We start from the raw sequence: 72,089 nt of genomic DNA, 5'->3' as shown, positions 1-72,089 counted from the left end.
TTTGATGTTGGCTATGAGCTTCCTGTAAATTGCCTTTATTATGTCTATGTATGTTTGTTGTATTTCTATTCTTTCTAAAATTTCTATCCTGAAGAAGAATTTGTCACAAACATTTTGGCATCTAATGAGATGGCCATATGTTTTATTTTTCTGTTGTTGTTGTTCATTTGTTGTTGTTGCTGCTGCTTTCAGTTTGTCTGATGTGGACTACACTGACTTGTTTTCATGTTGGACAATAACTGCATCTCTGTGATGAAGCCTACTTGATTTTGGTCAATGATCTTTTTGTTGTGTTCTTGGATTCAATTTGTAAGTTTTTATTGAATATTTTTTGCATCAATGTTCATGAGGAAGACTGGTCTGTAATTCTCTTTCTTTGTTGAGTCTTTGTATGGTTAAGATGTTAACTTGACTGTAGCCTCAAATTATTCCACAAAATAGTGACAAAAGAAACATTGCCAAATTTGTTTCATGAGTCTTAGTTCTGAATTTTAAAGAGGAGAAAAGTGGATACAACATGACATCAAACACTGTATTAAATTTAATCTCAGGCAATACATCTAGCACTGGGTATTGAATTTTTCCTAATGTAAGTCTCAAAGTTTCTTTTCAGAAGGAGAATTGGCCCAAGAAATTTGCCCAAGGTTTACCTAAATCTACTAATAAATATACAGAGAGTGAAATGAAGCTTTTTTCCCACAGATCAATTGTCTGTGGTTCATGGTTAAAGCCATGAGGTCAGTTGAAAAGCAAGGAGTATCTACAGACCTTTGAGAATAGTGGAGTATAAGGTTTGCTTATTAAGGATTCAACATCACTCAAACAGGAAAACCACACAGGTCCCTATAAGTAATTTCAGGGTATCTTAGAAACCTAGAGTATATTATCTCCAACTCTGAGTAGTCACTTCTAAACAGATAACTTTGCTTATACCTCACAATTACAGAAACATAACATCTCTTTACTGGACCAATCATGTTTTAATTTTCCTGTGTTCAGTCAAGCCTGGCTTCCACTTGAATATGTACACTTTATTGTGTTTGTGCATGTGTACAATGCACACATGTGCATGTGTCCATGCATACACACACACACACACACACATTCACACACACACACACACACACACACACACACACACACACACACACACAACTGCCCATGTTCAAGATAGATGAAAATTTCTCCAACTAACTTTATTTCACAATGGGCATTGTTCACCATTCTCTCTCTCTCTCTCTCTCTCTCTCTCTCTCTCTCTCTCTCTCTCTCTCTCTCTCTCTCATCCCACTCTCCTCAATTTCGCCAAATAGATATGCTGGCCTAAGAGCTTACTTTCACGTTTATAGTGCTGAAAATAGAAAGGCAACCCAACATGCCTCGTTTGATTTTTCAAAAGCATTATTTCTGGGACTCAAACTCAGGCAATCATATTTATGGGTCAAGCACATGAGCAGAAAAACTCCTGTCACAGCCTAATTAGCAGACTCTTCCTTGCTATTTCCTAATCCACTACTTTAAAAAATTTTCCCACTAGTGAATCTTTTTCATTTGAGAAATTGTGCATGATGTCAGGTATACAGATATATAAAAATAGGTATAGAAACAAACTATTTACTGTTACTAACTCATAAAGAATTTTATTCTAGGATCCTGTGCCACAGCATCCAGAGCTTATCCTGTGACACCCCGCTCCATACCCAAATAAAGCGGGAAAGAACTGGACTCCCAGGAATACTGACACACAGGTTTGCAGAAAGGACAAGTCATACAGCATGGGGATAGTAAGACCAGCTAACACCAAAGATATAACCAGATGTCAAGAAGCAAGGGAAAGAACATAAGCAACAGAAACCAAGGCCACTTGGCATGAACAGAACCACAATGAGCCCTGAATACTCCAACACACCAGAAAAGCAAGACTCTGATTTAAAATCATATCTCATGATGGTGATAGAGGACTTTCAGAAGGACATCAATAACTTTCTTAAACAAATATATGAGAAAACAGGTAAGTAGCCATTAAAGAGGAAACACAAAAATCCCTTTAAGAATTACAGGAAAACACAACCAAACAGGTAAAGGAATTGAATAAAACCACCCAGGACCTAAAACTGGAAGTAAAACCAATAAAGAAATCACAAAGGCAGACAACCCTGGAGAGAGAAAACCTAGAAAAGAGATCAGGAGTAATATATCACCAAGAGATAGAAGAATCTCAGGTGCAGAAGATACCATAGAAAATATTTATACAACAGTCAAAGAAAATCTAAAATGCAAAAAGCTCCTAGCCCAAAACATCCAGGAAATCCAGGACACAATGAAAAGACCGAGCCTAAGGATTATAGGTATAGAAGAGAGTCAAGATTCCCAACATAAAGGTCCAGTAAATATCTTCAACAAAATTATAGAAGAAAACGTAACCTAAAGAAAGAGCTGCCCATGAACATATAAGAAGCCTACAGAACTCCAAATAGACTGGGTCAGAAAAGAAATTCCTCCCATTACATAATAGTCAAAACACCAAATGCACAAAACAAAGGAAGAATATTAAAAGCAATAAGGGAACAAGGTCAAGTAACATATAAAGGCAGACCTATCAGAATTACCCCAGACTTCTCACCAAAGACTATGAAATCCACAAAATCCTGGACAGATGCCATACAGACCCTAAGAACACAAATGCCAGCCCAGACTATTATACCCAGCAAAACTCTCAATTACCATAGATGGAGAAACCAAGATAATCCATGACAAAACCAAATTTACCAAAATCTTTCCATAAATCCAGCCCTACAAAAGATAATTCATGGAAAACACTAACACAAGGAGGGAAACTAGAAAAAATCAAGAAAGTAATCTTTCAACAAACACCAAAGAAGATAATTACACAAACATAAAAATAACATCAAAAAGAACAGGAAGCAACAATCACTATTCCTTAATATCTCTTAACATGAATGGACTCAATTCCCCAATAAAAAGACATAGACTAACAGACTGAATACGTAATCTGGACCCAGAATCTTGCTGAAAAGATCTTTACCAATCATACATCTGATAGAGGGCTAATATCCAATATATACAAAGAACTCAAGAAGACAGACTCCAGAGAACCAAATAATCCTATTAAAAAATGGGGAACAGCTGTTAAGAGCTTGTAGGAGAGGGGGCGGCGGCAGCGGCAGCGGCAGCAGTGGCTGCTCCAGCTGAAGGGCCATCAGCAGTGGAACCAAGGCGTCACAGGGACCAGTTAGGACCTGCGCCCACGACCACTGACCATCGCTGACCAGCCGGGCAGCAAGCAGCTGCAGTTGTGCGGTGCCTTTCCTGCACGGAGGCCACTTCAGAACTCGGCCTCCCACCAGTCAGGAGAGGCGCATCCATCTTGGTTCCGTACTCCACGGATCGGACTGAGGTACACAAACATAATCCGAGGCCAACACCGCGGTGGTCTGAGCCCGATGGGCGTTGGCCTGCACCCAGGCCCTGGGCGGGTCGGGGGGCCATCGGGGTGCCAACCCAGGCAGGAGGTTTTTTTGCACAGGCCTGCGAGCGCGCCGCCGCCATTTTGCCTGCAGGACGACAGAGAGCTCAGGCGGGCAGACCTGTAACAGGCATAGCCTAAGGCTAACAAAGCGGGGGTCCAGGCCCCAAAAGGCACAGGACTGACCCCAAGAACTGGGCGGCTTGGTGGGCCATCTGTGAGTCAATCCGCCCAGGTGATTGTTAGCAAAGCAGACTCTCCCGGCGCTTTCAGGGAGCGCGGGCGCACACGCCCGCCATCCTAGTCACCTGGCAGACCCAATTAACAGTCATAGCCCTAGGGGAACTTTGCTCGGACCTTGGCCTCCCAGGCTTTTGCCTGGACTCAGGGACTGGGCGGCCAGGCTAACCTTGTGTGCAACAGCCCGGTTGGCGGATCGGCTGCCCAGCGGAGTGAGCGGAACACAGGGGAGGTCACAGTAGCATACACTGTCTGCACTCCCTGGGAGTGCACACGGGCTCCATCTGCTCCACAGACACAATCTGGGGCAAGGCCTCAGGCAGAAGCCCTTAGCTCTACTCTCTCCGCTTCCGGATCCAGATCAGTCTGGGCGGCAGCATTACATCTCCAAGTCCTGCAAGTGGCTAGCTGGGCTTCCGGGCGGCCAGCTGGGAGAAGTCAGTGTGCTCCAGTGAATCCAGCGGGCCCCAGCGGGAGCCTTCTGGTGCCTGCTTTGGGATCAGAACAGCCTGGGCAGCAGCACACTGTCTACAAGCAGTGCAGGAGGTAAGCTGTGCACCAGAGGCCAACTGGGAAGGGGCAGCTTGCACTGGTGAGTCCAGCACTGAGAAGATAAACTAACACCAGTGAGAACTAGATGGCAAAAGGCAAACGCAGGAACGTCACTAACAGAAATCAAGGCAATATGGCAACATCTGAACCCAATTCTCCTCTACCAACATGTCCTGGATACCCCAGCACACCAGTAAAACAAGATTTGGATTTAAAATCACTGGTCATGATGCTGGTACAGGAACACATGAAGGTCATACATAAAGAAATTCAGGAGAAAATGGATCAAAAGTTAGAAGCCCTTGCAAGGGAAACACAAAAATCATTGAAAGAAATCCAGGAGAATACAAAAGCCAACAAGGAGGAAATGCAAAAAACACTTAAAGAAATACAGGAGAACTTTGGTCAACAGGCTGAGGTCATGAAAGACGAAACACAAAAATCTCTTAAAGAAATACAGGAGAACTTTGGTCAACAGGCTGAGCTCATGAAAGAGGAAACACAAAAATCTCTTAAAGAATTACAGGAAAACACAAACATGCAAGTGAAGGAGCTAAGCAAAACCATCCAGGATCTAAAATCAGAAGTAGAAACAAGTAAGAAATCTCAAAGGGAGACAACTTTGGAGATAGAAAGCCTTGGGAAGAAATCAGGGGACAGAGATGCAAATATCAACAACAGAATACAAGAGATAGAAGAAAGAATCTCAGATGCTGAAGATTCCATAGAAACCATGGACTCAACAGTTAAAGAAAATGCAAAATGCAAAAAGCTTGTAACCCAAAATATCCAGGAAATCCAGGACACAATGAGAAGACCAAACCTAAGGATTATAGGCATAGATGAGAGTGAAGATTTACAACTTAAAGGGCCAGCAAACATCTTCAATAAAATTATGGAAGAAAACTTCCCTAACCTAAAGAGAGAGATGCCCATGAATATACAAGAAGCCTACCGAACTCCAAACAGACTGGACCAGAGCACAAATACTTCCCGTCACATAATAATCAAAACACCAAATGTTCTAAACAAAGAAAGAATACTAAAGGCAGTAAGAGAAAAAGGCCAAGTAACATATAAAGGAAGACCTATCAGAATCACAGCAGACTTTTCACCTGAGACTATGAAGGCTAGAAGGTCCTGGGCAGATCTCATGCAGACTCTAAGAGAACACAAATGCCAACCAAAACTATTATATCCAGCAAAACTCTCAATCACCATAGATGGAGAAACTAAGATATTTCATGACAAAACCAAGTTTACCCAATATCTATCCACAAACCCGGCCCTATAAAGGATAATAGGAGGACAACACCAATACAAGGAGGGAAACTTCACCCTGGAAAAAGCAAGATAGTAACCTTTCATCAAACCCAAAAGAAGTTAAGCATTAAAATATAAAAAATAACGTCAAAAATGATAGGAAGTAACAATCACTATTCCTTAATATCTCTTAACATCAATGGACTTAATGCCCCAATAAAAAGACACAGACTAACTGAATGGATACGTAAACAGGACCCTACATTTTGCTGCTTACAGGAAACACAGCTCAGGGTCAAAGACAAACACTACCTTAGAGTAAAAGGCTGGAAGACAATTTTACAAGCAAATGGCTGGAGTAGCCATTTTAATATCAGATAAAATTGACTTTCAACCCAAAGTCATCAAAAGAGACCCTGAGGGACACTTCTTGCTGGTCAAAGGAAAAATACAAAAAGAAGAACTGTCAATCCTGAACATCTATGCACCAAATGCAAGGGCACCCTCTTTTGTAAAAGAAACTTTATTAAAACTAAAAGCACACATTGCACCTAACACAATAATTGTGGGTGACTTCAACACTGCACTTTCCTCAATGGACCGATCAGGAAAACAGAAACTAAACAGGGACACAATGAAACTAATTGAAGCTTTGGACCAATTAGATTTAACAGATATATATAGAACATTCTATCCTAAAACAAAAGAATATACCTTTTTCTCAGCACCTCATGGTACCTTCTCCAAAATCGACCATATAATTGGTCACAAGACAGACCTCAACAAATATAAGAAGATCGAACTAATCCCATGCCTCCTATCTGATCACTATGGAGTAAAAGTGGTCTTCAATAGCAACAGAAACAACAGAAAGCCCACATACACGTGGAAACTGAACAATACTCTACTCAATGATACCTTGGTCAAGGAAGAAATAAAGAAAGAAATTAAAGACTTTTTAGAACACAATGAAAATGAAAACACAACATACCCAAACCTATGGGACACAATGAAAGCAGTGCTAAGAGGAAAACTCATAGCCCTGAGTGCCTCCAAAAAGAAAATGGAGAGAGCATACATTACCAGCTTAATGACACACCTGAAAGCCTTAGAACAAAAAGAAGCTATTTCGCCCAGGAGGAGTAGAAGGCAGGAAATCATCAAACTCAGGGCCGAAATCAATCAAGTAGAAACAAAGAGAACCATACAAAAAATCAACAATACCAGGAGCTGGTTCTTTGAGAAAATCAACAAGATAGATAAACCCTTAGCCAGAATGACCAAAGGGCACAGAGAAAGTATCCAAATTAACAAACTTAGAAATGAAAAGGGAGATATAACAACGGAAACTGAGGAAATCCAAAAAATCATCAGATCCTACTACAAGAGCCTATACTCAACACAACTGGAGAATCTGGAGGAAATGGACAATTTCCTTGACAGATACCAAATACCAAAATTAAATCAGGACCAACTAGACCATCTAAACAGTCCCATAATGCCTAAAGAAATAGAAGGAGTCATAGAAAGTCTTCCAACCAAAAAAAGCACAGGACCAGATGGCTTCAGTGCAGAATTCTACCAGACCTTCAAAGAAGAGTTAACACCAATACTCTTCAAACTATTCCACAAAATAGAAACAGAAGGAACACTACCCAATTCCTTCTACGAAGCCACAATTACGCTGATACCAAAGCCACACAAAGATCCAACAAAGAAAGAGAACTTCAGACCAATTTCCCTTATGAACATCGATGCAAAAATACTCAATAAAATTCTTGCCAACCGAATCCAAGAACACATCAAAACGATCATCCACAATGATCAAGTAGGCTTTATCCCGGGAATGCAGGGTTGGTTCAATATACGGAAATCCATCAATACAATCCACTACATAAACAAACTCAAAGAACAAAACCACATGGTCATTTCATTGGATGCTGAAAAAGCATTTGACAAAATTCAGCATCCCTTCATGCTTAAAGTCTTGGAGAGAACAGGAATTCAAGGCCCATACCTAAACATAGTAAAAGCAATATACAGCAAACCGGTAGCCAGCATCAAACTAAATGGAGAGAAACTTGAAGCAATCCCACTGAAATCAGGGACCAGACAAGGCTGCCCCCTTTCTCCTTATCTTTTCAATATTGTACTTGAGGTACTAGCTCGGGCAATTCGACAACATAAGGAGATCAAAGGGATACAAACTGGAAAGGAAGAAGTCAAACTATCATTATTTGCAGACGACATGATCGTCTACCTAAGTGACCCAAAGAACTCCACTAGAGAGCTCCTACAGCTGATAAACAACTTCAGCAAAGTGGCAGGTTATAAAATCAACGCAAGCAAATCAGTGGCCTTCCTATACTCAAAGGATAAGCAGGCTGAGAAAGAAATTAGGGAAATGACCCCCTTCACAATAGCCACAAACAGTATAAAGTATCTTGGGGTGACTCTTACCAAACATGTGAAAGATCTGTATGACAAGAACTTCAAGACTCTGAAGAAGGAAATGGAAGAAGACCTCAAAAAATGGGAAAACCTCCCATGCTCCTGGATCGGTAGAATCAATATAGTTAAAATGGCCATTTTGCCTAAAGCACTATACAGATTCAATGCAATACCCATCAAAATCCCAACTCAATTCTTCACAGAGTTAGAAAGAGCAATTATCAAATTCATCTGGAACAACACAAAACCCAGGATAGCTAAAACTATTCTCAGCAACAAAAGAAAATCTGGGGGAATCAGTATCCCTGACCTCAAGCAATACTACAGAGCAATAGTGTTAAAAACCACATGGTATTGGTACAGTGACAGGCAGGAGGATCAATGGAACAGAATTGAAGATCCAGAAATGAACCCACACACCTATGGCCACTTGATCCTTGACAAAGAGGCTGAAAACATCCAATGGAAAAAAGATAGCCTTTTCAACAAATGGTGCTGGTTCAACTGGAGGTCAGCATGCAGAAGAATGCGAATTGATCCATCCTTGTCTCCTTGTACTAAGCTCAAATCCAAATGGATCAAGGACCTCCACATAAAGCCAGACACTCTGAAGCTAATAGAAAAGAAATTGGGGAAGACCCTTGAGGACATCGGTACAGGGAGAAAGTTTCTGAACAGAACACCAATAGCGTATGCTCTAAGAGCAAGAATTGACAAATGGGACCTCATAAAATTACAAAGTTTCTGTAAGGCAAAGGACACCATCAAGAGGACAAATCGGCAACCAACAAATTGGGAAAAGATCTTCACCAATCCTACATCAGATAGAGGGCTAATATCCAATATATATAAAGAACTCAAGAAGTTAGACTCCAGAAAACCAAACAACCCTATTAAAAAATGGGGTACAGAGTTAAACAAAGAATTCTCACCTGAAGAACTTCGGATGGCGGAGAAACATCTTAAAAAATGCTCAACTTCATTAGTCATTAGGGAAATGCAAATCAAAACAAACCTAAGATTTCATCTTACACCAGTCAGAATGGCTAAGATTAAAAATTCAGGAGACAGCAGGTGTTGGAGAGGGTGTGGAGAAAGAGGAACACTCCTCCACTGCTGGTGGGGTTGCAAATTGGTACAACCACTCTGGAAATCAGTCTGGCGGTTCCTCCGAAAACTGGGTACCTTACTTCCAGAAGATCCTGCTATACCACTCCTGGGCATATACCCAGAAGACTCCCCACCATGTAATAAGGATACATGTTCTACTATGTTCATAGCAGCCCTATTTGTAATTGCCAGATGCTGGAAAGAACCCAGGTATCCCTCAACAGAAGAGTGGATGCAAAAAATGTGGTATATCTACACAATGGAGTACTATTCAGCCATTAGAAACAATGAATTTATGAAATTCTTAGGCAAATGGATGGAGCTAGAGAATATCATACTAAGTGAGATAACCCAGACTCAAAAGGTGAATCATGGTATGCACTCACTAATAAGTGGATATTAACCTAGAAAACTGGAATACCCAAAACATAATCCACACATCAAATGAGGTACAAGAAGAAAGGAGGAGTGGCCCCTGGTTCTGGAAAGACTCAGTGAAACAGTATTCAGCAAAACCAGAACGGGGAAATGGGAAGGGGTGGGTGGGAGGACAGGGGAAGAGAAGGGGGTTTGCGGGACTTTCGGGGAGTGGGGGGGCTAGAAAAGGGGAAATCATTTGAAATGTAAATAAATTATATCGAATAAAAAAAAAAGAAAAAAAAATCGGGAACAGAGCTAAACAGAATTCTCAACTGAGGAAACTCTAATAGTTGAGAAGCACCTAAATAAATGTTCAACACCCTTAGTCATCAGGGAAATGCAAATCAAAACAAAACTGGTGTGAGTCCACCTCACACCAGTCAGAATACCTAAAATCAAAAAATCAGGTGATAGCAGATGCTGGCAAAGATGTGGAGAAAAAGGAATACTCCTCCGTTCCTAGTGGAATTGCAAGCTGGTACAATGACTCTAAAAATCAGTCTGTTAGTTACTCAGAAAACTGGCTATCGTACTGCCTGTGGACCCAGCTATAAAACTCTTAGGCATATACCCAGAAGATGCTTCAACATGAAATAAGGATACATCCTCCACTATGTTCATAGCAGTCATATTTATAATAGCTAAAAGCTGGAAACAACCCAGATGTCCCTCAACAGAAGAATATTTACAGAAAATATGGTTCATTTACAAAATGGAATACTACTCTGCTAACAGAGTAGTCAAAAAACAATGACTTTATGAAATTTGCAGTCAAATGGATGGAATGTGAAAATATTCTGAGTGAGGTAACTCAGTCACAAAAGAACACTCATGGTATGCACTCATTGATAAGTATATATTAGCCCAAAAGTTCAGAATACCCAAGGTACAATTCACAGACCACATGAAGCTCAAGACATAAGAGCAATGTGTGGATGCTTCAGGGCTTCTTAGAACACTCAATACAACAAAATATTCACAGGAGGAAATATGGAGAGAAAGCATCAAGCAGAGACTGAAGGAAAGGCCATCCAGAGACTGTCCCACCTGGGATCTATCCTATATATAGTCACTAAACCCAGACACTATTGTAGATGCCGGGAAGGAGCCTGATATGGCTGTCTCCTGAGAGGCTCTGCCAGTGCCTGACAATTACAGAGGAGGATGCTCGAAGCCAACCATTGGACTGAGCACAGGGTACCTGATGGAGGAGTTGGAGAAGGGACTGAAAGTGCTGAGGGGGTTTTCAGTCCCATGGGGACAGCAACAGTGTCAAGCAGCCAGACTCCTCGGATCTCCCAGGGACTGGACCAGCAACCACTAAGTACACATGGAGGGATGGCTCAGGCTGCATACGTGGCAGAGGATGTGCTTGTTGGACATCAGTGGAAGGAGCAGCCCTTGGGTCTGAGGGTGTTGGAAGTTCCAGTGTAGGGGAAGCCAGGGCAATGCCAGGGCGAGAAGATAGGAGTGGGTGGGGGGAGTACCCTAAAAGAGGCAGAGACAGGGGAGATGGGATAGTTTCCAAAGGGGAGACCTGAAAAGGGGAAACATTTGAAATGTAAATAAAGAAAATATCCAATAATAAAAGAAAAAGGAAATAAAAGAATTTTATTCTAAAACAATTCTTTGATATACATAATACTTCACTTATTAAAAATGAATTGAATTTTATGCATCTATTTTTACATAAAAATTAAAACAGATGTATATCTAATACTGCAAATTATAGAACATTTCTCACATTTATCTGAATTGATCTATGTTTGATTATATGGTCATCAGTGCTGAAAATGACTTTGCATAAATACATAATATTAAATGATGGAAGAATGATTAAAGATATTTTAGAAATTGTTAGAAATGCTATATTAATCCCAAGCCAACATTTATTGAATATTGTGTATGTATGTGTGTGCAACTCAAGTAAGCAATTCAAGCAGTAATTTTTTTAAATCAAACATTTTTTTGAAGTGGACAATAAAATTTATTTTGAAAAGAAAATAGACATCTTTATATTGTGTGACACTCTTGGTAATACTTCTACAAGCATGGCATCTGTCTCTAGGCATGTCCCAGGTGGCTGATCATCATTTGGGCACATAGTGCCTAACGTCACTAACCACCCAGCTTTCAACCTCTGGGTCCAAGAAAATGGTTGAAAATGGTTCAGTTCCGCAAGTATTGTGTGATGTTACCGCTGTGGGTGGTGCCAACATCAAGAGCCCCCAAGATGACTGTGAGTGTTCTGTGTGTCTGGCTCTTGCAGATGGAAGTCTTTATGGAGTCCTCTTACTGGGGAAGTGGTGTCCATGCCTACTTGACTGAGGGGGCAGTAACACCAGCTGTCTCTCCTTGCCCCATTCACACAACAGTAGTGGTGGTGGATGAAGGGGACCGGAGAAACACCTTACCCTGATCACTCTGCTATGCCCTATCAATCAGCAGGAGCCATTTCTGTTAAGAAGACTTGCCTGCCTCTCTTCCACCTAGAATATATGTCTCTGTTCAAATTGGTGGCCCTTTAACTGGTTCCTGCAAGCGAGGCTAGCAGCAGGCTTTACTCTGTGCTGAGTCATTTTCCTGGTGTTGTTCTGTGGTTTCCATAGCATTTGGGCTTTGGAATGTTCACAGATTGGCTCGAAAAACACCTGGACTTTCCCAATCTTGAACGTGCTGGATGCCCTGGGCAAAAGTGGGGAATAAGGCACATACTGGCACCCCATGACTCCTCGCTTGGAATGCAGATTCTCTCTACTTCAAGCACACTTCATAAGCATCAACTGCACAATGCACATTAGGAGGATCTCTCTCTCTCTCTCTCTCTCTCTCTCTCTCTCTCTCTCTCTCTCTCTCTCTCTCTGTGTGTGTGTGTGTGTGTGTGTGTGTGTGTGTGTGTGTGTGTGTGTGTGTGTGTTAATGTGCATGTCATAGTGTGTATGTGTATGTGAAGGTCGGAAGACAGCTTGCATGAGACACTTTTCTCTTCTCCTTTCCATGAGGAGTCTAGGGATTAAGCTCAGGTTATCAAGTTTGGTGGCAAGCACCTTTGTCTGCTGACCGTTTCATAAGCTCTAACTTTGAATTTCAAGGATAAGACTCATTGGTCACTTTATTAGTGAAGAGGTTCTAGTCCACATCACATGAGCACATATTTTTCTCATGAGAACCCACCCACCCACACACACACACACACACACACACACACACACACCACACATACACACATATATACTGAAAAAGATAGAAAAAAAGAGCAAAAGAGAATCAGAAATGTACTCATCATAGTAAAGGCTGTACCTAGCATTTACTGAACACTTCTGTTCACCATTTTGTGAAGCACTTTATATTAATATCCTTATTTAATCTTCACAACTAACCCATAAGTAGATATAATTATTTCCCCCAATTTTCATGATTCAAGAAGCAAAAGCTTACAATTTTTTCCTTTTTTATTAAGTATATTTTTTATTTACATTTCGAATGTTGTCCCCTTTCCGGGTTCCCCCTCCCCTGAAAACCCCATAAGCCATCTCCCCTTCCCCACTCAACCCTCCTCTGCTTCCCTGTCCTGGTATTCCTCTACACTATGGCATCAAGTCTTTCCAGGACCAAGGCCCTTTCCTCCCTTTGGTGTCTAACAACATGGTCCTCTGCTGCCAATGTGTCTGGAGCCATGAGTCCCTCATGTGTACTCTTTGGTTGATGGTTTTGTCACTGGGAGCTCTGGGAGTACTGGGTGACTAGTACTGTTGTTCCTCTTGTGGTACTGCAAACCCCTTCAGCTTCTTGGGTCCTTTCTCTAGCTCCCCCATTGGGGACCCTGTGCTCACTTCAATGGCTGGCTGAGAGTGTCCCCCTCTGTATTTGTCATGCACTAGGAGAGCCTCCCAGGTGATAGCTATATCCGGCTCCAGTCAGTCAGCACTTGTGGGCATCCACAATAGTGCCTGGATTTTGTAACTGTATATAGGATGCATTCTTGGGTGGGGTAGTCTCTGGATGATCTTTTCCTCAGACTCTGCTCAAACTTTTGTCTTTGTATCTCCTTCTGTGGGTATTTTTTTCCCTTTCTACAAACGATCCATACTTTGTTCTTCCTACTTCTTGGGCATCATTTGATATGTGAATTGTATCTTCAGTATTACAAGCTTCTAGGCTAATATCCACTAATCAATGAGTGCATACCATAAGTGTTCTTTTGTGATTGGTATCCTCATTCAAGATGATATTCTCCAGTTCCATCCATTTGTCTAAGAATTTCATGAATTCATTGTTTTTAATGGCTGAATAGTACTCCATTGTATATAAATATATATATATATATATATATATATATATATATATATATATATATATATATATATATATATATACACCACATTTTCTGTATCCATTCCTCCATTGAGGGACATCTGGGTTCTTTCCAGCTTCTGGCTATTATAGCTAGGGCTGCTATTCTCTGGACCAAATAACCCTATTAAAAAGGGGTACAGAGCTAAACAAAGATTTTTCACCTGAGGAATATTGAATGGCTGAGAAGCACCTAAAGAAATGTTCAACATCCTAAGTCATCAGGGAAATGCAAATCAAAACAACCCTGGAATTTCATCTCATACCAATCAGAATGGATAAGATCAAAAACTCAGGAGTCAGCAGGTGCTGAAGAGGTTGTGGAGAAAAAGGAACACTGCTCCACTGCTGGTGGGATTGCAAACTGGCACAACCACTCTGGAAATCAGTTTGTCAGTTCCTCAGAAAACTGAGCATAATACAATTTTTTAATAGTTGACAGTGACAGGCCTGAGAAGAGGAACAACCCCAAACTGAACCTGCACCTGCAATCCGCAGGCCTCCAGATGCTTGGAGAGAGAGGTACTGCCTCTCCCTTAACAGACTTAACACTTAACAGACTGTCCAGGAAAAAGAGTGGTCATATTTTATGGCAATTAGAGATATGTTCAGTTAAGGAGAAACAGGATGTTGAATTTCTGAACTTTCAAGAATGAAGACTATTCTAGAAAACAGGCATTTCCTATGCTCAGTAGGAATTCTCAAGAGAATGCAAGCTCTGCATATCTGATCTAATCTTTAATACCCCCTAACTGCGTGTTGCTGATTTTTTTAGCTTATTTTTCCAGCATGCTCTAAATTAAGAAAAGGCTCTACCATGATGACTTACAAAATTAACACTAAGAACACAACAGAAAGGCAACTTATTTTACAATAAAGATTATAATTTATCAGAAATCCCCATACCTCTTGAATAAATGCTAGTATACCATATGCCCCCTCTAGCTCATGTTTGAGTGCAAATTATAAAAAGTCCGTAATCCAAAACACTTCATGCATTTTAATGATCACAGAAGGCTGCCTTGCCTTCCCTTCATGATTAATTTCTTTTGATGGCTCCCTCTAGATCTTAGAAAATAATTAAAACTAATGAACAATCTGAAATGGCAGTAATGCAAGGAGCATATTGTTTCCTGTCTGGATTCCAAGTTTGATCAAAGGTAAGACACAATGAGATGCTATGACATTGATATCTGTACCTTCCTTCCTGGCCACCCACTGAGGCCAAACGACAGCTTCAGGGAAGAATCATGGATTAAGTCGTTTATTATTATTATTATTATTATTATTATTATTGATGACATTGATGTCTGTACCTTTCTTCCTGGTCACCCACTGAGGCCAAATGACAGCTTCAGGGAAGAATCGTGGATTACGTTGCTTATTATTATTATTATTATTATTGTCACTTTATAGGATAGACTTGGAAAAATAGATTTAGTCAGAAAAACCTCTGTTTGCACAACAGAGAAGGCTGCTAAGCTGTACAGGGTTGTGTGTGTGCTTTTGCTTTTTCTTACCACTTTCTAGCATTGCAAGTGAAATAATGTTTTCATTAAATCAGAATGCTTCCTTAAACCCATTATCTAAACCCATCTGATTGCTGGAGGGGGCAAAGGCATTCGTAGATGACCATTTTATCACAGTTTCCATGTTTCATGCTGTGTTGTCAACGGATACTATAAGGAATGTTTTATTCTGAGGTTTCTGCAGTCAAAGCAAAGAAAACACTCAGCTCTGGGTTAAGTCGATAGTTTGGGCAGTATGAAGGCCAAATTGTGAGGTGTTTCTATAATAGTTAGTAGGAATGTGGGATTTTAGAACTGACCATTCAGCTCTCTCTCTCTCTCTCTCTCTCTCTCTCTCTCTCTCTCTCTCTCTCGCTCTCTCTCTCTCTCTCTCTCTCTCTCTCTGTGTGTGTGTGTGTGTGTGTGTGTGTGTCTTTGTCTCTTTCTCTGACTTTCTCTGTGTCTCTGTTTCTGTCTATCTGTCTGTATCTCTTTCTGTCTCTGTCTCTCTCTTTGTCTCTTTCTCTGTCTTTCTCTGTCTCTCTCTCTATCTCTCTATTGGACTTGACAGTCTCTTCAGTTTAACTTGTCTAGTCAAGCCATTGGTACATTGATTGTACCTAATCATAATAGATATTTTTATCCTTTTTAAATTTTTTTCTTCTTCAAATAAAAAAAAAAGAATCACATGCATTGAAGATATAACCCAAATAAATTATCTTTTTACCCTGGCCACATATGAGCGTTAGATGAACATGTTGGGGTGAGGGGTAGGGGGGAGTAAGTCATTTATTAATTGCTCTTATTTTTGATACTTTTAAGGAACCTTGAGAGTTTTTTTTCCCTATTCCATTCTACTTTTTATATTTATTGACTCCAAGTGGAAAGAATTCCAAGATGGTTTACCAGCACTTGGTTACTGATTGGTGGGAGTTTTGAAGAATTCGTAGAGTTCAATCATCCAAGTTTGCTTCAGTTGCTCACTCATGATTGAAAGCCTGAAGTTACGCACAGAACTTTTTGAATTATTATGGGATAAAATGTTGTGCCTAATTCAGCACCATCCTCTCAATGTATGACAAATTCCCATGCTTCGATATTGGTAGGTTTAGTTTTTTGTTGGTTTGTTTGTTTATTTTGGCAGGAGGGGGCACAGGAGTGGAAAGTAATGCAAACCTAAGCCTAGAAAGTTCTTATACAGTTGAGCTTACTCTACTGATCCTGTGTCATCCTCATAAGGTGGACACATGTGAAGTGACAGGTGATAAATTTTGAGTATTTTTGCTTGATAGGACTGAGAAGCACTTAGGACATTCATAAAACATCCCTTGGCTGGGTTGAGGCCAACACAGCGTGGATGAGACAAGACTGTTATATGAGAAATGATACATGCCTTATTTTATGCCACTGAGTTTTATGTGATTTTATTATGTTTTTAAGTGTAGATCCATCTTAGGAAGAAAATGCTGCTTGAACCCTGCAGTATATCAACTTATTTAATTGAAAACCTTCCAACACATTTATAAAACATTTTTCATCAAATTTACCATGCTTTTCTTTTCTTTCAAACTAGATGACCCAGTGTTCCTAACTCCAGTGCTTCATTTTCTTCCCTCTCCCATCCATTGATTCACTTGCATTGAAGGTTTCATTTTTTTTCCCTGAAAACTCTACAGATAACTCTAGAAGATTGAAACAAATACATTGCCTTGACAGTGCAAGTTCTCTTTGGAATTTCTTTAAAACTCATCTGCTATCCAAGGGCACTGCAGGTAGTTTGCATAGCCACAGAGGGTGAAATCCATTTCCAGATGTCCAACACAGTGGGACTCTTGCAGTGTTACAGAAGCAAAGGAATAGAGTTTATAAGAACAGAAAAAAAGCTGACGTCTGAGTATTTCTAAACTGAAGATATTTTCTTCTAAGAAAGAAACAGAAGGAGTCTGATACAGACACAGACACATAAATGTGAACTCACTTCAAAATCAATTCTTCGTAGAAATCCATCTGTTGTTGAGGCTCACATGAAAGAAATGGAAACACTATAGTGTGTCTAAATTGAAAACCAAGATGTTTTTAGCCTTTTGGTCCAGATGTATTCGTGTTCCTAATGGGTCCTGCAATTTGAGATCTGAATACAGTATGCTGACAACTGAAGACTATAGAAAGGAATATTGACTGTTGTAGTGTTATATTCAGACTTCTAGGATGACCCTTTGTTGTTTACTGCCCATGTCTTTGAAGAGATAGGATGCAACACTTGTTAACTGTACTGCATTGAGAATTACTCTATATTAGCTATTTTAAGGTGTGAGTTATCCCTAGAAGTTCTTGTGGTTAAAACATAATCCTGAGTGTAGCTATGTGATGTAAGAGCTTTAAGACATGGTTCTGAATAGAAAGTAATTAGGCTGTGAAGGTAGCAATTCTGATCTCTTTGAGTGTGTCAGATCTCTCTATCATGAAACTGTTCTTGCAAGAGTAGATTGATATAAAGGAAGGCTACCCTACATGTAAAAACAGACGCTTCTGCACATAGCTATTTCTTTCTACTTTCTCTATAACATTGTGTTGCATCCTAGAGAACTCTCACAATAGTGATAATGCTGCTTGGGTTTTCCAATCACTAGAATAATGATCCAAATAAACCTTTTTATGAAGTACACAATCTATTTGTTATAGCAAATATAAATAGACTAAGAACACAGGAATATCTGGCAAGTTACTCAATATTTCCTTACATGAATTTGTGATTGTCATTAAATTAGTTTATAAACAATTATAGTTAAATCATGTAAAATGTTTACAAGAGTGATTGAACACACTAAGAAATAATGCTATCATTATTTCTGTCATTATGGTTATTACTAATAGTTTGATGACAGACTCTAAATGTTTCTAGCAAACTCTTTTTTCATCCTTTAGCTTATTGATATCAGATGTTAGCCTTCCTTTTCAAGTCCATTCTCATTCCTGGCTGAAGGGATCATTGGAGGTTTGGGCATGTGGTCCAGGCTAATGCCATATAATCTTTTGATTTGATGGTTATTTCAGAGACATGTACTTTCCCTTCCACTGTGTATCAGCTCACAAGGAAATAGGCTGTGGCCATTAAAACATGGAATGCCAAGATACAGAAAGCAGATCCAAATGATCACAGTTAATACCAAAGTTCAGGAGCTAGAGAGGCAGCTCAACAGTTAAGAAAGCTTACTGCTCACCCAAATTGGGTGATCAAAATAGCTTGTAACTCTAGCTCCAGGGCATCTTGGAAGGCAACTTGTAGCGTCCGTGAGCACCTGTATACAGGTCATTCCTCCCACGAATACACCTAATTAAAAATAAGAATTAACTAAATATACTCTAAATTCATGTGATACCAAAAATCAGTGTGTGTGTGTGTGTGTGTGTGTGTGTGTATTTGTCTGTGGATATTTAGTGAAAGTGCTTGAACTAGTGCAAGTTGCATTTATCATGCTTTCAGAAAGTTTGACTGAAATTTTAATTCATACCTTGAAAGGTTTAATGGAGAGTTATTGTAGGTCAAATGCGAATGAGCCAATATTATTAATCAAAAATAGTGATCTCACTCAGCAGGAACAGCCAGACACTGTTACCATAAAGGATGTTTTCACTTTTACTTTGTGGGGATAAGAGATACGACAGCTTACAGTGAAAATTATGACTTTATTCTTCTTCCCTCGGTTATGCCTTCGACCAAGGTAAATCACAGCATTTATGAAATATAAAAATAGCAAGTCATAAGATTAATTCTGACAGTTAGCAACTCAATGAAATGAACACTGGAAATCTCTTGTCACAATACTTTAGCTTTCATGGACTGTCAGGTTAGTAGAGTAGGTTAGTCATTTACCAAAGATTGGGAAATTCAGAGGTTAAACTCCTCCCTTCTCAGAAGCAAAGGGAGAAAAGGGTTTCTAAGCACAAGTATCTGTGGGGAAACTTCATCTTGCCTCAGTGAGCTAATCCTCTGGGCAGACTATTTGTCTACATTCTCTTTCTAAGACAATATCCTTCTCCCTCTTGCGCTCCTGTTTCAAAAAGAATCTCCATTAGCTTTTCTGATTGGCTTACTCCCATCTTCATAACACCAAGGGTGTCATTCCTCTCAGACTCAGCTGGTCATCGTTTCGCCTTCTGATCACAGCCATGGTGATTAGTCTAGGCTGAACACATGGGGAATAAAATAAATGATCAAAACTCAGCCACAGAACTGTCTTTTGCAAATGTCTCCTGTAGTGACAGACCTGTTAAGATTGGAGTCCAGATCTGCCTACAGCCACAGTCAGAAACAGATGGGCAGCTATCATAAGGAAACATTGCCATCAAGACAGGAAGAAGTCAACACGCAGGGAAACAGTCTTGGCAGTGTTGACAGCCTTAGTGCTGATAGTTCCAAAGCCTGTTTTGTCTGCCTCCCCATGACTTGTTATGTAAGCAAATAAATATGTTTTTACTTTTTGAGACAGAATTTTGAGATATCATCTGTGACATATAATTGTCTTAGACAATATTCTCCCATCATTAAAATAGAAAAAACTAGACAAACAAAATTAATTGCTTCTTATTTTCCTTCCAATTTTCAAGGATTAAAGTCTTTGGGGATCTATGAGCTTTGCTTATAGGAACCCCATCAGTTGTTTTTTGTTTTGTTTTGTTTTGTTTTCTGTTTGTTTGCTTTATTATGGTAGTCTCAGAAAGATAACTTTCGATGCTCTTGGGGAAAATGAGAAAAGAAGAATTGTAATTTTGTCCAGAGTCTTCTCTATCAAAAAAAAAAAACTTATATTGAGAATTTCTTAGACCCTAATCTAACAGGACATTCCTATTAAAAACATACCTCCTCAAGCTTTCTTTAAATGAATGGGGAAAAGCACTCAGTGGGAGGCAAAAAAATAAATCAATCAATCAATGTGTCATAACATCCAAAAAGAGGAAGAGAATGGAGAGGAAGAAATACTTGTGAAGGCATAACCTCAGGACCACTAAAGAGCTGAGACTTATCCAAATCTTGCAAAAACACTCAATATCTTGCCCTGCGTATGAATAAGATCACTGTGTAGTAGTAATTTATTGGAGCAGAAAAAAATGCATGCTGTATCTTAGGAAATATTCTTAGAGAGAACCAAACCCTAGAGGAGATGTGAAAATAAGGATAATGGAGCGATTTTGAACTTCCTAGGCTTCATGCTAGAGGGACAGCAAACCACTCTGTACTGGCTGGTTTTGTGTGTCAACTTGACACAGTCTGGAGTTATCACAGAGAAAGGAGCTTCAGTTGGGGAAGTGCCTCCATGAGATCCAGCTGTGGGGCATTTTCTCAATTAGTGATCAAGTGGTGAGGGCCCCTTGTGGGTGGTTCCACCTTTGGGCTGGTGCTCTTGGGTTCTATAAGAGAGCAGGCTGAGCAAGCCAGGGGAAGCAAGGCAGTAAGAAACATCCCTCCATGACCTCTGCATCAGCTCCTGCTTCCTGACCTGCTTGCGTCCCAGACCTGACTTCCTTTAGTGATGAACTGCAATGTGGAAGTGTAAGTTCAATAAACCCTTTCCTCCCCAACTTGCTTCTTGGTCATGATGTTTGTGCAGGAATAGAAACTCTGAATAAGACACACTCCTACTTCTGTATATATTACAACACAGCCTCACACTTAAGACGCCTCTTTGCCCTACATGTTTGACTTTAATTAAAAGGCTAAACATCATGAGAAATAAAAAAAAAACACACACACACAAGGATGGGCAGCACATCCTTAGATATGACAGAATTGTAGACATGAGCAGGAAGATATTTGACATAAGATATTAGTCTGACATGGTACCTAACAGGAAAGTGAAGCAATCTAAAGCATGCATGGGAAATATAGATTTTAAAAGCATTTTTAAAAAAAAAGAAAGAAAAATTAAACAATTCAAGTGTTCAGGACACAGTCTAGGAAAGAATATGTGAGTTTAAAGTTCATTCAAAACATTGAAAACTCAAGTAGTTAGATCAAAAAAACAAAAACAAAAACAAACAAACAAACAAAAAAAAACCCTAAATAACCTAATCTAAAAATGGGCTACAGAGCTAAATGAAGAATTCTCAAAGAGGAATGTTAAATGGCCTGGAAGCACTTAAAGAAATGTTGAACATCCTCAGTTGACAGGAAAATGCAAATCAAAATGATGTTGAGATTCTACCTTACAATAATCAGAATGGTTAAGATCAAAAACTCAATTGACAGCACATGCTGCAGAGGATGTGGAGAAAGAGGAACAATCGTCAGTTGCTGGTGGGCTTACAAATTGGCACAACCACTCTGGAAATCAATCTGGAGGTTTTTTAGAAAATTGGAAATAGTTCTGCCTGATGACCCAGCTAGCTCTACCACTCCTGGGCATATACCCAAAAGATCTCCACCATACCACAAGGACATATGCTTCACTATGTTCATAGCAGCCTTATTCACAATACCCAGAATCTGGAAACAACCCAGATGTTTCTCAACTGAAGAATAGATATAGAAAATATGGTTCATTTACACAATGGAATACTATTCAGCTATTTAAAATGAAGACATCGAAGAGGCAAGAGGGGCTTCCGGGCGGCCAGCGGGGAGAAGTCGGTGTGCTCCGGTGAATCCAGCAGGCCCCAGCGGGAGCGTTCAGGTGCCTGCTTTGGGATCTGAACGGCCAGGGCCACAGCGCTCGGTCTCCAGGAAGTGCGGGAGACCCAGTGTGCATCCAGAGGCAGTCTGGGAGCTCACAGCGCGGCTTGCTCCTGTGGCCCAGAGCTTGGGTCCCAATCCTGAGGCCTCTGGCAGGAGCCCTCAGCTCTCTCGGCTTCCGGATCCAGATTAGCCGGGGCAGCAACACTACATCTCCAGGTCCTGCAAGAGGCAAGAGGGGCTTCCGGGCAGCCAGCTGGGAGAAGTCGGTGTGCTCCAGTGAATCCAGCAGGCCCCAGCGGGAGCCTTCGGGTGTCTGCTTCAGGATCTGAACAGCCTGGGCAACAGCACCCTGTCTACAGGCAGTGCAGGAGGTAAACTGTGCACCAGAGGCCACCTGGGAAGGGGCAGCTTGCACTGGTGAGTCCAGCATTGACAGGACCAACTAACACCAGTGGGAACTAGATGGCAAAAGGCAAATGCAGGAACGTCACTAACAGAAATCAAGGCAATATGGCAACATCTGAACCCAATTCTCCTCTACCAGCATGTCCTGGATACCACATCATACCAGTAAAACAAGATTTGGATTTAAAATCACTGGTCATGATGCTGGTACAGGAACACATGAAGGACATACTTAAAGAAATTCAGGAGAAAATGGATCAAAAGTTAGAAGCCCTTGCAAGGGAAACACAAAAATCATTGAAAGAAATCCAGGAGAATACAAAAGCCAATAATGAGAAAACGCAAAAAAACACTTAAAGAAATACAGGAGAACTTTGGTCAACAGGCTGAGGTCATGAAAGAGGAAACACAAAAATCTCTTAAAGAATTACAGGAAAGCACAAACAAGCAAGTGAAGGAGCTAAGCAAAACCATCCAGGATCTAAAATCAAAAGTAGAAACAACTAATAAAACTCAAAGGGAGACAACTTTAGAGATAGAAACCCTTGGGAAGAAATCAGGGGACAGAGATGCAAATATCAACAACAGAATACAAGAGATAGAAGAAAGAATCTCAGATGCTGAAGATTCTATAGAAACCATGGACTCAACAGTTAAAGAAAATGCAAATGCAAAAAGCTTATAACCCAAAATATCCAGGAAATCCAGGACACAATGAGAAGACCAAACCTAAGGATTATAGGCATAGATGAGAGTGAAGATTTACAACTTAAAGGGCCAGCAAATATCTTCAATAAAATTATGGGAGAAAACTTCCCTAACCTAAAGGGAGAGATGCCCATGAATATACAAGAAGCCTACAGAAATCCAAACAGACTGGACCAGAACAGAAATACTTCCCGTCACATAATAATCAAAACACCAAATGTTCTAAGCAAAGAAAGAATATTAAAGGCAATAAGAGAAAAAGGCCAAGTAACATATAAAGGAAGACCTATCAGAATCACAGCAGACTTTTCACCTGAGACTATGAAGGCTAGAAGGTCCTGGGCAGATCTCATGCAGACTCTAAGAGAACACAAATGCCAGCCAAAACTACTATATCCAGCAAAACTTTCAATCACCGTAGATGGAGAAACTAAGATATTTCATGACAAAACCAAGTTTACCCAATATCTATCAACAAACCCAGCCCTACAAAGGATAATAGGAGGAAAACACCAACACAAGGAGGGAAACTTCACCCTGGAAAAAGCAAGATAGTAACCTTTCATCAAACCCAAAAGAAGTTAAGCAATCAAATTTAAAAAATAACGTCAAAAATGACAGGAAGTAGCAATCACTATTCCTTAATATCTCTTAATATCAATGGACTCAATGCCCCAATAAAAAGACACAGACTAACTGACTGGATACGTAAACAGGACCCTACATTTTGCTGCTTACAGGAAACACACCTCAGGGTCAAAGACAAACACTACCTTAGAGTAAAAGGCTGGAAGACAATTTTACAAGCAAATGGTCTCAGGAAACAAGCTGGAGTAGCCATTTTAATATCAGATAAAATTGACTTTCAACCCAAAGTCATCAAAAGAGACTCTGAGGGACACTTCTTGTGGTCAAAGGAAAAATACAACAAGAAGAACTCTCAATCCTGAACATCTATGCTCCAAATGCAAGGGCACCCTCTTTCGTAAAAGAAACTTTATTAAAACTCAAAGCACACATGGCACCTAACACAATAATTGTGGGTGACTTCAACACTGCACTATCCTCAATGGACCGATCAGGAAAACAGAAACTAAACAGGGACACAATGAAACTAATTGAAGCTTTGGACCAATTAGATTTAACAGATATATATAGAACATTCTATCCTAAAGCAAAAGAATATACCTTTTTCTCAGCACCTCATGGTACCTTCTCCAAAATCGACCATATAATTGGTCACAAGACAAACCTCAACAAATATAAGAAGATCGAACTAATCCCATGCCTCCTATCAGATCACTATGGAGTAAAAGTGGTCTTCAATAGCAACAAAAACAACAGAAAACCCACATACACGTGGAAACTGAACAATATTCTACTCGATGATACCTTGGTCAAGGAAGAAATAAAGAAAGAAATTAAAGACGTTTTAGAACACAATGAAAATGAAGACACAACATACCCAAATCTATGGGACACAATGAAAGCAGTGCTAAGAGGAAAACTCATAGCCCTGAGTGCCTCCAAAAAGAAAATGGAGAGAGCATACATTACCAGCTTAATGATACACCTGAAAGCCCTGGAACAAAAAGAAGCTATTTCACCCAGGAGGAGTAGAAGGCAGGAAATCATCAAACTCAGTAATCAAGTAGAAACAAAGAGAACCATACAAAGAATCAACAAAACCAGGAGCTGGTTCTTTGAGAAAATCAACAAGATAGATAAACCCTTAGCCAGACTGACCAAAGCCACAGAGAAAGTATCCAAATTAACAAACTTAGAAATGAAAAGGGAGATATAACAACGGAAACTGAGGAAATTCAAAAAATCATCAGATCCTACTACAAGAGCCTGTACTCAACACAACTGGAGAATCTGGAGGAAATGGAGAATTTCCTTGACAGATACCAAATACCAAAATTAAATCAGGACCAACTAGACCATCTAAATAGTCCTATAATACCTAAATAAATAGAAGGAGTCATAGAAAGTCTTCCAACCAAAACAAGCACAGGACCAGATGGTTTCAGTGCAGAATTCTATCAGACCTTCAAAGAAGATTTAACACCAATACTCTTCAAACTATTCTACAAAACAGAAACAGAAGGAACACTACCCAATTCCTTCTACGAAGCCACAATTACGCTGATACCAAAACCACACAAAGATCCAACAAAGAAAGAGAACTTCAGACCAATTTCCCTTATGAACATCGATGCAAAAATACTCAATAAAATTCTTGCCAACCGAATCCAAGAACACATCAAAACGATCATCCACCATGATCAAGTAGGCTTTATCCCGGGAATGCAGGGTTGGTTCAATATACAGAAATCCATCAATGGAATCCACTACATAAACAAACTCAAAGAAAAAAAACCACATGGTCATTTCATTGGATGCTGAAAAAGCATTTGACAAAATTCAGCATCCTTTCATGCTTAAAGTCTTGGAGAGAACAGGAATTCAAGGCCCATACCTAAACATAGTAAAAGCAATATACAGCAAACCGGTAGCCAGCATCAAACTAAATGGAGAGAAACTTGAAGCAATCCTACTGAAATCAGGGACCAGACAAGGCTGCCCCCTTTCTCCTTATCTTTTCAATATTGTGCTTGAGGTACTAGCTCAGGCAATTCGACAACATAAGGAGGTCAAAGGGATACAAACTGGAAAGGAAGAAGTCAAACTATCATTATTTGCAGACGACATGATAGTCTACCTAAGTGACCCAAAAAACTCCACTAGAGAACTCCTACAGCTGATAACTTCAGCAAAGTGGCAGGTTATAAAATCAACTCAAGCAAATCAGTGGCCTTCCTATACTCAAAGGATAAGCAAGCTGAGAAAGAAATTAGGGAAATGACACCCTTCACAATAGCCACAAACAGTATAAAGTATCTTGGGCTGACTCTTACCTAACATGTGAAAGATCTGTATGACAAGAACTTCAAGACTCTGAACAAGGAAATGGAAGAAGACCTCAAAAAATGGGAAAACCTCCCATGCTCATGGATCGGTAGAATCAATATAGTTAAAATGACCATTTTGCCAAAAGCAATATACAGATTCAATGTAATACCCATCAAAATCCCAACTCAATTCTTCACAGAGTTAGAAAGAGCAATTATCAAATTCATCTGGAATAACAAAAAACCCAGGATAGCTAAAACTATTCTCAGCAACAAAGGAAAATCGGGAAGAATCAGTATCCCTGACCTCAAGCAATACTACAGAGCAATAGTGTTAAAAACTGCATGGTATTGGTACAGTGACAGGCAGGAGGATCAATGGAACAGGATTGAAGATCCAGAAATGAACCCACACACCTATGGCCGCTTGATCCTTGACAAAGAGGCTGAAAACATCCAATGGAAAAAAAGATAGCCTTTTCAACAAATGGTGCTGGTTCAACTGGAGGTCAGCATGCAGAAGAATGGGAATTGATCCATCCTTGTCTCCTTGTACTAAGCTCAAATCCAAATGGATCAAGGACCTCCACATAAAGCCAGACACTCTGAAGCTAATAGAAAAGAAACTGGGGAAGACCCTTGAGGACATCGGTACAAGGAGAAAGTTTCTGAACAGAACACCAATAGCGTATGCTCTAAGAGCAAGAATTGACAAATGGGACCTCATAAAATTACAAAGTTTCTGTAAGGAAAGGACATCATCAAGAGGACAAATCGGCAACCAAAAAATTGGGAAACGATCTTCACCAATCCTACATCAGATAGAGGGCTAATATCCAATATATATAAAGAACTCAAGAAGTTAGACTCCAGAAAACCAAACAACCCTATTAAAAAATGGGGTACAGAGTTAAACAAAGAATTCTCACCTGAAGAGCTTCGGATGGCAGAGAAGCATCTTCAAAAATGCTCAACTTCATTAGTCATTAGGGAAATGCAAATCAAAACAACCCTGAGATTTCATCTTACACCAGTCAGAATGGCTAAGATTAAAAATTCAGGAGACAGCAGGTGTTAGAGAGGGTGTGGAGAAAGAGGAACACTCCTCCACTGCTGGCGGGGTTGCAAATTGGTACAACCACTCTGGAAATCAGTCTGGCGGTTCCTCAGAAAACTGGGCACCTCACTTCCAGAAGATCCTGCTATACCACTCCTGGGCATATACCCAGAGGATTCCCCACCATGTAATAAGTATACATGCTCTACTATGTTCATAGCAGCCCTATTTATAATTGCCAGATGCTGGAAAGAACCCAGGTATCCCTCAACAGAAGAATGGATGCAAAAAATGTGGTATATCTACACAATGGGGTACTATTCAGCCATTAGAAACAATGAATTCATGAAATTCTTAGGCAAATGGATGGAGCTAGAGAACATCATACTAAGTGAGGTAACCCAGACTCATAAGGTGAATCATGGTATGCACTCACTAATAAGTGGATATTAACCTAGAAAACTGGAATACCCAAAACATAATCCACACATCAAATGAGGTACAAGAAGAAAGGAGGAGTGGCCCCTTGTTCTGGAAAGACTCAGTGAAGCAGTATTTGGCAAAACCAGAATGGGGAAGTGGGAAGGGGTGGGTGGAAGGACCAGGGGAGAAAAGTGGGCTTACAGGACTTTCGGGGAGTAGGGGGCTAGAAAAGGGGAAATCATTTGAAATGTAAATAAGAAACTATATCGAATAAAAAAAATAAAATGAAGACATCATGAATTTTGCAGGCAAATGGATGGAAATGAAAACTATCATTCCAAATGAGGCAACCCAGCCCCAAGAGGACATGATGGCATGTCCTCAATGATAAGTGGATATTAGCCAAAAGTACAGAATACCGATGATACACCCCACAGTCCCTAAGAAGTTAAACAAGAGGGAAGGCTGAAGTGAGGCTGTTTTAATCCCACTTAGAACGGAGAACAAAATAATTGTGAAAAGCAGATGGAGGGAGGGATCTGGGTGGGAGGGAGAAGGGGACAGGATTAGGTATGGGCGAGACAGAAAAGAAACCCAGAGGCCAGGAGAATGAATGGAAATACGTAGCTGTAGGGCTGGGGCAGCAGGATGATCCTCTAGAATGGCTCAGAGACCTGGGATGTGAGAAGCTCCCAGGACTCAATGTGGAAGAGCTTAGACAAAATGCCCCAACAGTGGGGGAGATGAAACCCGAAGAGACCACCTTCTGTAGTTAGACAGGGCCCCAAAGAGGGATGAAGACACTGACCCACCTTCAAATTTTTGACCCAGAATTGTTCCTGTCTAAAAGAAATGCAGGGACAAAAAATGGAGCAGAGACCAAATAACATGGATCCTTGGGAGCTACCAGAGACTAAGCCACCAACAAAAGTGCATACACATGCATGGGTTCATCTGAGGTCCCTAGCACTTATGTAGCAGAGGACTGCCTTATCTGACCTCAGTACGCAATGTCTAATCCTGCAGACTTGATGTCCCAGGGAAGGGAGATACCCAGGGTAGGGCACCCTCTCACAGGGGAGGAGGAATGGATGAAGAATTCCAGGAGAGAGGACCAGGAGTGGGGACAATATATGGGATATAAATAATTAAAATGATTAATTAACATCCTAAGTATTGCATAATAGATATCGAGCTTCCCTTTGGGAAGTGAAAATGTTCTAAATGGTTACACAATAATAAAAATGTAGCTAGTTTTCTAAATTTACATATACAATGGTTAAAGTTATAGACTTTATATTATAATATGTATCACATTTTAAAATGCATTTGAACTCCAGAGCAACAGCTAAAAAAACTTTAAGAGAAGTAAAATTTATTTGATGAAAAAGAAAAAGTTATAAAATGCTTAAAATCAGGGAAAACAGAAAAGGAGAGACAAAATTGCATTAAGTGTGAATGACCTAAATAGATCAAGATAGAAAATATTGTCTGTGAGGGTTAGAAAATAAAACAAAACCAAAATAATGTACAGATATGTTGTTCATAAGTACTCTACTTTAACTATAAAGATGTAAGCAAGCTGCAAATAAAGGAAGGAAAAAGACATATTAACACTGATTAAAAGGAAGTTACAATAGTTTTAGACAAGTTTCAAAGTACAGAAAGGAGCTTTATGAAGGATGAAGAAGTATCATGTAATAACAAAGGATTCAGTGCTTCAAGAAAACATAATCCGTAGATGTATTCTTGACATGGCCTAAGAAGATGTGTTGGGTAGCATTTGTAATTTCAGTATTTGGATAGCTGAGTAGGACAGGTTCAAAGTTGAAGGAAATTCTGTGCTACCTGCTGAACATTTGAAATGTAAATAAAGAATATATATAATAATAATAATATTAATAATATTATTATTATAATAATAATAAAAGGAAAATAAATAAATAAGCAAGCAAAAACTTAATATCTGCCAAAACTCATAAGACATAGACTGCAAGAAATAAGAAAATTTATTATGGTAGTTGGAAACTTTAACACTCCTCTGTCCATAAATCATAAATTAAACAAGCAGAAACTCAGTACCAAAATATGACTGAGTTGACAGCATTAGACTTCATTTAATTAGATCTTAAAGACTACCCAATTTAGGAACAGCAGAATACACAATTTTCTATGTTTTTTTTTATTTGATATATTTTTTATTTACATTTCAAATGATTTCCCCTTTTCTAGCCCCCCCTCCCCGAAAGTCCCGTAAACCCCCTTCTCTCCCCCTGTCCTCCCACCCACCCCTTCCCACTTCCCCGTTCTGGTTTTGCCCTATACTGCTTCACTGAGTCTTTCCAGAACAAGGGGCCACTCCTCCTTTGTTCTTGTACCTCATTTGATGTATGGATTATGTTTGGGGTATTCCAGTTTTCTAGGTTAATATCCACTTATTAGTGAGTGCATACCATGAGTCACCTTTTGAGTCTGGGTTACCTCACTTAGTATGATGTTTTCTAGCTCCATCCATTTGCCTAAGAATTTCATGAATTCATTGTTTCTAATGGCTGAATAGTACTCCATTGTGTAGATATACCACATTTTTTGCATCCACTCTTCTGTTGAGGGATACCTGGGTTCTTTCCAGCATTTGGCAATTATAAATAGGGCTGCTATGAACATAGTAGAGCATGTATCCTTATTACATGGTGGGGAATCCTCTGGGTATATGCCCAGGAGTGGTATAGCAGGATCTTCTGGAAGAGAGGTGCCCAGTTTTCTGAGGAATCGCCAGACTGATTTCCAGAGTGGTTGTACCAATTTGCAACCCCACCAGCAGTGGAGGAGTGTTCCTTTTTCTCCACACCCTCTCCAACACCTGCTGTCTCCTGAATTTTTAATCTTAGCCATTCTGACTGGTGTAAGGTGAAATCTCAGGGTTGTTTTGATTTGCATTTCCCTAATGACTAATGAAGTTGAGCATTTTTTAAGATGCTTCTCAGCCATCCGAAGTTCTTCAGGTGAGAATTCTTTGTTTAACTCTGTACCCCATTTTTAATAGGGTTGTTTGGTTTTCTGGAGTCTAACTTCTGGAGTTCTTTATATGTATTGGATATTAGCCCTCTATCTGATGTGGAGATCTTTTCCCAATTTGTTGGTTGCCGATTTGTCCTTTTGATGGTGTCCTTTGCCTTACAGAAACTTTGTAATTTTATGAGGTCCCATTTGTCAATTCTTGATCTTAGAGCATACGCTATTGGTGTTCTGTTCAGAAATTTTCTCCCTGTACCACTGTCCTCAAGGGTCTTCCCCAGTTTCTTTTCTATTAGCTTCAGAGTGTCTAGCTTTATGTGGAGGTCCTTGATCCATTTAGATTTGAGCTTAGTACAAGGAGACAAGGATGAATCAATTCGCATTCTTCTGCATGCTGACCTCCAGTTGAACCAGCACCATTTGTTGAAAAGGCTATCTTTTTTCCATTGGATGTTTTCAGTCCCTTTGTCGAGGATCAAGTGGCCATAGGTGTGTGGGTTCATTTCTGGATCTTCAATCCTGTTCCATTGATCTGCCTGCCTGTCACTGTACCAATACCATGCAGTTTTTAACACTATTGCTCTGTAGTATTGCTTGAGGTCAGGGATACTGATTCCCCCAGAATTTCTTTTGTTGCTGAGAATAGTTTTAGCTATCCTGGGTTTTTTGTTATTCCAGATGAATTTGTTAATTGCTCTTTCTAACTCTGTGAAGAATTGAGTTGGGATTTTGATGGGTATTGCATTGAATCTGTATATTGCTTTTGGCAAAATGGCCATTTTAACTATATTGATTCTGCCGATCCATGAGCATGGGAGGTTTTCCCATTTTTTGAGGTCTTCTTCCATTTCCTTGTTCAGAGTCTTGAAGTTCTTGTCATAAAGATCTTTCACATGTTTGGTAAGAGTCACTCCAAGATACTTTATACTGTTTGTGGCTATGTTTACAGGGGATTTTTAAGTGAGGCCAGGCACTTTGTTGACCATAAAAGGTACCTGAAAAGAATTGTGCACAACATGTACACCATGTTCTCAAACCACAGAGGGCTTCAGCTGGGAATCAGTAACAACGAGGAAGCTCCCCACTTATCTTAAGATTAAGCAATGTATCTTAAGCCACACATGGATACAAAAGACATGCTCAAATATTCTCAAGTAGGAGCTCATGAGATGGCTTAGTGGCTACAGATTCTTGCAAACAAGCCTCATGACCTGAATTCACATAAAGGTTGACGGTGAAAGCTGACTTAACAAAGTTGCTCCTCTGACTTCTAACCACATGCCAAGGCTCACCATGTGCCCCCGAACACAGATGATCATCATCACACTAATAAGAAAATTTGACTTAATTGAAAGTTTTTAGACCAGGTTTCACTATGTAGTAAATTCACTCTGGAATTTGCAGTGTAGACCAGGGTAATTTCAAAGTGATTCCAAACTAATGAAGATCTGCTTCTGCTTCCCAAGTGCTATGAATCACCATACCCAGTGAAAAATAACCTATATATTAACCTATATCATAATAAATATTATCAGTTTCATGGAGTGCAACATAGCAAGGCTTAGCCAGAATTACATAGCATTTAGCATTCTTTTGAGGAAAGAAGAAATGCATACAACAATCATCTGAACATCTACCCTAGGAAACTAGAAACTCCCCCTCAAATAAGAATAAAGAAGGTACCATGAGGTGCTGAGAAAAAGGTATATTCTTTTGTTTTAGGGTGAAATGTTCTATAAATATCAGTCAAGTGCAATTGGTCCAAAGCTTCAATTAGTTTTATTGTGTCCCTGTTTAGTTTCTGTTTTCCTGATCCGGTCCATTGAGGAGAGTGGAGTGTTGAAGTCACCCACAATTATTGTGTTGGGTGAAATGTGTGCTTTGAGCTTTAGTAAAGTTTCTTTTACGAATGAGGGTATGCTTGCATTTGGTGAAGAGATGTTCAGAAATGAAAGTTCTTCTTGGTGGATTTTTCCTTTGACCAGCAAGAAGTGTCTTTCTGTATCTCTTTTGATGACTTTAGGTTGAAAGTCAATTTACTCTGATATTAAAAGGGCTACTCTGGCTCATTTCCCGAGACCATTGGCTTGTAAAATTGTCTTCCAGCCTTTTACTCTAACGTAGTTTTTGTCTTTGACAATGAGGTGTGTTTCCTGTATGCAGCAAAATGTAGGGTCCTGTTTCCTTATCCAGTATGTTAGTCTATGTCTTTTTTGGGGGGAGTTAAGTCCATTGACGTTAAGAGATGTTAAGGAGTAGTGATTATTACTTCCTGTCATTTTTGATGTTATTTTTATATTTGAGTGGTTATCTTCTTTTGGGTTTGATGAAAGAAGGTAACTATCTTGCTTTTTCCAGGGTGTCGTTTCCCTCCTTGTATTGGAGTTTTCCTCCTATTATTCTTTGTAGAGCTGGGTTTGTAGAAAGATATTGTGTAAATTTGGTTTTGTCATGGAATATCTTGGTTTCTCCATCTATTGTGATTGAGAGTTTTGCTGGGTATAGTAGTCTTGACTGACATTTGTGTTCTCTTAGAGTCTGCATGAGATCTGCCCAGGATCTTCTAGTTTTCATGGTCTCTGATGAGAAGTCTGGTGTGATTCTGATAGGTCTTTCTTTAGATGTTACTTGGCCTTTTTCTCTTACTGCCTTTAATATTCTTTCTTTGTATAGTACATTTGGGGTTTTGATTATTATGTGACAAAAGGTATTTCTGCTCAGGTACAGTCTGGAGTTCTGTAGGCTTCTTGTATATTCTTAGGCATCTCTATAAGTTGGGAAAGTTTTCTTCCATAATTTTGTTGAAGATATTTGCTGGCCCTTTCAGCTGTAAATCTTCACTCTCATCTATACCTATAATCCTTAGGTTTGGTCTTCTCATTGTGTCCTGGATTTCCTGGATGTTCTGGGATACAAGCTTTTTGCATTTTGCATTTTCTTTGACTGTTGAGTCAATGGTTTCTATGGTATCTTCGGCATCTGAGATCCTTTCTTCCATCTCTAGTATTCTGTTGTTGATATTTGCATCTATGACCCCTGATTTCTTCTCAAGGTTTTCTATCTCCAAAGTTGTCTCCCTTTGTGATTTGTTAGTTGTTTCTACTTCTGATTTTAGATCCTGGATGGTTTTGCTTAGCTCCTTCACTTGCTTGTTTGTGTTTTCCTGTAATTCTTTAAGAGATTTTTCTGTTTCCTCTTTTATGACTTCTGCTGTTTGACTCACTTTCTCCTGCATTTCTTTAAGTTTTGTGTGTGTGTGTGTGTGTGTGTGTGTGTGTGTGTGTTTCTTCTTTATTGGCTTCTATCTTTTGAGCCTTATTCTCCTGAATTTCTTTAAGTGATTTTTGTGTTTCCATTATATGGGTTTCTAGTTTATTCATGTTCCCCTGTATTTCTTTAAGAGATTCATTTATGTCCTTTTTGTGTTCTTCTAGCAGCATCATGACCAGTGATTTTACAACGCAATACCCATCAAAATCCCAACACAATTCTTCATAGAGTTAGAAAGAGCAATTCTCAAATTCATCTGGAATAACAAAGAACCCAGGATAGCTAAAACTATTCTCAACAACAAAAGAAATTCTGGGGGAATCAGTATCCCTGACCTCAAGTAATATTACCGAGCAATAGTGTTAAAAACTGCATGGTATTGGCACAGTAACAAGCAGGCGGATCAATGAAACAGGATTGAAGATCCAGAAATGAACCCACACACCTATGGCCACTTGATCCTCAACAAAGGGGCTGAAAACATCCAATGGAAAAAAAAATAGCCTTTTCAACAAATGGTGCTGGCTCAACTGGAGGTCAGCATGCAGAAGAATGCAAATTGATCCATCCTTGTCTCCTTGTACTAAGCTCAACTCCAAATGGATCAAGGACCTCCACATAAAGCCAGATACTCTGAAGCTAATAGAAAAGAAACTGGGGAAGACCCTTGAGGACATCAGTAGAGGGGGAAAGTTCCTGAACAGAACACCAATAACTTATACTCTAAGATCAAGAATTGACAAATGGGACCTCATAAAATTACAAAGTTTCTGTAAAGCAAAGGACACCATAGAAAGGACAAATCGGCAACCAACAAATTGGGAAAAGATCTTCACCAACCCTACATCAGATAGAGGGCTAATATCCAATATATACAAAGAACTCAAGAAGTTAGACCCCAGAAAACCAAATAACCCTATTAAAAATGGGGTACAGAGTTAAAGAATTCTCTCCTGAAGAACTTCGGATGGCAGAGAAACATCTTAAAAAATGCTCAACTTCATTAGTCATCAGGGAAATGCAAATCAAAACAACCCTGAGATTTCTCCTTATACAAGTCAGAATGGCTAAGATTAAAAACTCAGGAGACAGCAGGTGTTGGCAAGGATGTGGAGAAAGAGGAACACTCCTCCACAGCTGTTGGGGTTGCAAATTAGTACAACCACTCTGGAAATCAGTCCGGCGGTTCCTCAGAAAACTGGGCACCTCACTTCTGGAAGATCCTGCTATACCACTCCTGGGCATATACCCAGAGGATCCCCCAGCATGTAATAAGGATATATGCTCCACTATGTTCATAGCAGCCCTATTTATAATAGCCAGAAGCTGGAAAGAACCCAGATATCCCTCAACAGAAGAATGGATGCAAAAAATGTGGTATATATACACAATGGATCAGCCATTAGAATGAATTCATGAAATTCTTAGGCAAATGGATGGAGATGGAGAACATCATACTAAGTGAGATAACCCAGTCTCAAAAGATCAATCATGGTATGCACTCACTAATAAGTGGATCTTAGCCTGGAAAACTGGAATATCCAAAACATAATCCACACATCAAATGTGGTACAAGAAGAATGGAGGAGTGGCCCTGTACTGGCTAGTTTTGTGTGTCAACTTGACACAAGCTGGAGTTATCACAAAGAAAGGAGTTTCAGTTGGGGAAGTGCCTCCATGAGATTCAGTTGTGGGGCATTTTCTCAATTAGTGATCAAGTGGTGAGGGCCCCTTGTGGGTGGTTCCACCTTTGGGCTGGTGCTCTTGGGTTCTATAAGAGAGCAGGCTGAGCAAGCCAGGGGAAGCAAGCCAGTAAGAAACATCCCTCCATGGCCTCTGCATCAGCTCCTGCTTCCTGACCTGCCTGAGTTCCAGTCCTGACTTCCTTTAGTGATGAACTGCAACATGGAAGTGTAAGCTCAATAAACCCTTTCCTCCCCAACTTGCCTCTTGGTCATGATGTTTGTGCAGGAATAGAAACCCTGACTAAGACAGGCCCCTAGTTCTGGAAAGACTCTGTGTAGCAGTATAAGACAAAACCAGAACAGGGAAGGGATGGGTGGGAGAACAGAGGAAGGGAAGGGGGTTTATGTGACTTTCGGGGAGTGGGGGGCCAGAAAAAGGGAAATCATTTGAAATGTAAATAAATATATATCAAATAAAATTTTAAAAAAGAATAAAGAAAACCAGCTGTCTCCATAATTAGATTCCTAGATTTATGCTCATGTTTAATATCACTGTTACTCTATAATCCCAGGCTGGGAATACCATTCAACATGACCTACAATTACTTAATGGTGATGCGTTTCTGACTAAATCTATTCAATACTGGGGTTATATGCAAGACAGAAGGCTGGGCATGTTTAGCTTCGACCCAGCTTCAGCACACATACACATGCACATGCCCACAGCACTCTGCCTCCTAGCCAAGAAGAAGTGCTGTGTATGTTACCACCTTACTTATCATATGGTCCCTTCAGATTCTGAGATTTAGCTCCTAACTCTCAAGGGCTTCTTGTTCCCAGATTCTGCCCAAGGCTGTGAACTTGTTAGAGGTTTCATATGCTTTTCTTATTTATTTACTTTGATATGCAAATGGTAAATCAGATGCTCACTTGTAGAAACCTCTCACAGTCAGTCTTTTTATAGGTAAATCAACTCAGAAAATTGGCTTTCAAATTGGAGGCCCATCTGTTTGGCTTAAATAGTAATCGTAGAAAAGCTAGTGGTGTTAATTAGCAAGTATGCCTCAATAGGAAGAACAAAATGATTTTCATTAAAATAGTCCGTTCCCTAAGCTTCTTGCTCACTTTGCAAGCCAGTAATTCCAGAGTTTCCCTGACTGACAAATTCTTTGTTTTTAATTATTAACAGTAGAGTTTTAAATTAAATATAACAAATTATTCCCTGCTGGGTGGAGTGATAATTGTCAAGATGTGTTAGTAAGTTTACTTTATTTTTGAAATCATGAAACACTCCACTGTCAAGATTGCCTTCCAATAAGCCCACACTGTTTCATGATTATACAATTTATTAAGTATATAAAATGCAAGAAATCTAATCTTCAGGCTTTAATAACAGTAACTGCCACTTATCATTTAGTGCCTACATTTAAGGTGCTGTTTAAATGTTCTGCTTATATTAACGCATAACTTTCACAGCAGTTCTGCAAAATGAGGTACACGTTGTTTTCTCTATTTAATGCAGTATAAATAAAATTTGAAACATTAAGTTCCTTGCATAGGCTAATGAGACAACTCAAATAAGGTGTGTCTGACTTCAAAAGCCATACTGCTCTGAGTATAATAATTCTATTAGAACTTCCAGTTTGATGACTAGATATTTTCTAAATAGCTGGGTGTCAGGCCCTAAATGAAGATACTGCTAGCACTTCAATGCTTCCCATTTAGCACAGTTAAAAAGGTTTTCATTCCTAAGTAACTTGGAAGACTGACAGAAACCAGAGGCTCTGAGAACAATGTGGGGAAGGAGGCTGTTGACCTGAATTGTATCACTTTCTTAATTTACTCTATGTCAGAAGATCTCAACCTTCCTCCAGCTGCGACCCTTTAATACAGTACCTTATGTTGTGGTGAGCCCCAACCAGAAAATTGTTTCCATTGCTCCTTCAGAACTGTAATTCGTCCCTGTTGTAAATTATGATGTAAATGTCTGATAGGCAGGATATCTGATATGCAACCCCCCAGAGGGGTCTCTGCCAACAGGTTGAGAATGGCTGTTCTAGGTGGAAGGGGTTTTGTACATGGCACACAAATTTGAGAGCATTAAATATGAAAAAGGTTAAAACTTCCTTTCCATTTGGTCAGAAATTATACTGCACTCTGGAAGTGGAATGTCATTACACTACTTGTTTCCTTTGATAAGTCTCAGTCCAGTGTGGAATTAATCCTTCACGGATAGACAATGAATTTATAGAATGAACTTATAGACGAGTCCTCACCATCAAGGAGTAAGACAGTTTATATTATGAGATTGTAAAACAAGTCTGGAGATTCTCAGTCTTATAGTAAGGAAAGTGTTCCATCACTAAATTCAAATAATTGCCTGGGTTTTGCCATTTCCAGAAAAATCTAACTTAATGGATAAAGTTTTGATAATTTTAAGCTCTTCTTTGCCAAAACTTTTCAGCTTTTTTTTTTGCCCCTGCTGTGGCTCGTCTGCTGGTGAGAGCTAACTAATAACAAAGTGACTGAGTAGCAAGCAGAAGATAAGGCAAGCATCTGATCACTCAGCTCAAAGGTGTGACTTTCCATGGATGCTGTTTTGCATTTATGATTTTATATTGTGACATAGAATTGAGCCACAGTTTCTGCCTAAAATCGTTCCTAGAATTAACTGTATAAATATTTTATAATGCTTTATGAAGACTATAATAATTTTCAAGTGTTCTGTATGTGTAGGCATTCTCTTTCAAGGCCATGGGCTTCCTCCACAAGGCCTCCTCGGACTACTTTCTTATAGCATCCAAAACCACCAGTCTAGCAGTGTCACTATCCACAGTGATCTGAGCGACCCTAACACACACACACACACACACACTCACACTCAAACAGGCACAGCAATCAACAAAATGTATCACAGGCTTACCAATAGGTCATCCAGTAGAAGCATTTTCTGAACCAAAATTTTCTTTCACAAAATCACTGTATCTTACCTCACATTGACAAAAGTACATCCCCCCAATGGAATTTAATATTTACTAAGTAACTATTGACCCTTTATGTTATTCCCTATTCTGAGAAATATTCTTTTTTAGACATTAGCTTCTGCTGACCTCTAGCAGGACTTCCCTCCCTGAGTTTGTAACACAAAACATTGTTTCTTCACTGTTAGGGAAATCAGTTAATGATGAGTCCAGTCATGATGTCCAACTTTACATTACCCACTGGCGAAGTGAGGGAAGCCTCCACATTAAGGACACTCTAGTACATGAGATGCTAATAACTCAGTCCAGGAGACTAACTGGTCCCCTGTGTTTTTTGTAATTCCTAGATAGTTTATTATTATGGCTATTCTTTTGTTATTATTATTAATCATTCTATTTGTTTATATCTCAAATGATATCCCATTTCCTGGTTATCCCTCCACAAATCTCCCATCCCACATCTTCCCTCTCCTCCCTCCCCTTTGCCTCTTTGAGGGTATTCCCCCAAACATCCACCCTCTCCTACCCCACTGTTCCATCATCTCCCTATGCTAGGGCATCAAACAGGACCAAGGGCCTGCTCTCTCTTTGCAGTCAGGCAAAGCCATCCTCTGCTACCTATGTATCTGGAGCTATGGATCCCTCCTGTACACTCCTTTGTTGGTGGTCTAGTCTCTGAGAGCACTGGGTGGTCTGTCTAGCCAATGTTGTTTTTCCTATGGGGTCTCAATTGCCCTCTGCTCCTCTAGTCCTTCTGCTGGCTCCCCCACCAGGGTCTCAGAGCTCAGTCTGATGAGTAGCCCCAAGCAACCACATACACATGAGTCAGTTGCTGGCAGAACCTTCCAAGGAACATCCACATCAGGTTCCTGTCTGCAAGCACCTCTTGGAAATGGCAACAGTGTCTGTCAGGGTTTGATGTCTGCTAACAGATTGAATCCCCGGGTGAAGCAGTCCCTGCTTGGCCCTTCCCTCAGTCTCTGCTTCATTTTTTGTCCCTGTTCTTCCTTCGGACAGGACCATTTCTGGTTAAAAACTTTGAGATGGGTGGGTGCCCCCATCTCTCAACTGGGGGCCATGCCTCTCTGCTGGAGGTGGTCTTTACAGCTTCTATCTCCCCTTATCTCTGGAACAGCGATTTTTTAAATTATTCTTTTTGGCAGGGACTATTTCCTGAAGATTCCCCTAGTATTTAAGAAATATAAGCCAAAATGACTATTCTTTATTATGTACTGAATAATACTCTGTTCAAGAAATAGCTGTGTTGTTCCAGACCTGGAGATGGATATAAAGAATTTAGCTGAGATGGGCATGAGGTAAGAAATGGTTTAATTGACAATTTATACAAAGGAATAAAACATATTAAATTAATTATAGATCATGATATGATATAAAATACAGTTCAGAAAGTCCCTAAAGGCTATCAGTAAAGATCCATAAATGGATCCACAAATGTGAAGAAAAAGTTAGAGGTATCAATCCCGTGCATGCACTTACTGTGCCTTCTACCCTAGGAAGACTTCCCTCTGTTCTCTTCCCATGCTCACCGTCTTTACTCCATCTACAAAACAAAACACATGTGTATATTGGGGGAAGTGACACATAATTATATATGCCCACATGTGTTTGCATGTACATGTACATGTATGTACACATGCCTGTGGAAGCCAGAAGTCAAAGGCATTTTGCTGGTTATCTTGCTTACTTTTCTCGATCACTCTCGCATCTTTTAAATGGGGTCTTTAGCTAAACATTGCCAATTTAGCTAGATTGTCTAAACAATATGCCTCAAGGATTCTTCGGTCTTTGCCTCCCCATGCTATGATTATAAATGTATGATATCCTGCTTTTTGAAACAAATATAGGTTCTGGATGTTGAACTCAGGTCCTCATGTACACAATGTAAGCAACATACTAACTGGGCCCTATCTTCTAGCTTCATACATTACTACATAGCAATAAATAAAGACATCCCAAAATCTGATACAAGAAGCTCAGACTATGATATTGAATAGCAACTTTCTCCAATATTCACCTTGTCTGCCTCATGGAAGTACCTTCTACTTAATGGGAAATATGGGTGTGGAAAAATCTATCTGTTCAGATGTCATGAGCTGAAAACAGACTACTTCTCCCATGAGTAATGTCTGGGGGCCAAATCTGCTGTTCTGATTTTAGTTACATACTTGTGTTTCAACAAGCCATCATTTTGAGGCAGATATGAGTGAACTAAAACTTGTTCTCCTCTGTTGTGTGCCCAGTCAAGGTATATTGGAATGAGAGCAGGGATGTTATGATCAACAGACCACAAATATTACATACAGAGGCAGATGAGGGGCCCAAAAGGCAGGTAGAATTAGAGTTAGAAGACTGGAATAAAAGTGAAACCCACCTTAGCATCTGTTGGAAGATATTTTCTATCAATTCACATTGAGATGGTGAGAGAGATTGGAGGGGAGAGAGAAGGAGGAGCTAAGGAGAGAGAGAGGCTCAGTGGACCACAGGAGCCTGGCAGAAAGGAGACGCAGATATCCAGATGGCTTCAGACATATTTCTGGTGTTTTGGAGAGGTTAGAAAAATTGGGATAAATCCTTTATCATTGTAAATTGACATTATGTAATTGGGAGTTTTTATATACATAAATATATTTGGTTAACTATTCACATTTAAAAATCACACTTTACAGATACTTGGAAGGAGTGGGTGCTGGGCAAAAGTGTGGGATTCCCACTGTTTACAGAGTCTATAGCAGAGAGGAAACACAGCTGGGATGCTGTGAGAGCTAGCTAGAAGAGATGGCAACAGTGAGAGCTGTCCTGAGTGAGACCTGCTGGGACTTGGTGCAGAGGCTTGGCAGGACAGTACTTTTTAAAATAATTCCCACTACAGCATCAGTTGTATGTTGATATTCTACAACTGGATTCTGGGGAAGGAGCAAACAGAACTTTGTAATGAGTGGGATAGATAGTCAACCAGGACTGCAGTATCATCCTAGGACCCACCATCTTGCTTGTGCCTATATTGCTCTTACATAGCTTTCACTATATCCACTTCTCTATTACTCTCCTATTTTCCTTCTGGAATCATTTGTTATTACAAGAGAATGGCAGACACTTGACGAACTGCAAATGAGGAACATCATCTCTGCCATGGTCCAAGAACAACTAAATTAAGTACCACAATACAGTCCATCAAATATTTAAAATGCTGCAATCAAATGAAAGGTTTATTGTTCCAAGAACACTAATGATACATCCCATACTTGTTGCAAATTGTTGTTTTATGCAGAGGCTTTGGAATACCAGCTGCTGCGTTGTCTGAACTGTTCTTTTATATAATTTTTTTATTCTTTTTTTTTTTTGCCTTCGACCCAGGTATTTCAATCAAAGATTTATTCTATTGTAAATTCCAATGACTTTCCTCCTGCTGAGTTGGCTGGTGAAGCCTCAGAAAGGACATATAGGGACAAAATATGCCTGGGTTGGATTTCTTTGAGACCCAGAAATGTTAATCTGAGCAAAAAGAGAAGTCCTTTGAATTTTCTTCAAGATCCAAGTATTCAAGAAAAAAGCAAGCATTCAGATGAATCTAAACATAAATATTATTAGCTAAATGCAGGGTGGTTCTGTTTTTCTAAGAATGAGCTCAATGGTTTGATTACTAAGGGTAAAATAGTATTGATCCAGGAGCTGGGAATCAAGGAAAATCACAATATAGATAGGCTACATACGGGAGCTGTATGGAAATGGCTTTAGAAGGCCCAGTGTTCTACCTCAGGCTTTGAGAGAGGCCACTGTCTCCAGATGCTGAAAAGATGAAGATTCTGCAGTGCCCAGTTCTCCATAGGCCTTAGTGCATTTGGAAGAAATAAGAATAGTGTTTTGCAGGTTCCAGGCACTGTTGCGGGGATCCACAGGGCTCTGGCCTCGCCAGAGCAGTCAAAGAATTGCAGTTTTCTGAGGGGAAGCCAGAGCAAGGTGTGCTGCTGGGCTTCTGTGAGCATGACTACTCCAGAGTTGGTGCCAAGAGCAGGAAGTGCTGCTGTAGGCTCAACAGCCAGCTGGTTGGGCCAGGTCAAGGTCCAGGGATTTTCAGAAGCTTCAGAAGAGAATTCTCTTCTCTGGAGTGTTACAGCTCAATAAGACAAGCATTCTCAGACGATCTTTAGTGAAATAAGGCATACACTTTATAAACATTTTGGGTAGGTTAGGATCTAAAGGGTAGTTCTGAGATGTTAGGGATGCCTTATCTTCATGTGGAAGGACTTCAGGTTTTGTCCCTACATGACTGATAGTCATTGTACTCTCAATAGGGTGTCATGGTCACATGCTCTAGGACAGGAACCTGGTTGGGAGTAGATTTAAAGGCCGTTTTCAGTTATGAGAATTGCCAGGGTTCCTGAATCTGTTCTACCTTACCAGGTTTTCCATCTGGTGGCATGATCTATTGCCTCACAGTGTTCTATATTACAGAGATTATCTTCCTAATACTAGCAGAAACTTGAATAGTTAAAAACACTAAAAATGCAAGCCTTCAATGGCTTTACAATAAGGCAGGGTGACTAAAACCATGCCCCCATGCTTGAGCAACGCAGAGGTATGCAAGGCCTCTCCAACTCAGTTGAGCAAAAGACTTGGTTGTCCAAGAGAGACATGAGAAGCTCATTCACCAGAGTAGAAAGGGATCATCCCTTGTAGACTCTCCCATACTCTACCTCTAAAACATCCACATGACAATGCAATCCTCTGATTACTAAGAGTAAGACTTACCTACTTATCTTGACTAGCTAGACTCTACAGTACATGTCCCAAGGAAAACCAGCAGTATATCTTCTCCAGAGAAAAAACACAACATAGCCCAGGAAAAACTAAGAGACAGGTACACTCTAGAGTGACTAACTCTTCATCAAGTAGGAAGGTGGGCTCCATCTGGCAAACAGATGGAATCTTCCTCGTTAGCATAACACATAAATTAAATCTCGGTATCTGCCAGAACAGAGTTGACATTGATTTTTGTGGTTTGCTTTCCTTCTTAAAGAAGCCATTTGTTTGTGAGGTAAAACTTCATGACATATCTTTGCTCTGCACTGTGATTATAACACCTAATTTCCTAATTAAAGATGCTAATTGTGAGTAGTTACTTCATGTAACTACAAAGCACAGAAGTATAATTATGTAATAAAAAAGCATTTATGAAAGTTCTGTGGGAAGGGAAGCTGGCAGAGGAGACAGGTGCTTAGTAAAGATGAGTTAGTACCACTGAGGGATCCCACTGGGTCTTTTTCCACACTGAGGCACAATTAGAACTTGGCTGTGAGCTTGTGTTTTCAACTCTTAAGTCTGAACAAAGCTCCTTTTGTAACTAGGTCATAGGGACAGAAACACTGGGTACTGAAGGGGCAGGGAAAGCTTCTTTATGGACCAGAAGGGTCCTACTTACTTCCCAGTTGAAACTCAAATGAGCCAAAACCTTCTACCTGGGAGGTCTTTACCGGCTCTCCCCATCGTCATCCTCTGAAAGAGTCCCAGTGACTCCAATTTCCTGGTCAGTTGTAATATAGAGTCACAAGCAAGAAGCATTCAGGGAGATAATAAGCCAGGAAAGTGAGTTACATATTAAAGAGCTGCCTCAGGGAAGAAACAAGGAAGTGGAAGAGGCATGGCTGAGCCCGGATTTAAGAGCTTGGTGAAATGGTCTGGGAACTGATTGGGAAAGGCAAAGGGAGATTTTAAAGATATGTTCCTGAATAATTTAGATGGGACTCCTTTAATGTTTTCAAGAAGGAAGGACAAGTCCAGGCAATCCTCTAGCACAACTTTTGATGTTAGGATTATTCTAGGTACAATGCACATTTGCATGGATCTAGGATGACATGAGGCCCACATATGTGTTTAAGCTCTGCATTGATCTTATCAACATTTATTCCTGATCTTTTGTTTCCAAAATTTTTTCTTTGCATAACTTATTCATCTTCAGTGTATATATCTACACACCCACAAAATAAAGACATACATAAGCCTGTGCCTATACTAAGTTTTTTTCCCCACAAACCATTATAATCACCATTCCTTTGCAATGTCTGATGTTTTATAAGCCTTCAGACTCAAACACGTCCTCTGATTTTCCTGGTTTTCACTCTCTACTCACCATAAATGTATCTATTAATTGATGGTTCCTGTTTCTAACCAGTAGGCCAAAGTTCAAGAGAAGTTAGACTTAAGCTTCAGTTAATTAAAACAAAAAAGAGAGAGATAAAAATGTTGAACCTTTGCCATGTCAACAAACAGAGTTATTGCCAATGCAATATCTCATAATTATGCTCTCATTATTCCTCTAAGAAACCATGTAACTCTACCATTGAAACATCCTTTTAAAAGATTATTTGTGAGCACAAGCCTACCAAAGCATTACTTTTTATAATCTCATGTTGTATCCATAGCTGAAACTGTAGACCAGAAGCAGATGAATTAAGTCTGGTCACATAGAGATGTCAGAAGAATTCATAGGTGGCATGAGAGACAGAGACACTTTGATGGTACTGTGTCAAGATTCTGCTCCTGGGTGCCACATTCCCTGAGAGGCAGAACATATCTGACCCTGACATTTTCCCAGCATGTTGGCACCATACCCAGGACTTGTTTACTTACCAGGGAACTCACAGGCACTGTGATTTATATTCTTAGAAAGAAATACAGCAAAAACTTCCTTAACCTTCACATAACCAGTAGCACCCAAGATAACACAAAGAAACAAATAAACCACCAAAGGCCTAACAGGCATTGTTGACAGGTCTAGCTGACCAAAAGCAATTTCTTGAGAGAAAATAGATTTATGTCTGGAAAGCTCATTTCAGTTCATATGACAGAATGAAAGAGCATAAAATGAGGGTTATGCAAGGTAGAAGAAAAGATATTTATGATACCACCATTCTTAGCTCACAGTAGGGATCCAGAAAAAAATGGCTAGACGACTATTTTTTAGGCAAATGTCTGTTGGTTAGTGTTTTAAATTTTCTCTCCAGCTTTGAGATTATCATATATTTTTATTTTTTGACTATTTCATGGAAAATTATACAGATAAAATGGTAGGCATAAAAATATTTCTAAGTTGATTGAATGTGGAATTAAAAACATTTTCTGATAAAATTGAAGATCTACATGGAAAATATTTTTGATAAAATTCAAGAAATATATAGAAAATCATGTTAAAACTGAAGATTGTCATAGAAAATAATACAGATAAAATGGTAGACATAAAAAACATTACTAAGCCACACTGTGCCATATCCAAGTTCAGCACAGGAAGTACCTCCCCTACTTCTCACAGAATCACTTCCAGAATCCTCTGGCAGAACCCTTCTGTTTTCTGTCTCCGGCCTGGGATCATCCTCAGCAACAGCACACCATACCCAAGTGGCACAGGGAGGTAACTAAGCATCCAGAAGTAAAAAGAGGATAGTCAGCATGAGTAGAACCGCTCCTACTGTTCAGAGGAAATAGCAGGAGACCCTGAGGACACAAGAGTCTAGGAGCAGCCTGGGACTGGAGTCTTCTGATTTTCTCCTTCACCCAGAGCTGATTGGGGCCACAGAGCTACATACCCAAATACAACCACAAGAGAGCTGGTCTCCCAGGAGAACCTACATGCCTGTGTACACAGAGAGACCAGGTCTCCCAGGAGCACAGATACAAAGGATGCATGACAGATATGCCACAGTCAGAGACAGCAACACCAGCTAACACCAGAGATAAACAGATGACAAAAGGCAAATGCAAAAACATTACCATCAGAAACAAAGGCAACATGGCACCATCTGAACAAATTCTCCCACAACAGTAAGTCTTGGATACCCCAACACACCAGAAAAACAAGATCTGGATTTAAAATCACATCTCATGATGCTGATAGAGGAGTTTCAAGAAGGACATAAATAACTCTCTTAAAAGAATACAGGAGAACATGAGTCAACAGGTAGAAACCCTTAAAAAGGAAACACAAAAATCCCTTAAAGAAATACAGGAGAACTTGGGTCAACAGGCAGAAGCCCTTAAAGAGGAATCACAAAAATCCCTTCAAGAATTACTGGAAAACACAAACAAACAAGTGGAGGATTTGAACAAAACCATCCAGGATCTAAGAATGGAAGTAGAAACAATTAGAAATCACAAAGGTAGACAACTTTGGAAATAGAAAACCTTGGAAAGAAATCAGGAGTCATAGATGGAAATATCAACAACAGAATACAAGAGATAGAAGAATCTCAGGTGATGAAGATACCATGGAAATAATTGACTCAACAGTCAAAGAAAATGGAAAATGCAAAAAGCTTGTAACCCAAAACATCCAGGAAATCCAGGATACAATGAGAAGACCAAACCTAAAGATTATATATATAGAAGAGAGAAAAGATATAAATCTTAAAGGGCCAGCAAATATATTCATCAAAGTTATAGAAGAAAACTTCCCTAACTTAAAGAAGAGATACCGATGAATATACAAGAAACTTACAGAACTCCAAAGAGACTAGACCAGAACAGATATTACTCCCATCACATAATAATCAAAATACCAAATGCACTAAACAAAGGAAGAATATTAAAAACAGTAAGGGGAAAAGGCCAAGTAATATATAAAGGCAGTCCTATCAGAATTACACCAGAATTCTCACCAGAGACCATGAAAGCAAGAAGATCCTGGGAATATGTCATACAGACCCTAAGAGAACACAATTGCCAGCCCAGACTACCACACCCAGCAAAGCTTTCAATCACCATAGATGGAGAAACCAAGGTAGTCTATGATAAAACCAAATTTACACAGTATCTTTCCACAAATCCAGCCCTACAAAGGAAAATAGATGGAAAATGCCAATATAAGGAGAGACACTACACCATAGAAAAAGCAAGATAGTAATTTTCTTTTAATAAACCCAAAAGAAGATCACCACACAAACATAAAAATAACATCTAAAATAACAGGAAGCAACAATCAATTAACAAACAATTTCCTAACATCAATGGACTCAATTCCCCAATAAAAAGAGAGACTACAGTCTAGATAGATAAACAGGACCCAGCATTTTGCTGCATATAGGAAACCCACCTCAGTACCAAAAACAAATACTACCTCAGAGTAAAAGACTAGAAAACAGTTTTCCAAGCAAAGGTTTCAGGAAACAAGCTGGAGTAGCCATTCTAATATTGAATAAATTGAATTTCAACCAAAAGTCATCAAAAAAGACACGGAAGGACACTTTATACTCACCAAAGGAAAAATCTACCAAGAAGAACTCTCAATTCTGAACATCTATGCTCAAAATGCAAGGGCATGATCATTCATAAAAGAAAGTTTACTAAAGCTCAAAGAACACATTGCACCTCACACAATAATTGTGGGTGACTTCAACACCCACTCTCTTCAATGGACAGATCATGGAAACACAAACTAAACAGAGACACAGTGAAACTAACAGAAGTTTTGGACCAAATGGATATAACAGATATCCACAGAACATTTCAACCTAAATCAAAAGAATATACCTTCTTCTCAACATTTCATGGTACCTTCTCCAAAATTCACCATATAATTGGTCATAAAACAGACCTCAACATATATAAGAAGATCGAACTAATCCCATGCCTTCTCTCAGATCACTGTGGAGTGAGGATGGTCTTCAATAGCAACAAAAACAACAGAAATCCCACATACACATGGAAGCTGACCCTAAGAGAACACAATTGCCAGCCCAGACTACCAGAACCAGCAAAACTCTCAATCACCATAGATGGAGAAACCATCTCATGGAAGCTGCACAATGCTCTACTCAATGATACCATGGTCAAGGAAGAAATAAGGAAAGAAATCAAAGACTTTTTAGAATTTAATAAAAATGAAGTTACAACTTACACAATTTTATGGGACACAATGAAAGCAGTGCTAAGAGGAAAGCTCATAGCTCTGAGTGGTTCCAAAAAGAAGGTGGAGGAGCATATACTAGCAGCTTAACAGCACACCTGAAAGCTCTAGAACAGAAAGAAGCTAATGTATCCAAGAGGAGTAGATGCCAGGAAACCCTCAAACACAGGGCTGAAATCAACCAAGTAGAAACAAAAAGGACTACACAAAGAATCAACAAAACCAGGAGCTGATTCTTTGAGAAAATCAACAAGATAGATAAACCCTTAGCCAGACTAATGAGAGGGCAGTGAGACAGTATCCAAATTAACAAAATCAGAAATGAAAAGGGAGATATAACAACAGAAACTGACGAAATTCGAAAAATCATAAGATCCTACTACAAAATCCTATACTAAACACAACTAGAAAATCTGAATGAAATGTACAATTTCCTCGACAGATACCAAATACCAAAGTTAAATCAGAATCAAATAGACCATCTAAACAGTCCAATGACTCCTATAGAAACAGAAGTGGTCATTGGAAGTCTCTCAACTAAAAAAAAGCACAAGTCTAGATGGTTTTAGTGCAGAATTCTATCAGATCTTCAAAGACCTAATGTCAATACTCTTGAAACTATTCCATGGGATGGAAACAGAAGAAACACTACTCAACTCATTCTATGAAGCCGCAATTACACTAATACCAAAATCACACAAAGATCCAACAAAGAGAACTTCAGATCAATTTCCCTTATGAATATCAATGCAAAAATACTCAAAAGTATCATTTGATATGTGAATACACAATTCACATATCAAATGATGCCAAGAAGAAGGAAGGAGTGGCCCCTGGTCCTGGAAAGGCTCAGTGCAGCATTGTAGTGGAATACCAGGGCAGGGAAGTGGGAAGGGATGGATTGGGGAACAGGGGAAGGGAAGAGGACTTATGGGACTTTCAGGGAGGGGGGATCCAGGAAAGGGGAAATCATTTGAAATGTAAATAAAGAATATATCGAATAAAAAAATAAAGGACAAAAAAGGGGAGGGGGGAGTCAGAGGCAGTTGTAGACTTACAAACTGAGTTTGTGACCTTGAGACATTCACAACTATTATGGGGCTTCCTTGGTTTTCTTTTGTGCAAATCAAATTCATTAAGCTAAATCATCACAGAGACTAGTTTTAATCCCAGTATTTTTGTGAATCTAATTACAGGTGGTACAAACCTAAACACAGTCCCTAAAGGTATCTGCAGTCTTAAAAGTGATTAATATCCTCTTTAATTATGCCAATGGAGACTGACTTTTTCCTATGCCATTGCTATTGCTGGTTTCATAAAGACAGGGCAGAGGATATTTCATTATCTTAGTATCCCATAAAAAAATGATCAGCCATGTTAAATATGTCTGGTAATTAATAACCAGATAGGCATTCTCCATTTTATTGTGAGACCCTCAACTTGACAAAATACAAGGACCTTTTGTAGGTTGTATACTGAGTTCTGTGAATATTTTCCAGTTCAATGGAAAGTAGAAATAAATCCCAAAGATGGGTCAAATAACAGTTAACATTCATTACAACCCTTAGTATTCCATTGGTCAGAACTGAAGAACCATTAATGGCCATTTTGTGAACACCTAGCATGTGCCAGGAGTGATATGGAGCGCTTTATACTGATTACATAGCATTTATGAGGAGATGACAACTCCCATTTTTCTTCTCAACTTAGGAAACAGGTTTTGAGAGAGGAAATCTCCAAGTGAAGATTATACAACTTGTGGAAAAAATTGGATCCAAAGGCAATTCCAGTGACTTTTAGAAAATCCCGTTTTCTAGTGGAAGGTCAATTAACACACATGTTCTGTCCCTAATATGGAGTAGCACCCAGTCTGTTGTAAATGGAAGGGATAAAGTCATAAGCACTGAGCTCGGAGGCACTTGTGTGTCTCTCAGTGCTTGCAACAAATATCCTTTATAATAAAAACTGATACCTTGCTCACATTCCCCAGTGCCTGTCTCAAGGCCCCGAGGCTCTGTAGCCTCCCCCATCAGACCCTCCCCTCTCCTTACACTTGCCCTTCACTATTATTTCCTTTTGACTTACCAACAATGGATTGTCAGTGCCTGTCCTGGACCCTTACTCGGGGCTAAGGCTAGAATCCAATGTGGCAGTTTGTTATCCATTTGTTAATGATTGTTTAATTAAAAGAATTGCTCCTACTAAGCAGGGCTACATGTCAATGTTCTGTTGGTGCTTGGGAGCCAGGGTCTGTTTTTGTTTGACAGATAGGGTGGGGATGTTCTGGTTGGAGAAATACTGATGCTCTGTTTCAGTAAAGAAAAAATGAAAACCAACCTGACATTTCAGGGATACCATTCAAAACATTGTTCTCCGATACATGGCATACTGGCAAATCTTCTGTTCCCAGGACCAAGATAGAAAAAAATCCAGGTTGAGTTGGAGAGTTTTGAAATGCTAGGGAGTAAAGAGTTATTCCCAACTTCAAACAAAACAGTGGAGATGCAGTGAAGGCACGAGAGACCACATGGGTAAGTTAGAGAGGCTCCAGTCGGATCTGTCTAGCAAAACAATTAACAGTCATGGTAGGCACTGCTTGATCATCAGCCCTGCAGCAGAATATGTATCTATTAGTTCTAACTGAGACACATAAAATGAAGAAAAGTAGAGTAGTAGGTCCTGGGTTGATTACTCAGTTGGTAAAGTGCTTGTCTTATAAGCAGGGGAACCCAAGTCTGGTCTCTCAGTTTCCACATTTAAAGAAAAAACAATAATCCTAATGCCTCTACATAGTAGCATGCATTTTTAATACCAAGGCTGGTAAAATGGAAGCAGACAGGTCCCTGGGACTCACTGCTAGCCTACTTTACCTACTTGATGGGTTGCAGGCCAATGAGAAAACCTAATCAAAATAATAGCTGGTGTTCCTAGGAACAAGCATTTAGATGGTCTTCTGGTCTCTAAATATACACACGTGAACATGTGCACAGACTCACAGAGAGAAATGTCAATTCTGCTGTAGAGATGATTTCCAATTCATAGTATACGCGTAAGGAGAACAACAGCAAGTCTTATGTAAGAGTACACGAAGCTGCTTGTCACCAGCCAGAAACCCTGATGGATGGGAAAATTTGTGAGTGAAAGTCTAAACTTAAAAGCAGGAGCATTATTTGTATAATTCCAAAAGTTTCCCCCAAATATTCAACATTACAAAGGAATAACAGTGACATTGTAGTGGAGAACCCTGCCAGATACCACCTTAATTAATGGATGTGGCTTCTCTATTATCCTTTCTTATGCTATATCTCATCACCATTTAAGAATAAGCAAACATCTGATAAACACAAATTAGGTACTTTCTATAAAATAGCTTACCATGACAATATTTTCCCTTGTCTTAGCTTAGCTATTTCTGGATTCTAGACAGGCACAGTTCAACAACACATTAAATATAAAATTCTAGAAGTCATAAGATTCATAAGTAATATACTTTATGCTATAGTACTATTAATGTTACATCTCATTTCTTAGGATTGTTGTTACCTCTTAGTATGCCTAATTTAGAAAGTAAACCTTATCATAGATGTGTGTAAGTAAGATGGACATAGATATGCAGACTAGTGACTTCAGACAGACACCCTGGAATGAACTCCCTTAAGTAAGAGGGAATGCTGCGTTCCACATTGTGTGAATGTCATAAAGGAAAGGAAAGAAGAAATTGTCATAAATTGAAAGACTCTAACAAGACATGACAACTAAATCGAAGAACTAATCTTACATCACTGGATCCTGAGGCAGAACAGGAACATTGGCATAAATCTAGAGAAATGTCAGTAAAGAACAGTACATAAGGTCTCTGCTTTAATTCTCATTTGTGGGTCTGCAAAATGTTAACAGAAGAGAAAACTGAGTCAAGGGCATATGAACTGTATTTTGTCAATTTATTCTAAGACAAAAACTGATCTGAAAATAAGAGTTTTTCATTTGTTGTTATTTTTGTTTTTATTTTTTGAAGTGGTGCAAATTGAACTCAGGGCCTTGTGTGTCTTAGACAAGAGCTATATTACTGATCTTAGGCCAGGCCCTTTAAATGGAAAAAAATAAAAAAAGACAAAGACAAAAACAAAGTCAAAAACAAAGAATGCTTCCAGAGGGTTTTCTACATTTAAAGAATCCTAGGAAGCATTTTCAGGGTAGAAGAGATGTCTCAGTCAGTGAACTACTATGCACCAAGAAGTATCTGAGTTCAGATCTCCATTACCAACGTTCAAAAACAAAGCCAAGCACAACAGGGGCATGTACTTGTAATTCTAATACTAGGGAGACAAAAATACAAGGATCCCTGGGGTTTGCAGGTCACCTGGGCTAGGTAAGTCTGATTCTTCTAGGCTAAGTAAGAAACCCTCCCTCAAAAAATAAGTTTATTGAAGAAGACACATGTTGTCAGTCCACAGCCTCTACAAATGCACCCTCCAACATACAGAGAAAGCATCCCCTACACATGTCCGTGAAACATGCAACTATGGCCCTTTGCACTAGGGAGCCAGCTCCACAACCTTCAGTGCACAGACTGAGAGGAGACAATGATCTCCCTGCTGCTTTCACTTCTGAGCTCAGAGGTGAGATCTCCTCCTTTTCTCTGGAGGGGAACAACTAGAGAGCACACCAGAGCATAAGATCAGTGGAGCTGCTGGGACAGGAGTGTTGTCTTCTGGTTGCCATTTGCACCAGGGAGCCAAATGGCTCCTCTGCCTTCTGTGCACAGACCCTGCTAGAAGAGAGTTGGTCTCCCAGGAATACAGACACAGGCTTACAGGCCCACAGGAGGCACAAGCTCCAGCCAGAAACAGCAAGACCAACTAACACCAGAAACAACCAGATGGTGAAAGGCAAACACAAGAATCCTACCAATAGAAAGCTAGGCTACTTGGCAACATCAGAACCCAGTTCTCTCACCACAGCAAGTCCCAGATATCCCAACAAACCAGAAAATCAAGAGTTGGATTTAAAATTGTACCTCATAATACTGATAGAGAACTTCAAGGGCATAAATAACTCCCTTAAAGAAATACAGAAGAACATGGGTCAGCATGTAAAAGCCCTTAAAGAAGAAACACAAAAATCCCTTCAAGAATTATAGGAAAACATAAACAAACAAGTGAAGGAACTGAACAAAACCATCCAGGATTTAAAAATGGAAGTAGAAATAATGATGAAATCACAAAAGGAGACATCTCTGGAAATAGAAAACCTTGGAAAGAAATCAGGAGTCATAGATGGAAATATCGACAAGAGAATTCAAGAGATAGAAGAAGGAATCTCAGGTGCTGAAGATACCATAGAAAGCATTGACTCAACAGTAAAAGAAAATGCAAAATGCAAAAGGCTTATAACACAAAACATCCAGGAAATCCAGAACACAATGAGAAGTTCAAACCTAGGATAATAGGTAGATAAGAGAGCAAAGATTTACAACATAAAGGGCCAGTAAATGTCTTCAACAAAATTATAGAAGAAAATGTCCCTAACTTAAAGAAAGAGGTGCCCATGAACATACAAGAAACCTACAGAACTCCAGACAGACTGGACCAGAATAGAAATTCCTCCCATCACAAAATAATCAAACTGGGCAAGAATAGAAATTACTCCCATCACATAATAATCAAAACACCAAATGCACTAAAAAAAAAAAAAAAAAAAAAAAAAAAAAAAAAAAAAAGAATATTAAAAGCAGTAAGGGAAAAGGGCCAAGTAACTTATAAAGGGAAATTAGTCTGAAGTTCTCTTTGTTGGATCTTTGTGTGGTTTTGGTATCAGCATAATTGTGGCTTCATAGATTGATTTGGGTAGTGTTTCTTCTGTTTCTATTTTGTGGAATAGTTTGAAGAGTATTGGTATTAGGTCTTCTTTGAAGGTCTGATAGAATTCTGCACTAAAACCATCTGGTCCTGTGCTTTTTTTGGTTGGAAGACTTAAATGACCACTTCTATTTTTTTGTAGGGGTTATGGGACTGTTAGGTGATCTATTTGATCCTGATTTAATGTTAGTATTTGGTATCTCTCTAGGAAATTGTCCATTTCATCCAGATTTTCCAGTTGTGTTGAGTATAGTATTTTGTAGTAGGATATGATAATATTTTGAATTTCCTCAGTTTCTGCTGTTATTTCACCCTTTTCTGATTTCTGATTTTGTTAATCTGGATACTGTCTCTGTGCCCTCTCATTAGTCTGGCTAAAGGTTTATCTATCTTGTTGATTTTCACAAAAAATCAGCACCTGGTTTTGTTGATTCTTTGTATAGTTCTTTTTGTTTCAACTTGATTTATTTCAGCCCTGAGTTTGATGATTTCCTGACTTGTACTCCTCTTGGGTGTATTAGCTTCTTTTTGTTCTAAAGCTTTTAGGTGTGTTGTTAAACTGCTAGTGTATGCTCTCTCCAGCCTCTTTTTGGAGGCACTCAGAGCTATGAGTTTTTCTCTTAGCACTGCTTTCATTGTGTCCCATAAATTTGGGTATGTTGTGCATTCATTTTTATTAAATTCTAAAAAGTCTTTGATTTCTTCAATCAATCAATCAATCAAACAAACAAACAAAAACACACTCATGACAGAGTTAAAACAGCTTTTTAGCATCTAGCTTGATATTCAGCTCCATGACTGAAGTGCCCACTGTCTTAAAAATATTTATTTTTTCATCTTATATGTATGATTGTTTTGCCTGCATGTATACCTCTGTGTCATGTAAATGCCTTGTTCAGAAGAGGATGTCTGATACCCTGGAGCTGGAGTCAATGCCTTTGGACACTAGGTGCTCTGCAAGAGTAAGCAAATATTTTAAGCTGTGCAGTCATAATTCCATCCCCAATGACTAGATTTTTTAGCCAGCTTCTAGGTCATACCCAGACATAAGCAGGTTATATAATAAAAAGAAGTCAAGACAAACTAGGGAAACGAAAAAATGAAGAAAGGTGTGTGTACGGGAGGGGGGGGGAGATGGGTGTATGCGTATGTCCTGTGCACTACATTATGCATATCAAGGTCAGAGAACAACCTCAAGTATCAGTACTTTGCATTTTTTAAAGAGAGAGACCTTGGTTTTACCACTGTGTCTGCCAGACTACTTGTCTTGACTGCTTCTGGGGACGCTCACATCTCCAGCTCCCATCTCACTTGAGGAACATCAGGGTCACAGCCTGTTGCAGCTGCTGCATCTGGCTTTACATGGGTTCTGACAACTCAGATCTCCATACTTGTGCATGAAGCACTTAACCCACTGAGTCATTTCCCCAGATACCAGCATGATTCTTAACCATGGTGACAAAGCCCTTTGAACCTTCAGAAACATGGACTTATTTTGTCATCTCCAGTAGCTCTGAGTGGCCATTGGGAGGAGATTAAAGCATTACCTCTAGTTTATGCATCTAAAGTATTGGATCCTTTAGTGGCAATCAAGGAAGCCTTCCTAACAGAAGTGATGTCTGAGCTTGGGGTTGAAAAAAAAATATGATAGACTTTACTCACTGATCCAGATGAGAGAGATAGAGAATCTAAAGGACAGAGGTAACTTGACCAAATCTACTGTTTCTGTTTACTGGATTGCTCCCCAAGGCACTCCCAAGTTGTCCCTTAACTTTGAATGTTAAACTTTTCAAGAAGAAGCACATGCAAGAGACATTTTCAAGGGCTTACCACATGGCTAACGACCAAAGGATAGTATGCATTCTGTGGTTACAACTTTAACTAATAGGCAGAAGGGGAACTCAAATTTTTATCTCCTAGTGACTATAAAACAGCATCACCACACTGTAATGATTAGCATAATCATTAAAAAACAGTTTAGTTAAATTTAAGGAAACCTAGACACATGAAGATACACTGTCTTCATCAAAGCAAGTCAAGTCCAGATAAAACAAGGCTCCTAAATTGACTCCGATGCTTGGAAATAAAATCCTTGGAGCACCAATTACCGCGGACTCTGAAAAGCAATTATTATCAGCCGCTGCTTCCCCACAGTGAATTCTAATTTAATTACATTTTCTAGGTTTAAAATGGAGCTCTGTAGTGGGAGATAGGGAGTGCATGCTCACAGGGAAACAGTGGTTCTTTTTTTAAATATTGAGGGTAATCAGTCATGGTCATTGTGTTTCCAAGAGAGACACATGGTTATGAATTCATCATATTTAAGTGTTATATAGAAGAAAGGAATTTTAGTCTTTGTTTGCAGGAATACGCACCTGGGTCAGAGTAGAAAGAGGAAAGATCTGAGTTTCTGTTTCTCTGCTCCTTGGTGCTTTCCTGGGAGCTTGTTCTGTTCCCACCTAGATCAAGTTTACAGATTTGTTTTATCGATTGTGAATACTTAACCATTATGTTTGGCTTCAGTGCCTGTTGATGAAGCAGCCATTCACACAGCTTCTGGAGACCACTGCACATCTATACCCCTGGAGAACAAAAGAGGATATGTTTGTCCATGGCAGGAAGCCAAGCTGTATTGACTTTTTTTTTTTTTTTTTTTTACAGAAAAGGCCTTTCCTGTCATTCTCACACCAAGACATTTATCTAGCAGCACAAAGATCCCTCCTGTTTCTAAGTATGCTGTCCCTATGGATGGGGCTGACGACTAGCCAAGGCCTGTCCCCGTGGCAAAACATCCTGTGTTCACAGGACTTCTGTCTTATTTTACAAGATGTGAAGGTCCAGAGAAACAATGTCTAAAAGACTCCCTCGGGGTCACTAAGATGTCAGGAAGCACAGGGGTTAGAATTGGGGTCAGCTGCCTTCTACTTCCACAGAGGCAGGGAATATTCCTCGATGCTCCCTGGCAACCAGAGCCATTGCCCTCTGAACTCAGCATTTGCCATTGACATGTAAAATCAGGATTATCTCCATCCCCATAGCATTTATTTATTTATGTATTTATTCATTGTTTATTCATCTGCGTACTTAATGACCTTGGTTAGTCCCTGTTTTTCCAAGTCTCCATAACAATGAATCAAATCCCCTTTGTGAATATTCTTTTCAATTTTTTTTCAAAATTAAAATATTATTTCATAATTTTCTCTCTCACCTTTACCCCCTCCAGCTCCTACATATATCTGCCCTCTTTTTGTTGAATTCATGGACTTTCTCTTTGTTTGTATCCAAGGTCCAGGCTGCCTTTGAGGGCCTTGTCTGCGGGTCTGCGGCAGATAGGAGTCATATTCATGGTCTGTGACGTCACCGGAAATCATGTGTAATCCCATGATCCATTCTCCCTCTGACTATAAAGAGCAACAAAGCTACTTCTGCAGTGATATTGATAAGTACAGGGATAGTTGGGAAAGAGGGACACGGAAGGTGTCTGTAACAACTCCTGTCTTCCACAACAAACCTTACTCTCCCCACTGAAAGGTAACAGCCTAAATAGGAAGCCATCGAAGAGAATTATTATCAAATTATTAATATTATAATTATGATTATTAATATAATATTATATAATTATAATTATTATTAATTATTATTTAATCTTTTTTTTTACAGTCCAGCCATTATCCCATCCACTCCTGATCTGCTCTCTGCTCCTCATCCCATTTCTCCTTCCCCATCACCAAGAGGATGTCTTCTCCCCCCACCCCCACCCCCAGCCCACCATACCTCCCTATTCCCTAGGGTCTCAAATCTCTAGCAAGTTAGGTGCATCACCTCTACTGAGGCCAAAGAGAATTCTTTAAAAGCAGAATAAGGACGCTAAAGTTATGTCTCCACAATTGATGGCCTCTGGTGGGGTGCAGGAGTGGAACGACTCAGTTCTATCTAAAGGGCAGGCTACTGTGAGTTTGAGCATGCTCCAAATTGTTTTATTTTTTATTTTCATTTGGAGGGAGAGATCCCAAAGGTGGGAGTAGACATGGAAGGACTGGGAAATGAATGTGATGGGGTGCATGCTGTGAAATTCTCAAAAAATCAATAAAAATATGTGTGAAAAAATCATGGGCCTTATCCTTACCTCTCCCCCACCCCCAGCATTCCTGAATTGCCTATAATTCTTAGTCTAGGGGTGGGGCCCTGTGATGGGCCCTCCACTTCTGCTCTTCTTTAGGTTGTCATATTGAAAAAGTAGCCTGGGTGAATTGTCCCTGACATTTTTTAGGATACAGTCTTGTAGTAGAATTGGAGAATGTTCTTTGAGATGTGTTTCACTGCTTGTCTTTTGAACTCTACTAAATGTGCTAGATCACTATGTAGCACCTACACTCAGGATTAAAACAGTTACTCTTCCTCAGTAGCACTTCACTAAAGTGAAAGCTAAAGGACACTGGAAGTGTCATCAAGGAATGTTTCTTGAGCTAGAGGAACTTAGTACCCTGGAAAGAGGACAGAGGACTTCAACAGGCATCTCATTGTGAGGAATTGCGTTTCCTGTAGACTCATTGTTCTGAAGACTATTGAGAGTGTGCTAGACATGGTGCTGTATGCCTACGATTCTAGCACAGTGAAGGCAGGTAGATACTGGCTTTGAGGAGGGCCTGGACTACGTAGCACATTACAAAGCATAAAGCAATCCTGTCTCATAACAAAATACAGCAAATACATATACATCATGATAACGATTTTACAACTGAAGTAAAGGGTTTGCATGTACCTATTTTTAGCTGCGTATGCTAAACACAGATCTGATAGAATTATTAAATAAGAAAGAATAGATGAAATTCAGATGGATGATGAGTTCTAAAAAGAAGGACAGAGAAAACTGAGGGACAAGAAATTTGCTCAGTCAGAACACATAGCAATTTCTGAGCTTCTTAAGAGCCAGTGCAAAAGGAAAAATGCAGGATAGTGCAGTGCTCTGCTGAGCTTATGGCTGTGCAGGGGGTAATAAAATACCCCTCCCCCCAGCATTTGCAGACATTTTAATAAGAATGTATATATTAAACAATATTAGAGCTATATCTATCCTTACAGCCTTTGGAAAGATAGAAAAGGTGTGTTTGCATTATGTCAAGTACATAGACAAACGAAGTAAGTTTCTGAGCCCCACATGGTCCTCGGTCTCCTTACAAATCATAAGGAAAAGAACATTGATAGAAAATGACATTTTTGGGGTGGAGTGGCACCTACAGAGGAGCCTGTGTCACATAGATAAGAATTTCCAAGACAGTCAGATGCCAGACTTAGAATTTGGCAGCTGCTGTGCCACAGTTTATGATCTTTCTGGGAATCCTGTCTAGCCCCTTGACATCACCACAGGAGTAGATGGCAGCATGTAGGGCCATCCCTATGAAGGCTCGATAGATGCCCCAGTGTGGGGAAATCAAGGGGGGGGGGGGTGTAGGTAGGAGTGGGTTGGGTGGAGGGGCATCTTCTTGGAGGCAGGGGAAGGGAGGATGTGTTGGGGATTTTCTGGGAGGGGAGAAAAACTAGAAAAGGGTATGACATTTGAAATGTAAATGAAGAATATATTCAATAAAAAAATCAAGTTTTATTTCTTCTTTGTTAAAAATAATATGTCTTGCTAGTGATCCTTTCAAAATATGTCGTGGAATTTTCCTTGAAGCTATAAAACACTAAAAGTGTTTTTGTTGTTGTTGTTGTTGTTTTGCAGGTCAGTACTTCTCTGGAGGCCACAAAAGATAGTTTGGGTTTTGTCATTGATTGTGATGTTTTGTGAGACAGGGTTGCATGTAATCCTATACTCCTCAAAATCTCCACAGATCCACAAAGGAGCTGGAACTTCCAACCCTCTTGCTTGCGTCTCCCAAGTGCTAGAATGTTGGCCTGCACCACCATGTTTTGTGAGTGGGATTCCTCCATGTTAGGCAAGTTCCATTACCTGAGCTCTGATTTCTTATTAGTGTAGAGAAAAAAATGTCTATTAAAAATAGAATCCCCACACTGGGATTCTAAATGCCTTCCTAGAGAACTAGATGCCCTTAATCCCTGTACTAGGGAGGCAGAGGTAAGGGGATCAGGTAAGTTTGAGGCTCACCTAATCTACACAGTGAGTTCTAGGCCATTCAAGGCTACATAGTAAGACTATCTCAAAAATAAATAAATAAATTATATGCTGTGGTCTGTAATCTATCTGACGTTCTTACATTGGTGTAGACTCTAAAAAGCTGTAAAATCCCCTCTCAAAGAAGAAACTTCCTAAATGATGTAAGCAGGGGATTTCTGGGTGCCCCACCCCACCCTGCTAAAATATGCAGCAGATGAACAGCTTGGTCTTCATGAGTGTCCCCCAACAACTGGAGCAGGGGCTATACCTGAATCTGTCAACTCCCTGTGGGTTATTTTCCCATAACTGAGCTGCCTTGTCTGGCCTCAGGGGAAGTGGATACACCTAGATGGGCAGTGACAATGTGACAGAGTGGGGTGATACCCAGTGGGCTCTCCTCTTCTCAGAGATAGATATAGCTCTAATTTTGTTTGACGCATAAATTCTCATTAAAATGTCTGCAAATGCTGGGGGGAGGGATATCTTATTACCCCCTGCACAGCCATAAGCTCAGCAGAGCACTGCACCACACTGCATTTCTCCTTTTGCACTGGCTCTTAAGAAGCTCAGAAATCGCTATGTGTTCTGACTTAGCAAATTTCTTGTCCCTCAGTTTTCCCTGTCATTCTTTAAAAGAGAACTCATTATCCATCTGAAGTTCATCTATTCTTCTTTTCAGAAGAGATGAGGTAATGGGGGAATAGTCCATGTGAGAGGGGCCCTGGAGAAGGGGGGCTGTGATTGGGATGTGAACTGAATGAATAAATAAATCAATAACAAAGAAAGAGAGAGAGGGGTGGGGGATAAGAGAGAAAAAGTTTAAATTCAACAAGACACTAGGTATTACTTAATTTTTATATCACTGGGATTTGCTGTGTGCTTTTAGATTCGATGCTATATCTCAGAGCCTGTCATGACAGACAGAATTAGGTGTTGATAGTATCACTTCCCAAGGTGGAAGCAACCTTAGAAGCAGCTGGCAATTTGTGCTGCCTTGAGCTTGGGAAAAGAGAAACATCAGTCCCTCAGCAAGGGGATTTCACTCTAGCCCATGAATTATGTCGCCCAAAAGCTCCTGAGCCTAATCCGAGGGACAGGCTTGAAATCATCTAAGGCTAAGGGGAGCTCCTAGAGATTATTCCTCTCTTTCAAATTTGATATCTGAGTTAAGAGTATTGTAGCCTCTGTGTTATGGCCAGAGCCATGGTGAGGTTTTCCTCTCCTGTCTTATAGATACATGTATATCTACAAAGATACATGTATATCTTATAGATACATGTATATCTGTTCAAGATACATGCATTTTTAAGGCCCAGCAAGTCCAAACCCTTTCTCATTACCATTCTGTTTCTTTTCTTCTTTTTCTTAGCAATGATGAGGATAGAACCCGGGGCCTGTGTGAGCTGGACAAGCATTCTGCTAACTGAACTCCATGCTCAGCCCTGACCGTTTCTATTTCTATTGATCTTTAGAAACTCATGCCTCTGCTCTTGCATCTCATCCAAAGACTGGAGTTCTCTGTCCATTTCAGCTAAAAAACACTGATGAGGTTTCATTAGAATTCATCAGCACTGGTAGCTAGCACTGAATTCTGCTACTTCACCCGGCACTAGTCTGAACAAAGGGCTGCATGGCTGAATGCAGTATGCTGTCAGATCCTTTTGAGACCTGATGGAAAATAGTATGCTTGTAGCAATGGAAACAAAAATCTCACCTCTATCAACCTTCCCTGGATCCCTGTTAACTTAGCAGTTGCACCATGACCCCCTCCGTGCTTGGTGACATGACTGGACTTCCACCTACAAGTTGGGAGATGGTGTAGCATTATTACAGAAACCTATGTGCAGAGCCAGCACCATCAAATGTAAATAAAGGCACCCTGTGGACACACAGCCTTCTTGTATAAAAATGATTAGAACTTCAAGGTGGCCTTGGCAAAGCATTGAACCAAATGATGGGCACTTCTTAGACTATGGTATTGTTCACTGTGGGTAGGACCAGCCAGAGATTCAGCAGTTTGGTGACCAGAGCCATGGTGAGGGTTTTCTCTCCTGTCTTCTATATTCTCAAAACACATGCACTTTCAGGCTCAGCAAGTACAAACCCATTCTCAGAACCATTCTCCTTTACTGTGTCCTTTCATTATAGTTCCTCCCTCATGGTTTTCATTTGTCACTAGTGTTTTGTGTTTTAACAGGTTTTGCATAGCCTCTGTTGTATAAATTTCCCCCTTGGGAGATGGGAAGCAGTATCTATTCCTTCCAGCTAAGGCATTAATGGTGGGCTAAAGGAATGGCCATATTTACTGTCTAGTTTATTAAACAACTAAGTTGAGTAGAGTTAGGTAAGGAGCCTGGGTGACTCAAAGGCATAAGTGCCACCCTGACATAAGTGACAACTCATGAAAGTAAGATCCCTTGGGCAACATGCAGTCAAGTCAACTGGTCAGAGGCTTCTCCCTTCAGCAACTGTTAATCCTTAAATAACCTCAAGGAGAAGTTTCATAAATCTTGTATGTTCCAGAAGGTTTCTGATACTTGTGAAATTTGTTTACTTCCTATATCTTAAGGAGGTTCCTTCAGTTTAAAGGGGAAAACAATGTAGCCACATCAAAGTTTTTGGGTATGCCTAGCTTCCATATATGAGGCTCTTTTTTCCAAGGCTCATTTTAGTCTTTAATTCCTTATTCTGTAAATAATCTTTTAGTCATTCTGTTTGTGGTATGTGACAAGATTTTTTCCTGAGGGAACAGAACACACGTGTATACTCACACCAAATAGGGTCTCCTTGACCAACCAAAGTACAAACACGACCAAAGTCCAACTTGGTGAATCACAAATTTTATTGGGGTTACTTAGTGGCGAATGGGTGAAGGAATTACTTGAAAGAGCAGAAATGACTCTTAGCTGAGTCGCTAAAGTCCATGGTGACAACTCAAAACTAGGAACCTGGAGCACACTACAAAGCCTTCAAGCAACTTAATATGTCCTTTTCAAGTGCCACAGTAGGTCTTAACAACTTTTGGGAAGCCAATGTGGTTTCTACTTCTTCCAGGCAGTTGTTCTAGTCCTAGATACTTCCTTGCAGTTCAGGTTGTCTGGGTCTTCTTGGTCCCTCATCTTCCTTCCTCTAACGGGAACCTCTAAAGTTCAGGAAAACTCTGAACTTTTATTGTTTAATCAGGCATGGAGGGGCCTAGCAAATCTGGTCAGTTTTAGGAACTTACTAAAGCTGTTCCTCCTCTTTAAGGAGCTTCCTGCAGGATGGAATGTATCAGTCTTGAAGGAAACCATTACACCAAGTTGGGTAATAAGCATGTCTTTGTTTCTCTGATAGTATTGTGTACTAACCAGCTTATAGACTCATCAGCTCTCCCACCCCCTGACCCAATTTATGAGCATTGTACTCCTGAGTAACTGGCATTACTTCTTTAAGACCTAAGAGGTCTTCATTAACAAAGACAGCATTAACAGGGATGATTGCATTGGTCACTTGAGATACATCTATACTTTTCTCACCTGCATTAAACAGACTTCAGTAATGTAAATAGTTACAAAGTTGACATTGTGAAGATACTGAAAGACTAAAAACTCCCAAGATCAGTCTTCCACACACTCCCCTCAATAACATCAAATCTTGGATAGATATAGCCCTAAACACCTCTTGGTTGCACAACTAAGCACACTTTCCATCTTCCCTTTAGCTGACCGGTTCAAACATCATTCATCTTGCTACATTCATTTTGAAATATTAATATCATCTGTCTTTTCTATTGAGCAGGCTGGTAGGAAAGGACAGAAAACACTGGGAATGCAGAACAGGAGTAGGGTTCTTTGCTAAATGTTGCAATCAGAAGGCATGCTTATGTATTTTACTGAAGGTTTCCAAGGCCAATACTATACTTAGCTTTACATGTTAAGACTATTAAATATTCTTTTCTAAAATTAGGACTGAAACTATTCTTACATGTTGCTATATGAAGATGTAAAATCCTGCCTGTCCTGGTTACTTACAAACATTGAATTTATAATGGAAAAAGGTGACTCTATTACAATTACAAGAGTGGGGGAAATACTAAGACACTTAAAATGAGATATGGTCTTATAACTGGGAGGAATCCTTATCACCCTTCTAGCACTTAGGATTCTGTGTCAGTATTTCCTATGTATTTCCACAGAACACTACCACATACACTACTAATATGATGAAAAGACCAGAGATTTGTTGTATCCAAGCATGTTCTGTACACAAATACAATAAACCTACAGTCAAGTAGTGGTGATTTTTACCATATATGAAGTTTTGCAGGCCATTTGTTTGATCCTTTTTATGTCCATAATCATGGATTTGTAGTTTGATAACTTGTCCTATTCACAAATAGCCAGTTGAATATTTCACAGTGGTAGTTCTAGTACTAGCTTTTTTGCATCCTTGATTCTCTCAACTCTGCAGGGCTCTAGGTAATTAAAACCCGTAAATGATGTAGGTGGAGAACAGCCAGTAGCATGCCCATTGGCAAAATTCACCTCAGATCTATCCCTGTAAAAATTAAATGCCAATCTCATTGAATGGGCTAAGTAATTTTATATTCAAAGCTAAAGTGGAGTGTGTCTATGTTCTATATAAGATAAGGACATATCAGGAGGAGCCAGTCCTTCTTGATAAATTGTACAAAGAACTGTTTCCAGTTATTCCAATTCAAGAAATGCTTGCGATCATTCCTCCAGCCTTTCCATATAGAATATACAGCATGTTCAAGAAGGGTGAGTGTACTTCCTCAAAAAGATCAAGAAATAACCCTAATAATTAATAAGCAGAATGCATGATAGAGAAAGGGTTCAGAGACCCCACTCCTCACTACTGAACTATTGCTACTGATAGACTTTGGGCATTGGGGAATCATTGCTTTCACTTCTATACTCTCTGATGATGACTCAAGGTTCCAATGGATATTTACCATCACTGCTCCTAGTTAAACTAAATATGATACAAAACCAAACAGAAAGTCATGAATGTAGGAAATAGACTGGAAATAAGGAGAAAGGGATTTGTAGGTATAGGGAAAAGCCAAGAGAGAATGAGAGCAAATAATAAACAGATTTATTATATATGTTTATGAAATCTTCACAGAACAAGTATAGCAAAACTACTGCACAACAAAGAAAACAATCTTCAGAATAAAGAGGCAGCCTGCAGAATTGGGGAAGAGGAGTCTGTCAACTGTATATCCTTCACTGGATTAATAAATGAAATGAAATCTACCTGCTTTCCCAGTGTCCCCACCAGTACCAGGGATCCAAGCTAAGACCCAACCCCATGACCTACCTATTCCTATCAACTCTCCTTAAAGCACACCTAAGAGCCAAGCCCTGAATGTTAAAAAAAATGACCTTAAATCCAATCTTATGAAGATGGTAAAGGCCTTTAAAGAGGAAATCAATAAATCCCTTCAAGAAATACACACGTGAAAATACAATCAAATAGGTGAAGGAAATGAATAAAACTGTTAAGGACCTGAAAATGAAAATAGCAGCAATAAAGAAAACATAAAATGAGGAATTCCTGGTGATACAAAATCTAGGTAAGCAAACAAAAACTAGAAATACACCATCACCAGCTGACTTTAAGAGAGAGAAGGGAGAATCTCAGGCATAGATATATGATAAAAGAAATTGAAACATCAGTTAAAGGAAATGATAAATCTAAAAATTTGTGGATGTAAAATATTCAGGAAATCTGGGAAAATAAAAAAAGACCAAACCTAAGAGTAAAGAGAATAGAAGAACCTTAGCTCAAAGTCTCAGCAAATTATTTTCAACAAAATCGTAGAAGAAAATTTTCTTTTTTTTTTTTCCTTTGAAGAAAAAAAGTTTTGGTTTTGAGGAACTTGTTACTGCACATTTCAGAGATGAAACACCAAAAACCTCAAATATCCTGTCAATAAATGTGCTAAATGAATGGGAATAGAGGATTCTTACAAGGAAGAAATGTCCTGTATGTTTCTAAAGAATTGTTTAACATTCATAGTGTGATTGGCAATTCTTGGTTGTCACCTTGACTATATCTAGAATTAACCTAGAATGGCTGGACACATGTGTGAGAAAATTTTTTGCTTAACTGGATCGTTTAAAGTAGAAAAATCCATTTGTAATCTTCGTTTTTGAGTTGGAGAGACACATCTTTAACCAAAATATGTTGAGATAAAAAGAATCATCTCTATCTAATCCAGGTGGCACCTTCTGCTGGCAGCCTACAAAAAAGAAATAGAAGAAGGACCTCCTCCTCCAGCTCCTCCTCCTCCTCCTCCTCCTCCTCCTCCTCCTCCTCCTCCTCCTCCTCCTCCTCCTCCTCTAACTCCTTTTCTCTCTCTCTTGTTCTCTCTCTCTCTCCCTTCTTCCTCCTTACCTCCATTCCTCCCTCCTTCCTTACCTCCCTCCCTCCCTCCCTAGCAAATCCATTCCTTCCTTGGCATTAAAGCATACTTTGTTGGGATTCCAATTTAAACTGAAAGACCAACTGAGACACCAAGCCTTGTGGGCTAAAAAATTAGTGATCTGTTGGACATTTCTATTCATAGGCATCCATTGTTTAATTAGCTGCAACACAGCCCATGGGTCTTATAAGTCATTCTAATAAGTCTCCTTTCTACATACAAATATATATTCTTTTTTATAAGATCTATTACTCTAGAAAACCTTGACTAATACAATTAGTTATATGATATGTAAATTAAACTGCTTTAAAAGTCCATGTATCCCATTAAAAATAGATTTGAAGCAGAAATTCTGGATGGAAATGTAAGCTTGTGAAGCCACTATAGAACTAGTATGGAGGCTTCTTTTACAGTCAAAAAACAAAAAAAAATGTAGAGCAATCTTGTTATATATCTCTACCATCATGGATGTATACCAAAAAATGTAAGTCAACAAATCATGAAGTTATTTGCACATCTGTATTTATTACTGCATTATCCACAATAGCCAAGACAAAGAACCAACCTACATGCCCATGATACAGTGAAGGGATAAGTAAAATGTGAAATATACACAATGGAATTTTGTTTAGACATAAAAAATAAAGAAAATATAATATTTGCACAAAAAATGGATGAAGCTGAATAGTATTGCATTAAGTGAAATAATCTAATGCAAAATTTAAAAGACAAATATTACTTGTTTTTATGTGTGTGTGAGTGTTTATATGTGTCATAAAGTAGACAGGAAACTCCGAAAGGAGTAGAAGCAGTCTGAAGGAAGGGAATGGGCAAAATTAAAGAGAAATTTGATGTGTGTGAGATGAAGGGAAGACAATTTGTAGTAAAGCAGAGCAACAGAAAGAGGGGTGAGAAAAACAGGACAAATAAGAACAAATATAATGATCCTTGTATGAAATGTCAAAATTGAAATTATTACTTTGTATGTTATCTAAAAATTAATTAAAATAATATCAAGTAAAAACCCATATAAATCTTCCAAAGCATATTATCTTTTTTCCTTAATTTTTATTCGATGTATTCTTTATTTACATTTCAAATGATTTCCCCTTTTCTTTTTTATTCAATATATTTTTTATTTACATTTCAAATGATTTCCCCTTTTCTAGCCCCCCACTCCACAAAAGTCCCATAAGCCCCCTTACCTCCCCCTGTTCTGCCACCCACCCCTTCCCACTTCCCTATTCTTGTTTTGCCCTATACTGCTTCACTGAGTCTTTCCAGAACAAGGGGCCACTCCTCCGTTCTTCTTGTACCTTATTTGATATGTGGATTATGTTTTGGGTATTTCAGTTTTCTAGGTTAATATCCACTTATTAGTGACTGCATACCATGATTGATCTTTTGAGACTTGGTTACCTCACTGAGTATGATGTTCTCCAGCTCCATCCATTTGCCTAAGAATTTCATGAATTCATTGTTTCTAATGGCTGAATAGTACTCCATTGCGTATATATACCACATTTTTTGCATCCACTCTTCTGTTGAGGGATACCTGGGTTCTTTCCAGCTTCTGGCAATTATAAATAGGGCTGCTATGAACATAGTGGAGCATGTATCCTTATTACATGCTGGGGAATCCTCTGGGTATATGCCCAGGAGAGGTATAGCAGGATCTTCCAGAAGTGAGGTGCCCAGTTTTCTGAGGAACTGCCAGACTGATTTCCAGAGTGGTTGTACCAATTTGCAACCCCACCAGCAGTGGAGGAGTGTTCCTCTTTCTCCTGCCAACACCTGCTGTCTCCTGAATTTTTAATCTTAGCCATTCTGACTGGTGTAAGGTGAAATCTCAGAGTTGTTTTGATTTGCATTTCCCTAATGACTAATGAAGTTGAACATTTTTTAAGATGCTTCTCCACCATCCAAAGTTCTTCAGGTGAAAATTCTTTGTTTAACTCTGTACTCCATTTTTTAATAGGGTTATTTGGTTTTCTGGAGTCTAACTTCTTGAGTTCTTTATATATATTGGATATTAGCCCTCTATCTGATGTAGGGTTGGTGAAGATCTTTTCCCAATTTGTTGGTTGCTGATTTGTCCTTTTGATGGTGTCCTTTGCCTTATAGAAACTTTGTAATTTTATGAGGTCCCATTTGTCAATTCTTGATCTTAGAGCATACGCTATTGGTGAACTGTTCAGAAACTTTCCCCCTGTACCAATGTCCTCAAGGGTCTTCCCCAGTTTCTTTTCTATTAGCTTCAGAGTGTCTGGCTTTATGTGTAGGTCCTTGATCCATTTGGAGTTGAGCTTAGAACAAGGAGCCAAGGATGTATCAATTTGCATTCTTCTGCATGCTGACCTCCAGTTGAACCAGCACCATTTGTTGAAAAGGCTATCTTTTTTCCATTGGATGTTTTCAGCCCCTTTGTCAAGGATCAAGTGGCCATAGGTGTGTGGGTTCATTTCTGGATCTTCAATCCTGTTCCATTTATCCACCTGCCTGTCACTGTACCAATACCATGCAGTTTTTAACACTATTGCTCTATAGTATTGCTTGAGGTCAAGGAAACTGATTCCCCCGGAATTTGTTTTGTTGTTGAGAATAGTTTTAACTATCCTGTGTTTTTTGTTATTCCAGATAAATGTGAGAATTTCTCTTTCTAACTCTGTGAAGAATTGAGTTGGGATTTTGACGGGTAATGCGTTGAATCTGTATATTGCTTTTGACAAAAGGGCCATTTTAACTATATTAATCCTGCTGATCCATGAGCATGAGAGGTTTTTCCATTTTTTGAGGTCTTATTCCATTTCTTTCTTCAGAGTCTTGAAGTTCTTGTCATACAAATCTTCCACATGTTTGGTAAGAGTCACCCCAAGTTACTTTATACTGTTTGTGTCTATTGTGAAGGATGTCATTTCCCTAATTTCTTTCTCAGCCTGCTTATCCTTTGAGTATAGGAAGGCTACAGATTTGCTTGAGTTGATTTTATAACCTGCCACTTTGCTGAAGTTGATTATCAGCTGTAGGAGTTCTCTAGAGGAGTTTTTTGGATCACTTAGGTAGACTATCATATCATCTGCAAATAATGATAGTTTGACTTCTTCCTTTGCAATTTGTATCCCTTTGACCTCCTTATGTTGTCTAATTGCCCAAGCTAGTACCTCAAGTACAATATTGAAAAGATAAGGACAAAGGGGGCAGCACTGTCTAGTCCCTGATTTTAGTGGGATTGCTTCAAGTTTCTCTCCGTTTAGTTTGATTCTGGCTACCGGTTTGCTGTACATTGCTTTTTCCATGTTTAGGTATGGGCCTTGAATTCCTGTTCTTTCCAAGACTTTAAGCATGAAAGGATGCTGAATTTTGTCAAATGCTTTTTCAGCATTCAATGAAATGGCCATGTGGTTTTTTTCTTTTAGTTTGTTTGTGTAGTGGATTGCATTGATGGATTTCCTTATATTGAACCAAACCTGCATCCCTGGAATAAAGCCTACTTGATCATGGTGGATGATCGTTTTTATGTGTTCTTGGATTCGGCTGGCAAGAATTTTATTGAGTTTTTTTGCATCAATGTTCATAAGGGAAATTGGTCTGAAGTTCTCTTTCCTTGTTGGATCTTTGTGTGATTTTGGTATGAGCGTAATTGTGGCTTAGTAGAAGGAACTGCGTAGTGTTCCTTCTGTTTCTCTTTTGTGGAATAGTTTGAAGAGTATTGGTGTTAGGTCTTCTTTGAATGTCTGATAGAATTCTGCACTGAAACCATCTGGTCCTGTGCTTTTTTTGGTTGGAAGACTTTTAATGACCCCTTCTATTTCTTTAGGGGTTATGGGACTGTTTAAATGATCTATTTGGTCCTGACTTAATTTGGTATCTTCGGCATCTGAGATTCTTTCTTCCATCTCTTGTATTCTGTTGTTGATATTTGCATCTATGGCCCCTGATTTCTTCTCAAGGTTTTCTATCTCCAAAGTTGTCTCCCTTTGTGATTTCTTAGTTGTTTCTACTTCTGTTTTTAGATTCAGGATGGTTTTGCTCAGTTCCATCATTTGTTTGTTTGTGTTTTCCTTTAATTCTTTAAGAGATTTTTGTATTTTCTCTTTCATGACTTCTGCCTGTTGACTCAAGTTCTCCTGCATTTCTTTAAGATTTTTTTTGTTTTTTTTATTTGTTTGTTTTTTTGTTTTTGTGTTGTTTTTTGTTTTTTTGTTTTTGTTTTTGTTTTTGTTTTTGTTTTTTTTTGCATTTCTTCTTTATTGGCTTCTGTCTCTTGAGCCTTATTCTCCTGAATGTCTTTAAATGATTTTTGCGTTTCCATTATATGGGTTTCTAGCTTATTCATGTTCCCCTGTATTTCTTTAAGAGATTCATTTGTGTCCTTTTTGTGTTCTTCTAGTAGCATCATGACCTGTGATTTTAAATCCATATCTTGTTTCTCTGGTGTATTGGCATAACCAGGACTTTTTGATGTTGGAGAGTTTGGTTCAAACGCTGCCATATTGCCTAGATTTCTGTTAGTAGTGTTCCTTTGTTTGCCCTTTGCCATCTTGTTCTCTGGAGTTAGTTGGTCTTGTCTCTGGCAGGTGTTTGAGCCTCCTGAGAGGCTCTAGGACTATTTATGCAACACTGGATGGCTGGGTTTCCCCTGTCACAGATTGCTAATGTGCTGTCCTCCTCTTGGGTGCCCTTGCAGCCCTAGTGTGCTTTGCCCCAGATTGTGTCTGTGAACCAGATGGTGCCCATTTGCTCCTTTAGTGAGTGCTGATTGTCTACGCTGCAGGATGTTTTCCGAGTGCTGATCACTCTGCTGGGCAGCTGATCTCCCAACTGGGTTGGTGCACACAAGGCTAGCCTACCTGCTGAGGCCCTGAATCTAGGCAAAAGCCTGGCAGTCCAAGTTCCCGAGCAAAGTTCCCCTTGGGTTATGAGTGTTAACTGGTTCTGTCAGGTGGCCAGGATGGAGGTGTGAGTGTGCTCCCTGAAAGTGCCGAGAGAGTCTGCTGGGCTAACAACCTCCTGGCCGGGTTGGTACATAGATGGCCCACCGAGCAGCCCAGGGCCTGGGGTCAGTCCAGGGCCTGTCGGGGCCTAGACCCCTGCTATGTTAGCCTCGGGCTATGCCTGTTAGCTGGCTTTGCCTGCTAGAACTCTTTGGCATCCCATAGGCAAAATGGTGGCTCGAGCACCAGGTGGGGAAAACAGCCTCCTGGCTGGGTTGGCACACTGATGCCCCCCCTAACAGCCCAGGGCCTGG

Source organism: Apodemus sylvaticus, chromosome 2, assembly GCF_947179515.1.
Source record: "Apodemus sylvaticus chromosome 2, mApoSyl1.1, whole genome shotgun sequence".
Classification (NCBI taxonomy): domain Eukaryota; kingdom Metazoa; phylum Chordata; class Mammalia; order Rodentia; family Muridae; genus Apodemus; species Apodemus sylvaticus.
This window is presented reverse-complemented; position numbering follows the sequence as displayed.